The sequence below is a fragment of the Panulirus ornatus genome, chromosome 59 (genome assembly GCF_036320965.1).
Source record: "Panulirus ornatus isolate Po-2019 chromosome 59, ASM3632096v1, whole genome shotgun sequence".
Taxonomy (NCBI): domain Eukaryota; kingdom Metazoa; phylum Arthropoda; class Malacostraca; order Decapoda; family Palinuridae; genus Panulirus; species Panulirus ornatus.
Window position 1 is genome coordinate 21,463,939 of NC_092282.1, and position 72,089 is coordinate 21,536,027.

Here is a 72,089-nt window from a genome sequence, read left to right on the forward strand (position 1 = left end):
GAAGTGAAAGTGGTTGGGAGATGTGCAAAAGATAATCGCCAGTAGATAAAAAGGAACTTGAATGGGTCCATATAAGAGGGCGAACGAGAGTTGGGGTGAGCATATATCAGGACAATATCAAGACACTTCAGGAAGAATAAGAAAACGCTTTAGAAAAACGATAAGAGTGAAAATAACAGGGCAAATGAAATCAGTGGGGAAAGGGGGCTAATGGTGAAGTGGTGACAGGGAGAGATAAGGCAAAGGTGAGATGAAGAGAGTATGTTGAAGGAATGTTGAATATGTTCGATAACAGAATGAATCTAAGAAGTTGCAAATAGATTTAAGCCTTTGCTTATGTGGCAAACATATGGTGTCCTAGCCTGTATCGTCCATCTCTCTACACGTGTAATATAATCAATCTATTTGTATTCACGTGAGATGGCTCTAGTCCATGAAAGTTTCACGGGATTCGTAAAAACAAAGCTTGAGTCTCCATTCCCAACTCTGCAGGCTGGAAGAGAGGCAGGGACGCCCAGTTCTCTGATTTAGGTTTAACCTGCTGTCCTGTAGCCTCTGATATGCTAACACAAGCTTAGTATATGAGGACTGGAAGCACATTTTAGAATTCAAAAAATACATAATTTCTTATCTTTACATAAATCATTTACTTCTGGAACATTGTCCAGGAGCTGGACAAATCCACCAAGAAAATACTTAGTCAGTACTGTTTTCTATCATGTATTGACACATCGTAAATATGAGTCAAAGAAAAGCTGGATGAAATGGTCCATAAAGATATCCATTGAGACAGTGCATTATGCAGGCATCTCTCAGGGGACAGCAGACTAAAATGCTTCTCGTAAAGGTTACATATTCGAGAGTGGCGTTTTTTACTGCAAGCTTTTAGCATTCCTTTTCATGCGGAAAGTTACAAAGGAATATGCAAATTACAGCTGCAACATTCATAGTGGTTTAGTGACATTATTTCATATGTACAGAAAAATCTTGCCTTAAAACATAAATGAGATGCTGGCACACCTAATGTTTTAAAAGCTTCAAGTTACATGTAAAGGGAAATCCAAGGTGACCAGGGAAGCAATACCTCAGACGGAGGATCCAGGGAATCATCAATGAGGGAGAATAATATTTATGTTTATAGGGATGTAAGAGCCTCCTGGTGACGAGAAATGGATGATGAATGGCGCGTCTGAGTACTGAAAAATGATTTACAATGAGGAAGATTTCATCAGAGAAAAATTGACCGTCAAAGTGTAAGTGAGAAAGGGAGAGAGAAAGGATTAAGCAGGACCATCATGCAAGGGAGAGAGAGAGAGAGAGAGAGAGAGAGAGAGAGAGAGAGAGAGAGAGAGAGAGAGAGAGAGAGAGAGAGAGAGAGAGAGAGAGAGAGAGAGAGAGAGAGAGAGAGAGAGAGAGAGAGAGGCTGGAAGTGATAACTAAGCAACCGAGGATTTGATATGTCCAAAAGAGAATGAGAAGATCGGGATGCGCCATGCCAGACATAACAAGAATATTCCACATGAGACCAAATGGAACCTTGGTGAAGGGTAAGCGACCTTGGTGAAGGGTAAGCGACCTGAGGAAGATTTTATCAAAGAACGAGCAGGGAAAAGGGAGACAATTTCTAGGAAAGAGAAGTTCAGTAATCTTACAGATGTGTTGGGTTCAATTGAGAGGACGTTTGATGGTCAGTCTTGAAATATTCTTATGGGTAAATAATACACTTGTACTGTTGCTCTGAAGGAGATGTGACAAGAAATGATTTTTTTTTTTTTGAGCTGTGTTAACTAGATGTTACGCTCTCCAAATATCCCACTGTGTCATGAATAAATAAAGCGACATTGTTGCAGTCCACGGGGAGTTTGTTGAGTGTGCCTGGTAAGCTACATGGGGGAGTGGTGAGTGAGAGGGTGGTGGCATGCTCAGAGCTTCAGGCTGGGGACGTACAATGTGGCTTTAGGATCGGCAGAGGATGTGAGGATCAAGTGTTTGCTTTGAAGAATGTGAACAAGAAATACTCAGAGATACAGAGCGACCTGTATGTGGCTTTTATGAATCTGGAAAGAGCGTATGATAGAGTTGATAGAGGTGCTCTATGTTGTGACCATATGGTGTAGGAGGAAAGCTGCTGGAAGCAATAACGTGTTTTTATTAAGAGAGTAAAGCGTGTATTTGCGAGTAGGAGGAGAGGAGGGTGAGTTGATCCAGGTGAGGGTGGGTCTGTGTCAAGGGAATGTTGAGTCACAGTGACTGTCTAATTTGTTTATGGATGGGGTAGTGAAGGAGTGGAAAGCAAGGGTTTTGCAGAGAGGAACTGGGATTCAGTCTGTTAGGAGGAGAGGAGTGGCCTGAGAAATCGGTCAGTTGTTGTTTGCTGGTCGCAGATTAAAGTGAGAGACTGCAGAAGCTGGTGCGTGAAAATTAAGAGCAAATGAGAATAAAAACAATTTTATCAGGTTTGGGAGTGAAGAGGAACAGGTTGTTTGCCGTGTGAGTTTGAAACTAGAGAATCTGGAGGAAAGGGTGCGCTGTAGATACGTGAGAGCGGGCATGGCAGCGAGTGGAGGCATGTGGTCCCCAGACTCAGAAACAAGTCTTGTGAGAACAGGGTAAATGACTGGTTATTCAGCTTAGAAAACAAAGAGTTGAGGTGACTTGAGGGATACGTTCTACATCATCAAGGAAGTTGATAACGTCGATCAAAGCAGCTTTTTAATGCTAGATTTGTATAATTTCACGCGTCATGATGAATCAAAACTCGTGGACAAATGTTTTCCTTCGAATGAGGAAATGTGCTCTTTTTTCAAGAACTTTCTTTACAGCCTGAATGAATTAACACAGAGAGTAGTTGAAAGCTGCTCCATCGATATGTACAAGAATAGACTTGAATACTTGCCGTTGGCAGCTCAAGGGTGGGCCGTTTTGATATCTTTTTCTTTCCTTAAATCTCGAAGCTTTGGAACTCTCTACCTTTTCATATCTCTCCCAGTAACTGTGACCTGGCAAACTTCAAAAAACACTTGTTTTACCTTCCTCCGAAATTCGTAATTACTTTCCCTTGTCTCTTCTATTTTCCCTGTCATTAACCTCTTTATATTTCAGTTAAGGCCCGGCCTTGATGTAGACTTCTGTCCATGAGCGAGAATCTGTACAAGCCATCCTGATCTTTACCTTACGAGTCCCTTTGTTGATATGTTCACTTATCTATTTCATGAAGTTAGTGTGGGGCCCAGGATTTTGCAATTCTTCTGGCTCATTATCATGTTACCCTTTTATTGCTATGCCGTTGGGCTCATTTCTCTCTAACGTCAAAAAAAGTGAATATTGTATGATATCTTTTATTCCCCTGACTTTGCCAACTGTTGAGTCTGGATGTCCCTATCTGTACTATTTGAGGGCGCTCGGGAGTTTGTTGTTAGAAACTAATATTTGGGTGTCATCATCTGCGTAGAAAATGTCCATGTTCGTGCTTCCCACTCGAGGTTGAGAAGAGCACTGGTGACAGGACGGTGCCTTGGGGGACCCCGTTTAGTGAAAGGGAAATTTTGGCGACGTTGCAGAAGTGTTGGTGATCGTGGCAGTGCGTTGGCTATGTTGTCATATGTTCCCACCACTTGGGAGTATTACAGAAGACATGGCACGCCCTATCTTGTTTCTGCTTATATACGGTTATTGTGAAAGGCTGTGTCCTCATGAGCTTGCATAGCTTGGGAGTTTTCCTAAGACCACAACATACCTCACTGAAGTTTTAAAAGTTCAGAGTATAACACTCCTCTTTGTGTCGTCATGCGCTCCGACCAGTAGAGCGTGATGATACATCACATGATTATTCCCACATCTGACAGGCACTTTATATAATGTTAGTGTAAGGATATCGAGATACAACACCTTCCATAATTACCTCCAGCTCTTTCATATAATTATAAATATAATGGATGACTCCAACCCTGTGTATAAACTCAGCTAAGACAAAAACTTATATAGTATTGTACTGGTTCAAATTGTCCCCAAATATCAATGATATTCCTCAAGTTTGTTTCCAAATATAATGGATGATTCTCGACCCATCAATATTCTCAGTGATGAAAAGTATTCCATATTTCATTGTGTAAATATTTTTCTTTTTTATGTGTCTGACACAAGCCACCATCTGGCACTCCAAGATTTATACAATTCCAGTCATTACAGCCTCCGACTTGCGTGTACATTTCCAAGTACCATCTGTATTTATAGCCCCAGTGCACGATAAAGTTCATGTATATAGTTCAAGTCATTATATATATATGACTCCGGCCACCCTGTCTAGGCCCAATTCATAAGCGTAACTCCAGCCACCATAGCCACTTGTAGTTGCCTTGCATGGTTCTTCATATGAGTCCAGGTGTATAATACCAGTCCCCATGACCCGTCTTTGCTATCATATGATCTCTGGTTTCCTGGTAATGTTCCAGTTTTTTTCTAGAATTCCAAGCGCCTGTGTGTGTGTGGTTACAGTCATACATACGACTCAGTAAAAACATAGGATTTCAAGACAGTAAATCTCTTCTTCCGACAATGTAAAAACTCCAAACACAAAAAAATGAGTGTATTGTAAGTCTTTTACTTCTAAACAGTACGCATAGTTTCTGCCATGATATATGAGTCTTAGGTATGTATATGATTTGTGTATAATTCACTTCATCATCTATTAATCTGTCACCGATTCACAGCTCCATCCGGCGTATAGAAATATTGATCAGTGACTAATGATTAGTGATTAAAGCCAAATTAGATAATCATAACTACTGTGGAGTTATAGCAGTCCTTTCGTATGTTTATCTTAAAGAAAACTCCCCTGGAGAGCCTCGGTATATAATGTGGGGCACCATGAATAATGTCTACCCCTTGTGTTTACTTCGCCTTATGGGCGACATTTAATTCCAGTAATAACCATCTTCAGTCTGTAATCCACCAAGAATACACCCCTGCAGATCAGCAGGTACGATTCACTTTACTGTCTACAATTACAGATCAATGTAGGTCGTCAAGATCATATGTATATGTATATATGATCATATAATTCTGTTATATGATTCTGTACACGAGGGAAGGCCCAACCCTGACCATCTCAGACGAAAGGTAGAATAAATATGAGGACAAGAAGACTGCAGAGAGTAATATGACCTCCTCTGGTGTGTACTTGAAGACGTGACACTGAAAGGTGAAAAATGAATAAGTAAAATGAATAAGAGAATGATATGAGTTTCTCTGGTGTGTAATTGAAGACCTGACGCTGAAGGGTGAAAAATGTATAAGTAAAATGAATAAGAGAATAATATGAGTTTCTCTGGTGTGTACTTGAAGACCTGACACTGAAGGGTGAAAAAATTATAAGTAAAATGAATGATACAAGAAGGAAGAGAACTCCACAACTTCGCTGTTGAGGAGAGACAAGGAGGTATTGAGATGGTTCATCCTCGTGTGGCTGATCATCCCACAATAACTATGGGAAGAAGATAAAACCTATCGCCAGCCACAGGTCAAGATGTTAAGGGCTGGAACACGTCCAGACAACTCATGAGAACAGTCGTCCAATTCCTGTACAACAAAGAGACAGATGCAACATGACGGCGAACGGACGGAACCAGCTGGTTGACGAGAGGTGAGAGGAAGAGGCAAATGGGAGGGTTCCAGTCCCTCCCGTGGACGATTCCAGTCTCGTAAAAATGTGGTTCCAGGATCTAGAGTCATCATTCCAGCTCAATATATGACTTTACCTCGCTTGTATGAGGCTAGTCCTCATAAAATGAGTCTAGACTCATCGCCTGTTGGCCTCATCGACTGTTGGACTCATCGACTGTTGGACTCATCGACTGTTGGACTCATCAACTGTTGGACTCATCGACTGGTACAGGCCTTGAAGGGAACAGATCCTTCACTCTCTCCTTCACTAACCTGCTGTGTGAGACTCACTCTCTCCTTCACTCACCCGGAGTGTGAGACTCATCTCTCCTTCACTCACCCGCAGTGTGAGACTCACTCTCTCCTTCACTCACCCGCAGTGTGAGACTCATCTCTCCTTCACTCACCCGCAGTGTGAGACTCACTCTCTCCTTCACTCACCCGCAGTGTGAGACTCATCTCTCCTTCACTCACCCGCAGTGTGAGACTCATCTCTCCTTCACTCACCCACAGTGTGAGACTCGTCCTTATGATGTCATCTTATGGTCGTCCTGGAAGTTGTTTCTGCACACTTTACCTCACTTATACTTTACCTCATACTTTGTTTCACTTATACTTCGCTTCACGTACACTTTTCCTCACCTATACTTTACCTCACTCATACTTTACCTCACTTATACTTTATCTCACTTATACTTTACCTCACTTATACTTTACCTCACTTATACTTTACCTAACTTATACTTTACCTCGCTTAAACTTTACCTCACTTATACTTTACCTCACTTATACTTTACCTCACTTATACTTTATCTCACTTATACTTTACCTCATACTTCAGCTGCAGGGGCAGTGTCAGGGCTTCCTCTCATGTACATCGTCTCCCTCAACCATATACCATGTTATGGTTGTTGCTAGGGCTCTGCCCTCACGTGCATTTTGATATACCACGTGAGAGAGAGAGAGAGAGAGAGAGAGAGAGAGAGAGAGAGAGAGAGTCAGGCTATGATCAATCCTGTTCATCTACATCCATCAGCAGAGTGTTGTGGGAGATATTTTTCCTGTTACTTCTGTCTGCATATCTGCACCTCTCTCTCTCTCTCTCTCTCTCTCTCTCTCTCTCTCTCTCTCTCTCTCTCTCTCTCTCTCTCTCTCTCTCTCTCTCTCTCTCTCTCTCTCTCTCTCTCTCTCTCTCTCTCTCTCAACATGGTTATCTGTGCTCCTCTATGCAGTAGTGAGAGCTGTATGAATATGATGGACTTAGTCATCCTTGATAACTAAATCATAAATGTAATCTTCACGTCTTCAATGATTTCTTACTACAAACATTATCATGAGATTCTGGAGCGAGTTTGTATAGCATTCTTCGGGTACTCATTGTTTGTATATATATGTACACTCACCTCTGTCTTGTACCCTTGTGTTTCTACGTCATTCTTCTCCAATTCATAAATTTCTCTTACTTTTAGATCTCATCTTTACAGAAAGTATGACCAAATGCGTAAAGATATCTCAGTTTACCATCATTCTATCCGTTATCAATATGTTTTTGATACATACGTACCATCAGTGCGTTATATATAGTTCACACTGGAACACAAATACATTCTGAAAATTAGATTATGATGTTCGTATTATCACATGGATGAACCTTTTACAATTCTCATTTGTCCAGATTGTTGTAATTTCAGATCAAGAGCATCACAGAACTCGACCTCTGAGGCTTCCTACGTCCCATACTCATCATTTGTGTTTACTAACGTAGAAAATTTTGAATCTGTATTTACTCAAGCGCACAGCCTCCTGCAGCTGACTCTTATACATTTTCTTGTTCGATGAAAACATATCAGGAAATGAATTTTGAATATTCCATGATGGAAATATGATTACGTTTTATGTTTCATTATAATTGTTTATACCTTCGTAAGTTCTCATGTGCCGTCTTGGTTGGCCATAAGGACTATTATCATGAGAGAAGTGGAGGAATTCCTCTCATTTCCACAGTTGGGTCCTTTCTTTTTGCCTCGACCACACAATAGTAGTATTATCAGCTTTTTGTATGTGGATCTCTGTGGTGTCGTGGTTAGCGTTGCTGACCATAATGCATCTATGGGCCGCCCAGAGTCGGGAGCATAGGTTCGAATCCTGGCTGCAGCAGTTGGTCCACAGTCAACCCAGCTGTGCATTTTCCCCTAAAGTTGATCGTTATATTCGGTACCTGGCTAATGATAGGATATATATATATATATATATATATATATATATATATATATATATATATATATATATATATATATATATATATTTTTTTTTTTTTTTTTGGCTTTGTCGCTGTCTCCCGCGTTTGCGAGGTAGCGCAAGGAAACAGACGAAAGAAATGGCCCAACCCACCCCCATACACATGCCTTGATTCAATCCACTGACAGCACGTCAACAACGGGATACCACATCGCTCCAATTCACTCTATTCTTTGCCCTCCTTTCACCCTCCTGCATGTTCAGGCCCCGATCACACAAAATCTTTTTCACTCCATCTTTCCACCTCCAATTTGGTCTCCCTCTTCTCCTCGTTCCCTCCACCTCCGATACATATGTCCTCTTGGTCAATCTTTCCTCACTCATTCTCTCCATGTGACCAAACTATTTCAAAACACCCTCTTCTGCTCTCTCAACCACGCTCTTTTTATTTCCACACATCTCTCTTACCCTTACGTTACTTACTCGATCAAACCACCTCACACCACACATTGTCCTCAAACATCTCATTTCCAGCACATCCATCCTCCTGCGCACAACTCTATCCATAGTCCACGCCTCGCAACCATACAACATTGTTGGAACCACTATTCCTTTTTGCTTTCCGAGATAATGTTCTCGACTTCCACACATTCTTCAAGGCTCCCAGAATTTTCGCCCCCTTCCCCACCCTATGATCCAATTCCGCTTCCATGGTTCCATCCGCTGCCAGATCCACTCCCAGATATCTAAAACACTTCACTTCCTCCAGTTTTTCTCCATTCAAACTCACCTCCCAATTGAATTGACCCTCAACCCTACTGTACCTAATAACCTTGCTCTTATTCACATTTACTCTTAACTTTCTTCTTTTACACACTTTACCAAACTCAGTCACCAGCTTCTGCAGTTTCTCACATGAATCAGCCACCAGCGCTGTATCATCAGCGAACAACAACTGACTCACTTCCCAAGCTCTCTCATCCCCAACAGACTTCATACTTGCCCCTCTTTCCAAAACTCTTGCATTCACCTCCCTAACAACCCCATCCATAAACAAATTAAACAACCATGGAGACATCACACACCCCTGCCGCAAACCTACATTCACTGAGAACCAATCACTTTCCTCTCTTCCTACACGTACACATGCCTTACATCCTCGAGAAAAACTTTTCACTGCTTCTAACAACTTTCCTCCCACACCATATACTCTTAATACCTTCCACAGAGCATCTCTATCAACTCTATCATATGCCTTCTCCAGATCCATAAATGCTACATACAAATCCATTTGCTTTTCTAAGTATTTCTCACATACATTCTTCAAAGCAAACACCTGATCCACACATCCTTTACCACTTCTGAAACCACACTGCTTTTCCCCAATCTGATGCTCTGTACATGCCTTCACCCTCTCAATCAATACCCTCCCATATAATTTGCCAGGAATACTCAACAAACTTATACATATATATATATATATATATATATATATATATATTATATATATATATATATATATATATATATATATATATATATATATATATATATATATATATATATATATATATATATATATATATATATATATATATATATATATATATATATATATATATATATATATATATATATATATATATTTTTTTTTTTTTTTTTTTTTTTATACTTTGTCGCTGTCTCCCGCGTTTGCGAGGTAGCGCAAGGAAACAGACGAAAGAAATGGCCCAACCCCCCCCCATACACATGTACATACACACGTCCACACACGCAAATATACATACCTACACAGCTTTCCATGGTTTACCCCAGACGCTTCACATGCCTTGATTCAATCCACTGACAGCACGTCAACCCCTGTATACCACATGACTCCAATTCACTCTATTCCTTGCCCTCCTTTCACCCTCCTGCATGTTCAGGCCCCGATCACACAAAATCTTTTTCACTCCATCTTTCCACCTCCACTTTGGTCTCCCTCTTCTCCTCGTTCCCTCCACCTCCGACACATATATCCTCTTGGTCAATCTCTCCTCACTCATTCTCTCCATGTGCCCAAACCATTTCAAAACACCCTCTTCTGCTCTCTCAACCACGCTCTTTCCATTTCCACACATCTCTCTTACCCTTACGTTACTTACTCGATCAAACCACCTCACACCACACATTGTCCTCAAACATCTCATTTCCAGCACATCCATCCTCCTGCGCACATCTCTATCCATAGCCCACGCCTCGCAACCATACAACATTGTTGGAACCACTATTCCCTCAAACATACCCATTTTTGCTTTCCGAGATAATGTTCTCGACTTCCACACATTTTTCAAGGCTCCCAAAATTTTCGCCCCCTCCCCCACCCTATGATCCACTTCCGCTTCCATGGTTCCATCCGCTGACAGATCCACTCCCAGATATCTAAAACACTTCACTTCCTCCAGTTTTTCTCCATTCAAACTCACCTCCCAATTGACTTGACCCTCACCCCTACTGTACCTAATAACCTTGCTCTTATTCACATTTACTCTCAACTTTCTTCTTCCACACACTTTACCAAACTCAGTCACCAGCTTCTGCAGTTTCTCACATGAATCAGCCACCAGCGCTGTATCATCAGCGAACAACAACTGACTCACTTCCCAAGCTCTCTCATCCCCAACAGACTTCATACTTGCCCCTCTTTCCAAAACTCTTGCATTTACCTCCCTTACAACCCCATCCATAAACAAATTAAACAACCATGGAGACATCACACACCCCTGCCGCAAACCTACATTCACTGAGAACCAATCACTTTCCTCTCTTCCTACACGTACACATGCCTTACATCCTCGATAAAAACTTTTCACTGCTTCTAACAACTTGCCTCCCACACCATATATTCTTAATACCTTCCACAGAGCATCTCTATCAACTCTATCATATGCCTTCTCCAGATCCATAAATGCTACATACAAATCCATTTGCTTTTCTAAGTATTTCTCACATACATTCTTCAAAGCAAACACCTGATCCACACATCCTCTACCACTTCTGAAACCGCACTGCTCTTCCCCAATCTGATGCTCTGTACATGCCTTCACCCTCTCAATCAATACCCTCCCATATAATTTACCAGGAACACTCAACAAACTTACACCTCTGTAATTTGAGCACTCACTCTTATCCCCTTTGCCTTTGTACATATATATATATATATATATATATATATATATATATATATATATATATATATATATATATATATATATATATATATATATATATATATATATATATATATATATATATATATATATATATATATATATATATATATATATATATATATATATTATATATATATATATATATATATATATATATATATATATATATATATATATATATATATATATATATATATATATATATATATATATATATATATATATATATATATATATATATATATATATATATATATATATATATATATATATATATATATATATATATATATATATATATATATATATATATATATATATATATATATATATATATATATATATATATATATATATATATATATATATATATATATATATATATATATATATATATATATATATATATATATATATATATATATATATATATATATATATATATATATATATATATATATATATATATATATATATATATATATATATATATATATATATATATATATATATATATATATATATATATATATATATATATATATATATATATATATATATATATATATATATATATATATATATATATATATATATATATATATATATATATATATATATATATATATATATATATATATATATATATATATATATATATATATATATATATATATATATATATATATATATATATATATATATATATATATATATATATATATATATATATATATATATATATATATATATATATTTATATATATTATATATATAATATATATATATATATCTATATATATATATATATTTTTTTTTTTTTTTTTGGCTTTGTCGCTGTCTCCCGCGTTTGCGAGGTAGCGCAAGGAAACAGACGAAAGAAATGGCCCAACCCACCCCCATGACCCATGCCTCTTGATTCCATCCACTCTGACAGCACGTCAACCCCTGTATCCACATGACTCCATTTCACTTTTTTCCTTGCCCTCCTTTCACCCTCCTGCATGTTCAGGCCCGATCAACAAAATCTTTTTCACTCCATCTTTCCACCTCCACTTTGGTCTCCCTCTTCTCCTCGTTTCCTCCACTCCGATAAATATGTCCTCTGGTTCAATCTTTCCTCACTCATTCTCTCCATTGTGACCAACCTATTTCATAAACACCCTCTTCTGCTCTCTCAACCACGCTCTTTCCATTTCCACCACATCTCTCTTACCCTTACGTTACCTTACTCGATCAAAACCACCCTCAACACACTTTGTCCTCAAACATCTCATTTCCAGCACATCCATCTCCTGCGCACAACTCTATCCATAGTCCACGCCTCGCAACCATACAACATTGTTGGAACCACTATTCCCTCAAACATTACCCATTTTTGCTTTCCGAGATAATGTGTTTCGACTTCCACACATTTTTCAAGGCTCCCAAAATTTTCGCCACCTCCCCACCCTAGATCCACTTCCGCTTCCATGGTTCCATCCGCTTGACAGATCCACTCCAGATATCTTAAAACACTTCACTTCCTCCAGTTTTTCTCCATTCAAACTCAGCCTCCCTATTGACTTACCCCTGACATAATCAACACTGGCTGAAGAAGCGGTAATCTGGTTGGAATCAATAGTAAGAAGAACTATACCTACTTATGTCTCTTTCTACATCTCACTCGTTTCCCACAACCCAACGTCAGAACGCTACAGTTCAACCCTGCTATAACAAATATGAGGAGCATAAACTGGAGACCACAAATCATAAGAAGTACAAAGTTGATTTACCAAAAGTAAGTGGTGTATAGAGGCAAAAAAAAGGCACAAAATCGATTTATCAAATGTAAGTAGTGTATTCAAGCAGTAAAAGAAAAAGCCAAGGAAAACCTAAGACTCATTGGCAAAGCAATCGCAATGGTCTTATAGTTTCGTCTAATTTATTCTTATGATGAGTCATTCCATGTTGTAATAACTTTCAGGATTGGTAATAACGCCTGATGATATAAGAATAGTGAGAAAGATACGAGATTGTTGGCTTGAAAATACTAATGATCTTCACGTTGCTCTTGACAGGCAAATGGGGAATGATATCTTCAATGAAAACAATATAAACATGCCTTGAAAAAGCTCCATCAAAAATACTGGAAGTTATAGACAATAGAAGTTTATGTATTTCCACGTAGCAGACGGTCGTTTTCTAAAATTTATCTATAATGGTGAAAGAATGAAATAAAGATATGTTCGTTTTCTAAAAAAAGAAAAGGAACTCAAAGAGAATATGATCAACATGATAGAGGAACTCATGAAAATTTGCGTAGCATAACTTGGAGCTTTATATGATAAACAGTAGCGCAATCTGTATATTGTTAAATGCAACAAAAAGAAATACAATGACTATGCTAGAAACAAGAGAGGTTATGAGCCACTCAGCTGATCTATCAGTTATGGAAAACGGTGAGTTGGTGCAAGACAATGGAGGTGTGGCAAGGGCCTTACATGGTTTGTCCTTTCCTTGTCTGTATTCACTGTTAAAGACACAAGACAATTCACGATTCCGGTCCTATGGTTTGAAAATAAAAAACATTTTACAGCATACTGATGTAGAAGAAGTTAAACTTTCAGCAACAAATTGTATAAAAGTGAAGAAAACGGTTGTTATTCTAAGACAATGAAAGAATTGCAAAATTAGGTAGTTAAGCCGTTGATTGCACTCTTCAGTAAGTCAATCGGTATGTGGAAAGTTACAGATGTTCTGAAGTCTTACTGTATTATCACCCGATAATGAAGAAAAATAAGTTCCCACTGTAAATCATTGACCAGTTTGGTTAACGTCTGTAGAATGGTAAACTTATCAAATCCAGCATTCGAGATGAGACTGAAAATCATTTAGCTCCTCGCTTAGTAAACGATTTTCAGCATGGCTTCCAGAAAATCGTTCATATCTAATAAATTTGCTTGATATCTTTTACGATATTATAAACAAATGATGAAAGTAAAGCGGTTTATGTCATACTTTTGGATTATAAGAGAGCGTTTAATGAATAAAGTTCGGCATCAAAGATCACTAGCAACAGTTCAGTCATATGGTATAGATGGGGTTGCAACAGTTCAGTCATATGGTATAGATGGGATTGCAACACTTCAGTCATATGGTATAGATGGGGTTGCAACAGTTCAGTCATATGGTATAGATGGGGATTGCAACAGTTCAGTCATATGCTATAGATGGGATTGCAACAGTTCAGTCATATGGTATAGGTGGGGTTGCAACTGTTCAGTCATATGGTATAGATGGGGTTGCAACAGTTCAGTCATATGGTATAGATGGGGTTGCAACAGTTCAGTCATATGGTATAGATGGGGTTGCAACACTTCAGTCGCGTGGTATAGTGTTTACTGTTTCAGTGATTAGAGAAATGGTGGATGATTATCCGTACTGCTAGAGTAGTGATTATTGATCAATCCTCGGAGTGGTTGATCAGTTAGCCTAACTCGGCCTTCTCAACCCACAAAGGCTACAGTTGCTTTCTTAGTCGATATTAGGACGACTCTCTGTCCTGCAGCGGGGTAAGACTGGGCGACACTGAAACCCAAAAATAACTGAAAATGTGGCCATGATTTCCCGAGGGTCTTAGACCAAGACGATTCCAGTTTTTGGTCAACCCGAGTCTTTCATCTTGTCACAGAATTCGTCTTTGATTAATCTGGAAAATCCCTGTTCCAGCGAGAACGATGCCCAATTAATCTGAAAAGATTCTGTTCCAGCGAAAGTGTTCCCAGTCATTGTGTCAAGGTCCTGCTCGGACAAGAACTGAATGTCACGAAGTCGTCGGGTAGAAACTTACAGCCGTGGTAATGACGAGTTATAAACTGTTAAAATCTGATCATGAAAATCTCATAAGGGCAACATTAACTCAGGTCAAAATCACATTTTTCTTAGTGATAGGAATTCACATTTCTGTTTTATTTTCTTTCGTGTATTTTGTGATCTTTTCAGTGTGGGATCAAAGACTTGAACAAGACAGACTGACCGAAGTATACATTTGCATATGATAGTAAGTGGAATAGACTGATTGAAACATAATTTGCATATGATACCCAGTCGGTCGTCTCTCTTTACTAATATGGCAATCATGGCATTTGAAACCTTTGTTAACCATTCATGTCATTCATATCAAGCACTGGAGCCACACCCTTCCAAAAATTCCTTCTACAAAGGATCCCAACTATCCCTGCTGCAGTTTGGAGCCCAGCCTCGTACTGCCCTCGGTCGTCATACCCACACATCTTACACATTCACACACATTATTACCCACTGATGGCCCAAGCTATCATCTCTCAACTACTCATGAAAAACTGGTGACATTAAGCATCACCCTGGACCACTAGTATACCTCTGCCCACAGTGACACACATACATGTCACCAAAATGAACTACTCCACCGGATGCTCCAACTACACTGAGTGGTATCATCTCCACTGCACTTCACTGTCATCTATGAGGGACAATTCAGAACAATGAAAATGCAGCAACCACTTAGACAGTAACTCCCAGAATCCCACCACGAACTACACTCCCTCACCTCCAGCACAAACTCCCAACATACAACATCACAGAACGCATACTCTCACGTTTCACAAACAAACCATTCTCCTACACAGAAGCCCAGTGACAAACTAAAATATCTTGCAACTCCTTACCGATGGCATCAAGAACAGACACACAGAAGAACTCAACCAATTCAAAGAACACACCATCCTAATAGCCCTCATCCAAGAAACTAGACTCACACCCAGATCTACTCTCCAGCCTCTCTGGAATCACACAGCTCTAAGAAACGACAAGCAAGCACAAAGAAGGCTCATAAAACTTGTCAGCCAAGCCATACCTCTCTCCAACACCAATGACCCCACAAAACAGCTCTCACAAAAGGACAATTCCCAAGGAAAATAATCCATAAATATAATTCACAGTAACAATTATAGTTTAATCAACCACTACATATGCACCCATGCTCATGTACACTCAACTGCAAAGCACTGATAGCGCGCCCGACACCTCTCTCTATGGAGAGTTCAACACCTATCATTCAACCTGGCTCAACACACACACACACACACACACACACACACACACACACACACACACATGATCTCCTCATAAACCATCTGCAACTTCTCGATATCCATCAGCCTCTCTCGCCAGACATCACATGCTGCTCACCAACGCCACACACAAACACTAGCTGGAGCACGCCACCACGAACTACCCTCTGGCCACTTGCCTATCCTAGTAACACTCCATCTAGCCCACCCAATCAACACAACCACCAAAATACTTACTGGTCAGCCTTCATACAATACATAGAAACAAAAGCTCATCCCTTGATCATGTATAACTTCATCACATCTTCAACCCAGCCAGCAAAATGCACATGACACAAGTGCGCAGAAAGAAATATGAGCCAAAATTCTCCCCATGAAAGAAACCAGCTCTGACACAGCCCCTTTCCATTAGAAGAAATCAGAGAACAAACCATATTATAAAATAAGCCATTACTAACCTAGTAATTGAAATACAAACCGAAAACTGGCACTCCTTTCTCAAAACAGGGAATCACAGAACCCAAATAATCTGCTTTGGCACACCAGAGCTGCTCACATTCATGAAACATCCCTGACCCTTTCCAATGGTATCCTCCTCCCAAAGAACGCAAAAAAGAAATGAAACAGAACTCATAAAAAACCTCTAAACGTGAGTCACGAAAATTCCACACAAAATGCATCCAGGAAAATACTGACCACTCACCCTTCCCTCCCACTGATACAAGCAATGTAATTAAAACATGAAAGAGCTGTCTTACTTCAGTATCTGAAAACATGTCGAACTTTAACATTAAATTCTAAGGCTCATTTGCAATCCAAACACTTACAGATATTTTCGACTACCCTTTGGCTACACAATAAGTCCCTAACATTTGGAGACTTACTTATTGATCCTAATCCTGAAACCCTCCAAAAAAAACACCCAACTCCCCCTCCTCTTACCGACCTATAAAACTTCTCACCACAGAATCCAAACTCTGAAAAATAAATGATCCACAACAGAATAAAATAAAACATCCCCTACTCATACACACAACATGGCTGCAGAGCTACACACTCTGAACCAGCACGACATATCCGAGATGGATTGAAAAAAACCACAACCCCACAGCATTAATGGCAAAACACATTAAGAAAGCCTTTGACCCAATCCCCTGACGCATCTTCACACACAAAAAATTGACACCACTCTCCACAAAATAACAAAAAGGTAGTCGGTCAATTTCATATCAAACCACCTTGCCAGCCAGAGTCACTTAACAATGACTTCACTTCCAAAACACTTAAAAACTCACACTAGAGTTCCGCAGCTTCCCAAAGGAGCAGTTCTTTCTCCAACTCTCTTCAGTTTCTTCCTCCGCGGCCACACATCACCTCAGGCGAAACTCGACGTGAAGGTTCCTTCGTATGCAGACAAGACAATACAATCACATCACAACACCCGAAGACAGTAGCAGACACATCAAACATCCAGCACTATATTACACCAAGCAAAGGCAGGAGAACACCTCATTAATGCAACAGCGAGAGTTGGACACTAGTTAGTGTGTAATTAGTAACTAAAATTAGATCAGACACGTTGGCTGGTCTATGGTGCCAGGAAATTAAGTGCACGTTATCACTCCTGATGTAATATCGGTTGGCCGAGGACGGGGGTGCCAGACGTAGAGATAAGGGAAGATAGGGCGGGATATGGTTTTAAAAACAGTGATGTGAAGAACAGATCGCTTGACAAACGACAGATATTCACCATGAAATATATCTAAGCTTGCACAAGTATTGCGAAAGTTTTAAGCGTGGAAATACATCGGAAAAACATGGCCGAATGGATTTATATGTATACGCACCATGTCAATACTTACTTATAGATTCCTAGAACACAAGACTGATGAAACGTGGTTAAATAGCTCGATAGCGAAAGAAAAGACAGTTCCTGGCAGATTCCATATATACGAAACGAGTTTGCTTTCATATATCCACGTAGCTAAAGGCACAGCGGTACGTATAGCACAAGATACAGACAGGCTCGAGTGGCCAGCTCAACTGAGTGAGTGGGTTATGCGCCAAACTGAAGTAGGACAACTGATACTAGTGCTGCCGGGCAGTGACTCTTCTGTGGCTCTAGTTCTGTAGGCTTTGTTTACATCCAGTGAGGGTAATTGGCAGGATTCACTTACCCAAGTTTGCGGTAACGCTCTTGCTGGATCTTCCAAGGATTCAGCTAACGGTCATATGGGTATCAAAAAAAAAATGAAATGACCTTCCCAAGTCCCGGGCGGTAAAGGGGGACCTATAACATTTGCAGGTAGGAAACGCGGGTACCTGATCTAACTTGGAGATATGAAACAATTAGAACGACCGCCAATGATGGAGAGGTGGAGTGACAGATGCAGTAGTTCTTAAAGAAAGGTGATGAACATGAATGTGTAACATTGTACGTGAAGTAAGATGAATTATGTGATACTCCAAAAGACATCATGAAAGCAAACGTGATATATTTCAACGAAGCCAGAGCTTCTGCTAAGTTGAACACACGAGTAACTCCGAAATTTCAACACTGGAACTTTAGATTACTGTGTGTTATACACTAAGTAATGATGACCCTAAAGACTAGAAGAAGTTCTTTGATGGTCTACAAGGAACGGTTAGTGACATCTCAAACGGGATATTTCACTAGGCCTCTCAATGGGAGGGCTTCACTCTACACATTAAGATATCTACATATGTGAAAAAAATTCTCTGAATAGGTATGTTACAGCAATCAACCTAACCCAGCTGTTTCTAAAGAGAGTCGACACACACTCCTTGATAATCGGACCCTTAACTGATGTTTAATGTTAAAGCTAATCTCCAGCTGAAGCTTAAAGCCCAGAAGGTAGTTTTCCTTTTGGGATGAAATGCCAAAGAAAGCTACGAGGCTTTCCTGTTACTTGGGAATGCAATATCGTACGCGTAATCTAATTCGGCTTATTTATTCTCTACCCAGTAAACTCTTCCGTTGTATCCCTCACTCTCTCCTAATTTGATCATCATTTTGCACAGCAGACAGAAACGGGGAGATGACACTACCTACCTTGCAAGACCCGACTTTCATTAAGGTCTGAAGATAATTCTTCATTGAAGTTCGTCTAACATTTCCTGCCAATATTTTCCCAGTCTGTCAGTCAGTTATACTTCTCAAAGCAGCCAATAGTTGTAGAGGTCCTGAGTGCTGGTCAGCAGACATTTACAGTGAAGCTGTGGAGGTCCATCCAGAGTGCTGGTCAGTAGACATTTACAGTGAAGCTGTGGAGGTCCGTCCTGAGTGCTGGTCAGTAGACATTTACAGTGAAGCTGTGGAGGTCCGCCATCCAGAGTGCTGGTCAGTAGACATTTACAGTGAAGCTGTGGAGGTCCGTCCAGAGTGCTGGTCAGTAGACATTTACAGTGATATTCGTGACCTCACTGAAATCCAACAGTTTGCTAGTGGATAAATCTGACAAACGCTTTATAGACTCTTTAACTCCAGTTTGGGAGGAAGGATTAATTAGGACGACTTCGCAAACTCAGTCTGAATGGTGGGAAAAGAATGGTGGTAGTGGATGAAAACTTGGAGCTGGATGAAACATGATGATTCATCGGAAGTGGATGAGTCCACAGGTGAGTACCTCGGGGAAAATAGGGGTGCCGATTTAGTAAGTTAGATTAGCATGCTGTTAGATGTATGTATGACCCATGATGAAGTACCCGAAGACTAGTAGAGTGGATGGATAATGTCCTGGCAAAGAGGCAAAGAAAACGATAACAAGCGATCGAATCGTAGACATCTGAGAATGAGCAGTGTACTTGATAAGGTGTGAGGGAAAGAGGTGATTGTGAGAGTGGCCTTAAACACACAGGGACAAGCAATATAGAGGCATAAAGTGTCTGAACAAGGTGTTCGCCTCGAAGAATATGTGTGTGACATACTTAAAGAAAGGCACAATGACACTTGTGGCTCTGATGGATCTGCAAAAAAAAAAAGGATATCGCTGAGTACGATTAATGAGACAAGGAAATTAGCAACGCAAATTGGCTTAGTCCCTCCCCGATATTTTGATGATCAGGCAGCCACGTAAACTATCATCCGGAGTTTACCTGCCGCAGTACCTGTAGCTGACTGGATTTTCCGCGCCCAGTTGTTTGAGAGAGAGAGAGAGAGAGAGAGAGAGAGAGAGAGAGAGAGAGAGAGAGAGAGAGAGAGAGAGGTGCTACCACCCAGTAAACAGCTCGTAGCATAGAATTTCATATTTTTCATTTCATAATAAAACTAATATAGTTTTGTTGTTATCAAGCTTTTAAACAACGATTTTCTTTTTTTCAAATTTGCAAAAAAAGAAAATATATGTAAAAGCAGTTAGCGTGTGTGTTGCTATTTGTGATTAATATCTATATGTTGCAGGGAGAGAGTTTTACATATGTATTTCCCTGTCTGTCAACCTTGTATATATGTGCTATGTCCTCACTCCTGTGTATGTATGCACACACACTACACAAACACACACACACACACACACACACACACACACACACACACACACACCCTCGCGGGAAGATGAACAGCTGGGTGGACTTTGGACCAAATGCCGCGACTAGGAATCGAACCTATGTGGGTTTGGTACCAGGCGGCCCGTGCATACTTGATAGTCAGTACTGCTAACCGCAGCACAGCAGAGGTTGGATGTGTGTGTGTGTGTGTGTGTGTGTGTATGTGTGTGTGTGTGTGTGTGTGTGTGTGTCAATGTTTAGTCGTATACCCATGAATACATACTAAAACTATATGTCTTGCCTGTTTGCGTACATATAAAAGCTAATGTTACGGTGTCAAACTAATTTTGACGAGGATACTCATTTCCTGCACTACATCGTCTTTCAAACTCACCACCACACTATCCCCACATCTCTGTACGCCCTCAAACACCCACCACCACACAATCCCCACATCTCTGTACGCTCTCAAACCCATTACCACACAATCCCCACATCTCTGTACGCCCTCAAACACCCACCACACAATCCCCACATCTCTGTACGATCTCAAACACCTACCACACAATCCCCACATCTCTGTACGCCCTCAAATCCACTACCACACGATACCCACATCTCTGTACGACCTCAAACACCCACCACACGATACCCACATCTCTGTACGCTCTCAAACACCCACCACCACACAATCCCCACATCTCTGTATGCCCTCAAACCCACCACCACACAATCCCCACACCTCTGTACGCCCTCAAACCCACTACCACACAATCCCCACATATCTGTACGCCCTCAAACACCCACCACACAATCCCCACACCTCTGTACGCTCTCAAACACCCACCACACAATCCCCACACCTCTGTACGCCCTCCGCCAGCCACTTCAACACCAGAAATAACAACCAGCCACATAAATGTTTCTCGCACCATAGACCAGCGAACATCTGATCTAATTTCAGATACCACAAAGCGATATCGCTTATCCAACTTTCGCTATCAGAGGAAACTGAAGCCTTCCGCAGTTATGATATGAAAAGAATTGATGTTGATAGGAAAAGGTCGATCTTTTTCACAATTATGATCAATTTACGGATTTTCGTATGATTTCGTATTTGGTTCCAAAAATATACGTGTCTTAGAACTAATATATATATATATATATATATATATATATATATATATATATATATATATATATATATATATATATATATATATATATATATATATATATATATATATATATATATATATATATATATTATTTTTTCATTATACTTTGTCGCTGTCTCCCGCGTTTGCGAGGTAGCGCAAGGAAACAGACGAAAGAAATGGCCCAACCCCCCCCCCCCCATACACATGTATATATATACGTCCACACACGCAAATATACATACCTACACAGCTTTCCATGGTTTACCCCAGACGCTTCACATGCCTTGATTCAATCCACTGACAGCACGTCAACCCCGGTATACCACATCGCTCCAATTCACTCTATTCCTTGCCCTCCTTTCACCCTCCTGCATGTTCAAGCCCCGATCACACAAAATCTTTTTCACTCCATCTTTCCACCTCCAATTTGGTCTCCCTCTTCTCCTCGTTCCCTCCACCTCCGACACATATATCCTCTTGGTCAATCTTTCCTCACTCATTCTCTCCATGTGCCCAAACCACTTCAAAACACCCTCTTCTGCTCTCTCAACCACGCTCTTTTTATTTCCACACATCTCTCTTACCCTTACGTTACTCACTCGATCAAACCACCTCACACCACACATTGTCCTCAAACATCTCATTTCCAGCACATCCATCCTCCTGCGCACAACTCTATCCATAGCCCACGCCTCGCAACCATACAACATTGTTGGAACCACTATTCCTTCAAACATACCCATTTTTGCTTTCCGAGATAATATTCTCGACTTCCACACATTCTTCAAGGCTCCCAGAATTTTCGCCCCCTCCCCCACCCTATGATCCACTTCCGCTTCCATGGTTCCATCCGCTGCCAGATCCACTCCCAGATATCTAAAACACTTCACTTCCTCCAGTTTTTCTCCATTCAAACTCACCTCCCAATTGACTTGACCCTCAACCCTACTGTACCTAATAACCTTGCTCTTATTCACATTTACTCTTAACTTTCTTCTTCCACACACTTTACCAAACTCAGTCGCCAGCTTCAGCAGTTTCTCACATGAATCAGCCACCAGCGCTGTATCATCAGCGAACAACAACTGACTCACTTTCCAAGCTCTCTCATCCCCAACAGACTTCATACTTGCCCCTCTTTCCAAAACTCTTGCATTTACCTCCCTAACAACCCCATCCATAAACAAATTAAACAACCATGGAGACATCACACACCCCTGCCGCAAACCTACATTCACTGAGAACCAATCACTTTCCTCTCTTCCTACACGTACACATGCCTTACATCCTCGATAAAAACTTTTCACTGCTTCTAACATATAACATATAACATATAACATGAAAAAGACACATAGAAAAGATGATGATTTATCCAGTACTAGTAGGATTCGAACCCAGTCCTACCTCACGGCAGGCCGGTACCCCATAAATTGGACCACCAGGTGACTTAGACTGACCACTGGTCCATGAGATCCCCTGAGAGGCTGGGGAAGCCCCACGATCACACGGGTCTTCCTAGGCGGCATTCCATCAATCCTCCAAAACTACGAAAAAGTCTATATTTCTTTACTGCATCTTATTACATATATTATTTCTTACTTTGACTCTATCTTACTTTTATCATTGGTAAGTTGTAACAACATCATAGGTTGTCCTACACGGGTCAGATGCTTGATGAACTTATTTCATGACAGTAACACTCATTTACTGTCATATACACGTATGAAAACATAATTACATCGTGACCTTTAACCTTCCCCTTAATGTAATTGGTTCAGGCTAATTCATCCAATAGTTTCAATGTAATATTTCACCCTCACTTTAAAGAAACTACTTCAGCCTGATTTATCTGTACGAATTAACTCACTTCACACACTAATAAAGAAAAGATTTAATGTATCCTTAATACGAATTTACCCACATTCTCTCCTTACAATACGCGTCGACTCAGACAATCCACACCCACAGTCTTTGTACATTTGATTACTTCAGTCCTGAAACGGTAAGGCTGTAATGAGAGAGATACTATCTCAATATTCTATCTTTTGTTACCTTACATATCTGCATGGAAGTGGAAGGGTGATGGTCAGTTTCAGTGCTAGATTCCCTCTCATAAAGACATAAATTTCAAACTTCTCAATCGTGCATAGTAATGCCAAGCACTATCTCCAAAGACATATGCAACTTAGCACTCCATATATGCGATTGGAAACTTCCTCACCTTCGAGTTCTCGCATCTAAACGGATTCTGACCCACTGTGAAAAGCATCTGCCCATAGTGTGAATGGAGCAGTTAAATCAGGCAGGCATATAATTGGTACTTGGTCTGGCGTGGTTCAAATTCATATACTTTTTCCCTAAAGATCCTCAATCCTTTCAGATCTAATAAGATTTGACTTTTCCTTACGAATTTTGTAAGTTAATGATGTGACAACAGTGGCGAAATTGGGTACAGACATCCTACTGTAACCTGTTCATCCTGAAATGGCTCACAGTTGTTTGTCGTAGATGTTGAAGCCTCTCTCTTAGGTATGAGTATTTCTCGTAATGGTTCCAACTGACACTTTCCAGCATTAATAAACCACTATTTCACAGCCCGTGACACAATTAGAGCTTTCAGGTTTGCCTGACCTGGTCCAACGAACCAACAGCTCTTTCAAGGATGTCAGATGTTTTGCTCCCTCAGCTGCGAGAGTAAATTAGAATGTCGTCACTGAAATTACCCACGCCATTCATCTCTCCTGAGAAATTATACAATATGCGACGAAAACGTGCAGGAGCATCAAGCAAGCCAAATGGTATAGTAAGATTTGATGATGGCCATCTGGAGTGACAAAAGCAGCTAAGATTTAGCCTCATTTGCAGCTAAGAATTTAGCCTCATTTGCAGCCAAGAATTTAGCCTCATCTGCTTATGGTACCTTCCACCATCCTTTTGTCCAACCTACCTAGGTATCAAAGTACATCACTTTGGATAACTTTGACAAAATCTCATATAGATCTGGAATCAGTTCGGCATCATGTATAATTACTGAATTTTGCCTTCCTGAAGTTACATCAAAATTCATTACTACCATTCTTCATCTTTCCTTGGTTCCTCCCTGTCTTGAAAGTACATCTGTCAATTCTTCTGTCATCTATGAAGCTTCTTGGTGTTTAACGGATCATCCTCCGGGTATCAGTGTGTGTAGTCTAACATCGTGAGGATAGATATATTCCCCTTCGGGCATCCTGGTACGATCGGACCCACAGTGTTGACCGCCAGCTGAGGAGATGGTTCGTCTGTCATTGGAGTACTTCCTCATGGTAACTCTTTCATAGCTCCCTCTGGTATGGAGTGTTGACACACACCCACATGCCCTGCAGTACCTTAGATCATCAGCACGTACACTTGACCAAACTAAGAAATGATGTGAAGTCTTATCTTAAGTCGTCTTCCAAGTTCCTAAATGACCACGAAAATAGACCCATGGATTATATGTAGTGCCTGAGTCTTGAACTTAATTGGCACCACAAACCTGGTGTTGCTAGTGTCTTTTATCCGATGTAAGTTCCATGTATAACACACACTTACTTATACACAGCCTCAAACTCCTTATCTTGCTCATTTGTCCTCGTTTCCCCAGACGTCCTCATAGTTCTTCGGCAATTCGTCTCTCGTAACGACATCGGTTATTGGCTGTGAGGCAATTAACGGAGGTCGCGGCTCGCTCGCTTCCCTTCGCTGGCTCTTGGTTTCCACAGCACACATTTCCTGGCCTAATTGTCTCCAGGGAGGATCAGGGTCGCCTGCAGGCTCGCTCGGGAGGTTGCCTGGAATTAAGTCGGGTCCTGAGTTAGTCAGGCACAACACCTCTAACTCTCCTACGTGGTGTGGTGCCTCCACCATAACATGAGCCGCTGGAACACTCTCTCCGTAGTCCCATGTAACAGGTCAAGAGTTCTTATCTCACCTGTACATTGGTCGTTATCCACCAAGCCACGACGGGCAACTGAATGCGCTAATAAAAGGCCCATCTCATTAGCGCTATCTATATATCCCAGCCTGAGCTATGTACCCGTTCTATCGACCTACTCCCCTTAGCGAGGATGATCAGAAGGGTTAACTGTAGACCGACTGCCGTAACCAGCATTCGGACCTTTGCGCTCGACCCTGGGCGGCCCGTGAATGCGTCAGAGTCAGCAACGCTAACAGCTACACCACGGACGTCCACTACTGCTGTTCAGCAACCTGTGTCTCTCAGCATCACCGCCAGTCTTCTAAACCTTGTATCATTCTACTCCTAACTCCACACAGGGCAACTAAAACTGGAAGTGGCCGACGTCTTTATAACTTTATGAAGTTTCCTCCTTTGAAGCAGTGAACTCCTATGGTGATCTGTCCATATGTATATAGTGACATTCTTTCTTGGTTGAGTGTCATATCGTACCTCTCCCACTCGTCCATGGTTGGGCCATCCTGAAATGGCTCCGACCCCTGGTCCAGTCTTCTCTATTTCTATCCAGCAGCTTACTCCGTCCCTTACCCTTAGGCTGCTCGCTCTGTAGTTCGTATACCTACGGTCTTGCCAGCTTATCTTGCCAGTTTACCTTGCCAGCCTACCTTGCCAGCTTACCTACCTCCTGTCGTAAAGTGCGGCAATTTCTGGTTGTGTGTGTCTGTATCTCCCACACGACATAGCTAAGTGCCAGACACAGTTGACATGACTTCAGTCAGTCATCTCATCCGGTCGGTACCTTTACTTACTTTTGGGGAATACGCAAAACTTGCCTTGAGGGAAGGTTCATTAATGTTAAACCCATAATCTTCTATCCTCCCCTTGCCTCCACATCTTGGCCAGCATGTTCTGCCCTTTTCGGTACATCAGAGGGCTTACGGTCACGGACAAATAAAAGGACCTCCTGGGAACAACCACTATAGTACTACTCAGTCAATACTAGAATTAATAAACATTCGTAGGCAGTTCTACTGTTCTCTACCATTATCCATTCCTGCATATCATTACGCATCCTAGTAAAAAAAAAAGGTGTGGCCATCTCTCTTCTTTCAGGCGTTGATGCAGAGAAGTTCTGGAGATCTTCCTTTGACCGCAAGGCTGAACGTCTTCAACAAAGACTCCTTGATGGTGTTGCACACAGCTGCTTCTCCAACAACACGTATCCAAGGCTTCACCCATCAGTACAGACGTCAGAGCGGCTGCAAAACTTTCCCCTTGAAGGACCCTGTGATGTGAAATGCCTCTCAAGTTTTCGTAATTTTGAATCCAGATCATACGACCATTGGAACGCTTAACTGATATGCTTTTTATCTTCAGACCCGACCGATGATATGTTTTAATCGTCTTCATATCTCATACCCTGCAAATGGCACTGTATTCTTGATGTTTCCCGCTATTCGACTCTCTTATCCCGTTCACCAACTTGTTCTTATACCCGAACTGTGTATTTTGAGCCGATTGGCTACCTGGATCCAATATCCATTTCTTCCTATTATCTTTATCTTATCAATGCCCCCTTTCTTTTTTTGACAACGAACGCCCAAATATCATCACCAGAATATCGCAAAGATTGTCGTAACAAATATACTACAATCCTTGATCTCCACAAGCTGGTCTTACGTAGAGAGTAGCTAAGACAAGCAATGAGTAGAGAAGCTGCAGTACTAACACATCTTGTATTACAGGACGTTAACTGATCATACATATCACTTCCACGTCATGTTAGCAAAGCAGTTTAACCTTTATCATCCTGGCAAGACGCCAGGTTGCGAGGCGTGAGCTATAGATAGAGTTGTGCGGAGGAGGATGGATGTGCTGGAAATGAGATGTTTGAGGACAATATGTGGTGTGAAGTGGTTTGATCGAGTGAGTAATGAAAGGGTAAGAGAGATGTGTGGTAATAAAAAGAGTGTGGTTGAGAGAGCAGAAGAGGATGTTTTGAAATGGTTTGGTCATATGGAGAGAATGAGTGAGGAAAGATTGACAAAGAGGATGTATGTGTCAGAGGTGGAGGGAACGAGGAGAAGTGGGAGACCAAATTGGAGGTGGAAGCATGGAAAGAAGATGTTGAGCGATCGGGGCCTGAACATGCAGGAGGGTGAAAGGTGTGCAAGGAATAGAGTGAACTGGAACGATGTGGTATACCGGGGTTGACGTGCTGTCAGTAGATTGAAGGGCATGTGAAGCGTCTGGAGTAAACCATGGAAAGTTTTGTGGGGCCTGGATGTGGAAAGGGAGCTGTGGTTTCGGTGCATTATATATGACAGCTAGAGATTGGGTGTGAACGAATGTGGCCTTTGTTGTCTTTTCCTGGCGCTACCCCGCGCGCATGCGGAGGAGGGGGTTGTCATTTCATGTTTGGCGGGATGGTGACGGGAATGAATAAAGGCAGCAAGTATGAATTACGTACATGTGTATATATATATATGTATATGTCTGTGTATGTATATATATGTATATGTTGAAATGTATAGGTATGCATATGTGCGTGTGTGGATCTGTATGTATATACATGTGTATGTGGGTGGGTTGGGCCATTCTTTCGTCTGTTTCCTTGCGCTACCTCGCTAACGTGGGAGACAGCGACGAAGAGAGAGAGAGAGAGAGAGAGAGAGAGAGAGAGAGAGAGAGAGAGAGAGAGAGAGAGAGAGAGAGAGAGAGAGAGCCAGACAGTCAGACAGATAAACAGACACACAGACAGACTGAGAGAGAGAGAGAGAGAGAGAGAGAGAGAGAGAGAGAGAGAGAGCCAGACAGTCAGACAGATAAACAGACACACAGACAGACTGAGAGAGAGAGAGAGAGAGAGAGAGAGAGAGAGAGAGAGAGAGAGAGAGAGAGAGAGAGAGAGAGAGAGAGAGAGAGAGAGAGAGAGAGAGATGATCCATCACTCCCTGGCCAAAACTTGTGGCAGGCAGTAACCGGTTTTAGATAACTCTTTCGTCCACATCATTTTTGTTCCCTTTGTTGGAGCAACTTTGTCTTCCTCTTTACAAACTCTTTTCTGTTTCCAGTTGAATGAAATTCTGAGAGAAAGCCATTACAGCGTGAAGGTTTCTTTCATTTAATTTTTATCATTTCAAAAAAACCTCTCATTTGTCTTTATTCTTTTAGTGATATTTTCCATGTCGAGATGAACTATACATTATCTCTGATCCACATAAGTTGAGGGAATGACCTTAGTTTGATCATTTTCAAAAGAACATATTCATCAAAACCACAAGAAGCAATCTATAAACATTCTAAACTTACTGACTTGCACGCACACACACACACACACACACACACACACACACGCACACACACACAAAATTGTCTATTCATGAATACAGAGCATATATATATATATATATATATATATATATATATATATATATATATATATATATATATATATATATATATATATATATATATATATATGTAGGAAGAGAGGAAAGTGATTGGTTCTCAGTGAATGTAGGTTTGCGGCAGGGGTGTGTGATGTCTCCATGGTTGTTTAATTTGTTTATGGATGGGGTTGTTAGGGAGGTAAATGCAAGAGTCCTGGAAAGAGGGGCAAGTATGAAGTCTGTTGGGGATGAGAGAGCTTGGGAAGTGAGTCAGTTGTTGTTCGCTGATGATACAGCGCTGGTGGCTGATTCATGTGAGAAACTGCAGAAGCTGGTGACTGAGTTTGGTAAAGTGTGTGGAAGAAGAAAGTTAAGAGTAAATGTGAATAAGAGCAAGGTTATTAGGTACAGTAGGGTTGAGGGTCAAGTCAATTGGGAGGTGAGTTTGAATGGAGAAAAACTGGAGGAAGTGAAGTGTTTTAGATATCTGGGAGTGGATCTGTCAGCGGATGGAACCATGGAAGCGGAAGTGGATCATAGGGTGGGGGAGGGGGCGAAAATTTTGGGAGCCTTGAAAAATGTGTGGAAGTCGAGAACATTATCTCGGAAAGCAAAAATGGGTATGTTTGAAGGAATAGTGGTTCCAACAATGTTGTATGGTTGCGAGGCGTGGGCTATGGATAGAGTTGTGCGCAGGAGGATGGATGTGCTGGAAATGAGATGTTTGAGGACAATGTGTGGTGTGAGGTGGTTTGATCGAGTAAGTAACGTAAGGGTAAGAGAGATGTGTGGAAATAAAAAGAGCGTGGTTGAGAGAGCAGAAGAGGGTGTTTTGAAATGGTTTGGGCACATGGAGAGAATGAGTGAGGAAAGATTGACCAAGAGGATATATGTGTCGGAGGTGGAGGGAACGAGGAGAAGAGGGAGACCAAATTGGAGGTGGAAAGATGGAGTGAAAAAGATTTTGTGTGATCGGGGCCTGAACATGCAGGAGGGTGAAAGGAGGGCAAGGAATAGAGTGAATTGGAGCGATGTGGTATACAGGGGTTGACGTGCTGTCAGTGGATTGAATCAAGGCATGTGAAGCGTCTGGGGTAAACCATGGAAAGCTGTGTAGGTATGTATATTTGCGTGTGTGGACGTGGGTATGTACGTGTGTATGGGGGTTGGGCCATTTCTTTCGTCTGTTTCCTCGCGCTACCTCGCAAACGCGGGAGACAGCGACAAAGTATAAAAAAAAAAAAAAAAAAAAAAAAATATATATATATATATATATATATATATATATATATATATATATATATATATATATATATATATATATATATATATATATATATATATATATATATATATGGATGTGGAAAGGGAGCTGTGGTTTCGGGCATTATTGCATGACAGCTAGAGACTGAGTGTGAACGAATGGGGCCTTTGTTGTCTTTTCCTAGTGCTACCTCGCACACATGAGGGGGGAGGGGGATGGTATTCCATGTGTGGCATGGTGGCGATGGGAATGAATAAAGGCAGACAGTGTGAATTGTGTGCATGGGTGTATATGTGTGTGTCTGAGTGTGTGTATATATGTGTACATTGAGATGTATAGGTATGTATATTTGCGTGTGTGGACGTGTATATATATACATGTGTATGTGGGTGGGTTGGGCCATTTCTTTCGTCTGTTTCCTTGCGCTACCTCGCAAACGCGGGAGACATCGACAAAACAAAATAAATAAAATAATATATATATATATATATATATATATATATATATATATATATATATATATATATATATATATATATATATATATTGAAAAATATATACGTTCATATACATATCAAGAGACTGAAAAATAGCATCTATTTCCAATAATCACACTGCCACACTAAATTATTATACACATCAAACCATCTTTATATCTCAGAACAAAAAAAAAAGCAATATACACTAATAGAAAAAAAAATCAAAGCAAAATAGTTTCATTTACAGTGCAAGCGATCTAATAATATATAAATGGAAAAATCAACAAACAGTTAACTATAATTCATAATAAATGAAAAAAGAATTATCATTCAGATTTTATTTTAAAAGATTCATATCCTGCTAGATTCTCTGGGGAAGTTTTAATATCAGACAATATAAATATAAGAAGAGTTAAGGTCCACAACAACGAATGGGTTTAGATTGCATTCGGACGTGGGGTTCGTGGGTTACATATTGCACAGCCAGGTGATACTTTATGAAATGGCTGGGGAAGCTGTTATCATTTTCATTTTCGTGCCAGACTCTTGTTAGAAATGGATTATCTTTAATAAGGATGAGATAGTATGGATTATCTTTGATAAGGATGAGATAGTATGGATTATCTTTGATATGGATGAGATAGTATGGATTATCTTTAATAAGGATGGGATTGTATGGATTATCTTTAATAAGGATGAGTTAGTGTGGATTATCTTTAATAAGGATGAGATAGTATGGATTATCTTTAATAAGGATGAGATAGTATGGATTATCTTTAATAAGGATGAGATAGTTATACTTACATGAGGTAAAGAGCGAGAGAGAGAGAGAGAGAGAGAGAGAGAGAGAGAGAGAGAGAGAGAGAGAGAGAGAGAGAGAGAGAGAGAGAGAGAGAGAGAGAGAGGCAAGCAGACAGGAGGGACAGAAAACATGGGAAAGACAGACAACCGAAGGATCCGTTGGCCCACCATGTCTAGGTGTTGTGTTGTGAGCTCATATTTATCTCGACCTATACATGCAGTGGTTGAGGTGAGGACAGAGCAGTAAGGAGGCTCTGTCTCTACCCTCTGGTGATACCAAATGGCAGAAAGAGAATGGAGGAAAACCCATGTAATAGTGAACATGCCTACATGGAAATGAACAGAATAGAACGAAGGGGAAACCCTACTATGAAATCTTCATGTACTACCATATCACCCTCTCTTGTACTTCAGTACATTTCTTACGGTCTAGAATGAGAAAAAATACATAATATAAATCTACTCCTTTTCATCTGCTCATTCAGTGGATATCTGAATTTGTAAAAATTTTCTCAGATCCTTTATTAAAGGTAATTATAGTCTATGAATTTATGTTTAACGGTAACATAATTCAGTGTTTAACGCTTTATCTGGGAGAAAAAAATCCCCTTTCAGCATTATATCATTTAGCTTTAAGATATTCAATTAGTCCTGGTAAGTGTATTCTCTCGTGATTCAGTTATATTTTTGTGATTGATGTTTTCGAATCTATTCAAGATTTCGAAAGCTATTAGATTACCGCGAAGTTTATGCTTCTAGAAAGAAAAAGAGATCTAATCTTGTTAGCCTCCCTTCATAAGCTAATCTAAATCTCGTTAACTTACCTTCAATACATCAGATTTCTCAGAGAGGGAATTACCCTTCCCGTCTGCCTCTGTTCTTGTTCCAATTCTTTTTCACGTATCATGTAATCTGGAGGTTAAAAATGGACTACGTATTTTGTTTTTTGGTGTTTTGTGGACAATGTTCCCAGCTACTCAAGCCTAACATATGATTTCCTTTTGAAATTGTTAGGTTCTGTTTTGTACGTATAAGCCTACGATGACTTAAAGCAAAATATTTATCAAGTCTATTCTGAGACGTATCTATAATACTACTTTCATCCACTCTGAGTGGCGAATCGTTCCATTTTTTGATAATCCTGTTAAAGAAAAATTACTTCGCCAAATTCGAGGTAAAACGTTTGTCTACGAGTTTGTATCCGTCATGACCAGTAAAATTAGACGAATCAATGTTAAGTAGTTTGATAAATCAAGATAGCCAAAGCCTTTGCTGATTGTGAGTACATGTATTAAATCAATCACATCTCTTTTCTGAGCTAAATAGTGTCAAGTCGTTTAATCAGGTCTCATAGGATTTGCTTCTAGCCTGGGAAAACATCTCGATAGTTCTTTCTATTCTGTCTGTCTTTATTTAGGTAAGCTGAGCAGAACTGAACTCTGTATTCAAGATGAGGACGAACCAATACGCTGTAAAGAGTAGGGATGATTTCCTTAGACTTAAATTCGAAAGCCCTGCCTGTGAATCCAAGAATTTTGTTCGCTCATTTCGCCTAAGTCGTTTTCCTCATTTATCTTTTGTGGTTCAATAGAACTCATACGGTAGCTCAACTTTTCCTCTTTTGTTACTTATCGATGTTAAAATCGTTTGCCAGCTATGAACCCAGTCCAAGAATTTGTTTATGTATTGAAGTTCAAGTTCATTTGTTGATTTATTTCCCAGCTTTGTCTCATCAGCGAATTTTGATGTCTTACAATGCAGCTTATCATCAATATCACTAATATCTATAAGAAAGAGAAACGGTCCCAAGACTGAACCTTTCAGGACACCACTTGTTAAGGCTAACAATTCTGACGTTTGACACTTATGGCCTGTATGATGGTGTTCTAATATAGTTTTAGATCTAAGGAATAGATTCAAAGATACCTGTAGCACTCGTATTTCAACCCCCATGAACACACCAGTAACTTTCAGAACCTATGTAATAAAGAATATCAAATGATAAAGAAAATCATAAGAGTCATTTCACATCACATTACTCATGTATTTCTAGTAACATCTACTTGAACACTTTCATCTTCAGAGTGCGTAGAATGACGCCAAGATGTTCACAAGAGTCTGGTGGAAACCCTCCTCTCCTTTTAGCGTCGAAGCGAGTGGGATCTTCCTTCCAGCTCCTTTCCCATCTCGGTGCAACGCGCCTCGGCTGACTGCCATCAGAAAGCTGCTCAATAAACACACTGGTGTAAACAAAAATCATAATGAGATTTTTGTTTTCGACGCAGACAATTTATTACTTGGAGACTTCTACGTTCAGTGCACAGCTTTATTTTCAAATTAGTCAATGTGTCTATTTTCCCGTCTCTTCTTCTTCTTCTTCTTCTTCTTCTTCTTCTTCTTCTTCTTCTTCTTCTTCTTCTTCTTCTTCTTCTTCTTCTTCTTCTTCTTCTTCTTCTTCTTCTTCATCATCTTCTTTTTCTTCATCATCATCATCAGAGGCTCTGTACCCGTTCTTTATGACGGTCCGGCATGGACTGGTCACCATATCAACGTACACTCTTAATTGATCCTATCTTTTCTTTCGATTATATTCCTCTATGTTATCTGGGAGTCAGGCTCATAAGTGATTCACACGTTCTATGAAGGTATCTTCGGCTCATAAAGGATTCCCACATTATATGAAGGTATTCTTTTACAGTTTTCCCTCAAAAGTCTGAAAATTCTGAAGAGCTCAAAATAGTGGCCCACTTGGTGTTCGATAATGGTTGTTCGAGTTAGCTATACAGCCACTGGAGAAAATGAAGTGACACTGTATAATGCTCATGTCATTGGTAACAAGCAACTCATGTGTTTTGCTAGCTTCTGGGGCTGTTATATGCTTAATGTATTGAGTAACAACTCATTTGGTTTGATACTCGCTATTTGTGTAATTTCCTGTCCGTTTGTTCCACACATAGACGATCTCTCTCTCTCTCTCTCTCTCTCTCTCTCTCTCTCTCTCTCTCTCTCTCTCTCTCTCTCTCTCTCTCTCTCTCTCTCTCTCTCTCTCTCTCTCTCTCTCTCGCTGTCTCTAATTCATTGATTTTCTCTGTCTCTCTTTAGGTCTTTCTCACTCTTTTCCTCTATCCTTTCCCAGCTTCTCCTTTTCAAATATATCTTTCCCTCATTCTCTTCCTCTTTTTGGATGTCTTTTTCCTCACTCATTCCTTCTCTTTACTCTCACGTCTACCCTCTCTTCTTATTTCTCTTTTCCCTTTCATTCCTTCACCCGCTTCGTCTCTCCCATACATTCTCTCCCTTCTTCCCTGCTTCGAGAGCGGGATGTCAGAGGACGAAGGCCCAAAGCAGGTTTAGACCTGATGAATCTTATGACAAACTCTCTCTTTTCTCCTCTCTCTCCCCTTATTATTCTCAATAATCATCGTTCCTTCCCTCTCTTTATTTCCATTTCATTCGTTCCTTCACCTCTCTTTTTCTCGCAAAACATACGCTTCTTCTCTTGCTCAACTCCTCTCGATCTGTCCATCATTATCCCTCTCTAACTCATCTGCTTTCCGTGCCTTACCTCCATAAAGTGCTATACCTTCCCTCTGTCTGCACGTCTTGTTGGTCATAATATCAGTTGGTGTCGCTGATCCCGACACATGTGTCATAGTTCTAGGATGTGGAGTTAATGTGACCACATCCAAGACAGCTTCAAACATCAGTCCCTCCAGTTGCTCGACGTGATCGGCTCTTCTATTGTTATAAGCTTTCAATACTATATCATACCTAGTTCAAAGATGATGATATATGTCTTTGATATATGTATCATGGTGGCTTCGAATGGTATAGGACTAGATGATGATATATGTCTTTGATATATGTACCATGGTGGCTTCGAATGGTATAGGACTAGATGATGATATATGTCTTTGATATATGTACCATGGTGGCTTCGAATGGTATAGGACTACATTCATCAAAGACAACGGCTTTAGATCTTTAAAAGAGTTGGGTAGTAAAGCCTTTAGATGGTTCGATAGCAAACCTTCACACGAGGTTATTGCAGATATGAATTACGCCTCGCTGGGTCCTTAACGTGTATGGCACCTGCCACTGTCTCTAGCGCAGCAGGAGAGCCCTGAGTGCCTGGGTGAGAAGACGACAGCTGTAGGTAAGGTGTGTGGCATTAACACTGGAGGACTCCAACCATTGTATCACCGTATGGAACAAAGGACCTTCATTGGAGACGTGGCATGTCTGTGGTGTGACATCTTTAGGTTATCATTTGATAGTCTGTTTCTGATTCATATTTACCTATGACATTATGGGTCTAAGTTTTACATATCGCCAGCAGAATAACTAGTCTCCAGCTATGTAGTAAGTACTATTATGTAGTTTCTTAGCGAGTACCTATCCTGTAATGTATGTAGCTGGTAGCCATGATGAAGAATAAGTGCGGACGATGCTTATACGACAACGTCTCATATATCTTCAAGAAATCCCCAGGAATGAACGCCATGGTAATAACAGCCACCCTGACACCTCGAGAATCTCTTTGAGTTACTGATTCCTTATGTAGGTTTCGTAGGCTCAATTGCTACCTATACAACCTTGTCTGAAACCAAACTGTCATATTACTCAATGCAGAGACATAATGTTTAAGGGAAGGTGCCAGACATCTTCATATTTACTAAGCAGGTACTACATTTCTATCTGAACAAATCATCCTTATTTTCCTGCTGATGAAATCAGTTCGTGCAGACCATAAAACTCAAGAAAAGATACTCTAGCATTGTCCAGCTGCAAGGTTAAGGGTGGGGAGTAAGGTAAACTTAACATGACATATTGTAAGCGTTTCTACTGTCAAATTCAACTGGATATTTATTCTCTCGTAAGTCTTTGACCGGTGTGTTCATGAGGGGCAAATATATGAGTGATGTAGTTGTCTCTGAATGTACTCTTAGGATCTAAGATTATAAAGGGCCATAAGTGAAAGAAGGTATCTTAAGATATCTCATCTTGAAGCTAATTATAAGTGAGTTAATCTCAACATTATATCACACGCTAAAAAGAGTTGCGTTGCTTCTCCTCCTCTGTGTACTGCTACAGCTGCTCCTTCTGCCACCACTGCCTCCACTACACCTCCTGAAGTCGTGTCTGCTACAGCATCACCACCAGCGCCACCACCGCTCTCATTACTGGCACCGCTAACGCTAGCATTGATACCACTGCTGTTGTTACTCCTCCTCTTCCTCCTCCTCCTCCTCGTACTCCTCCTCCTCCTCCTTCTATTCCTCCTCCTCTTCCTCCCCCTCCTCTTCCCTCTATTCTTCCTCTTCCTCTTCCTCCTCCTCGTACTCCTCCTCCTCCTCCTCCTTCTATTCCTCCTCCTCTTGCTCCACCTCCTCTTCCCTCTATTCTTCCTCTTCCTCTTCCTCCTCCTCCTCCTATTCTTCCTCTTCTTCTTCATCATCCCTCTCCTCCTCCTCCTCCTCCTCCTATTCTTCCTCTTCCTCCTTCTTCTCCTCCTCCTCTTACTACTACTACTAAAACAATTGCTACTACTACTACTACTACTACTACTACTACTACTACTACTACTACTACTACTACTACTACTACTACTACTACTACTATTACTACTACTATTACTACTACTATTACTACTAATCACTACTTCTACCATCGCTACTGCCCACGTCTGTAACCATCACTCCTACTGTTATTGCTGCTCTTGACAGTATATTCACTAAAAAAACAGTAGTGGAAATAACCTCAAATCATTTATGAATGAAGAACTGTGATTACAAACGCAGAGATCCGTTGTATCCCTTGTAAAGTGATGGATTAAGTTCACCCTCAACCTTCACTGGTGGTTGGTCGATGCCTCTCGTAACTGACCTGTACTAGGCTGATGATATCAAGGTGTAGCCCAGTCTTAGGGCCATATTTCCGACAAGCGTACAGTTTTTACGCATCAAGAATAAAAAGAAGAGAAAGATAAACTGTAGTATGAGTAGGTGGAGCTACATAACTCGTGAGAGAAAACGACTCCGGTGGAATCATCTTGGATAACCTAGAGCGAAGGGCAGTAAAGCGTAGAGTAACTGAGGAAAAAAACTGGAAGGTAAGACAGTTTTAGCCTTCGTGGGTAAGGCACTGAAATTTATACGTGTTAAACAATTTGCTGGTGTGTCCCCGCCTTGAATGATCTGGTCACTTCAGTTGCCCTGTATTAGATAAAAACAAATGGATGGGAAAAGGAGAGGAGAGCAATGAGCTCCCAAGATGATTCCTGGTTTGTGATATAAAGATATCCTGATACATTAAACAAGAGATGGTTTAGTGGATGTTTAAGCCTGGTATGCAAATTATCATTAAAAGCCTTGACAAGCTTAGTCGTAGTAGGTGTTCAAAACGATCAGTCTGCTTTCGTCTGTTGTCATAAACAGAAACTAGTAGACCAAGCGAATTACTTGAGACAAAGTACTTTCTCCCGAACAGGAACTTAAAAGATTAGAGAATGAATTGCTAATAAGAGTTGCTGGAATGAACATCAATAACAAGTTGGGGAAAACACCAGAGAACTCCTTCGCTCCAAGTATTCAATATATCTCATATGTTTCATTTAAAAAGGCTTACAAGAAACATGTTTTCCTCAGTTGTGTTTTTGCTTTTTGCGGTGTAACTCTGTCCCCAGCGAGTCCTGCTCTTATGACCATTTCTTCCATCACACACAATCTCGAAATAATACAATGTTGTTCTTTTGTGTTCCTTTTGTATTACAATGACAATGGAACACTTTGCACGGCTATGAGGTAAATTGCGCATGAAAGAGAACTGTTGTGGTAAGCTTTTTCATGTAGCGTTGTTTAGCCATTTGCAGAACTCTAACTTAAATGCAAATAAAGTGCCACTTGATCAGCATACATTCTAACTATCTCATTCATAATTCTCATTTTCTGTTAAAATAACTCAATTTGGAAGATTTACAAACTTTAATGATATAAAAACTTTAGCAAGCTTCAAATATACGACCCAAATTGACTATGAATAAGATGTACAAGTGAAAATAACAGAAGCATCAAGACCTGTTACTTTCTGAACAGTGGACTAGAGATATGAATATAATCTTAACGTAAAATATATTGAAAGTCATAATTCCCAGAATACTTTTGGCAGTATTTCCCTAGTGGCAGAGTAGGCATGGAACTTAGTAAAATACTACCACTGGAATAAATAGTTCAGTGATTACTAATTGCATTAAGATAGGCTGCAATACTACCACTGGAATAATTAGTTTAATAATTACTAATTGCATTAAGATGGGACGCAGCGTAAATATGCTGTGACACACGTGATATTGTGTATTGCACACAGCTATCAAAACGCTATGTGTTGAGTGTAGAACATCAACAAATATTCGTGGACCTACCAAGTCTGCAGGACCAGCTAGGATGTAGTGGAGTCGCAAGGCAGCCAACCGCGTCTAGCAACAGCCAGACTGAAAAAAAAGAAGGCTTAAATCCTAAAAGCCAGAGGAAATTCTTTAACTTGTAAGACGTCGAATAATCCTTTATATTCACCGCACGTTTTCCTTCAGCGAGTTCTTTAACGACTGAGAGCGTCCCTGGGAAACCAGTTTCCTCTAGCTAAGGGGGGAAAAATGAAAACTACATGCTATATATACGAGAAAAACACTGAATGGCAGTCACCAATTTGCATTCAGGTGCTGTGATCACTGTATAATCCCAGAGACACAGATGATCCCAAAATAAGCAGTAATCCCAGAGGCACCAATGATCCAAAAGGCGCTTTGCACTGTATGATCCCAAAGGCACAGATGATCCCAAAATAAGCAGTAATCCCAGAGGCACCAATGATCCTAAAGGCGCTTTGATCACTGTATGATCCCAAAGACACAGATGATCCCAAAATAAGCATTAATCCTAGAAGCACCAATGATCCTAGAGGTGCAGAGTCATAGATGATCCCAAAATAAGCAGTAATCCCAGAGGCACCCATGATCCCAGAGACGTAGATGATCCCAAAATAAGCAGTAATCCCAAAGGCGCTAATGATCCTAGAGGCGCTAATGATACGAAAGGAGTAATTGATTTCAATGGCGCCAGCGAAGACAACGGAGACAAGTCGAAGACGGTATAAAGTTGAGACAAGATCTCTAAAACCAACTTTAGGTAAAGTCTTACACAACCTTTGCTTTCCTGTGCCCTGACACAGATGGTTCCTCCTCAAAATAAAATCTAACGTAATAATCCCTTCTCTCTATTTGTCCTTAATTGTGACATTTCATCATTCATCATCTGAAGCAAAAGGATAAAAAAAAATGATGAAAAGAATTTTTATGTCTTCCTCAATTGTAGCTTAATTTTGGAGCTTAGTGACAAAGGTTACTCGAGAAAGAATTTCTCACACTTTAAAACTTGATTTGTTCTGCGCATATCTTACGCAACTTCAACTTTTCGCACCATTGTCATTGTTTGGTGAGAAGATTTGGGGTAGCTGCTGTTCATCAGCAGTCATGCAGGGTACACTGCCTGCCTCCTGCTGTTGCTGCATCTGCTTCTCCTACTGGTAGCGGTGGAGGGTTGTCAAGGGCCGTGTATCTGTTTACTATCCTGCTGAGGTCGTAAATCTTGGTCGGGTCCGTGAGTGAGGAAGGGACGTAGCAGGTCCATGTGTTCTTGTATTTTGCCGAGGATGGAAGACTCGGGTGAGAGAGAGAGAGAGAGAGAGCATGAGGATGTACCGAGGAAGGTGGGTAAGGGGTAAGAGAGAGAGAGAGAGAGAGAGAGAGAGAGAGAGAGAGAGAGAGAGAGAGAGAGAGAGAGAGAGAAGCAGGCAGACGGAGGACGAAAGAGATAAGGGGGAGAAACTGAAATGAGAGGAACGCGTTAAGAGCGATGAACACATCATCCACTTATGTAATACGAACCATCATTATGAGCTTAGTTCCAGACCCATAGTTAGGTTAGCCAGGTCTCTGCCACGTATGGGCCTTTGCATACCTAGTTCTTCACTCTGATCTATGACGCATCAGTGACGTATACAACGTTAACGAGTGTCGTTACGACACTTATTACCCCCCTTCACAGGGGTCATTCGGTGGGTCACCTGGGATGAGATTTAACCTTTGTTCATCCTTGATGACCAATAAACATGTGTACAGATCAAGAATATGAACACAATATGCGGAGGTCATTTACAGCCATTACCCTCTGTTAAAGAGCCAGATAATTTGGACCAAATGAGAGCACTTAGGCTAAACTCGTTAAAAAGCTGACGGTACACTTAATCTTCTTTCCACACTTATATGCCGTTTCCTACGTTGGCGAGGTAGCGCCATGGACAGATGAAGATAGGCGACATCAGTTCACAGCCATTTTCTAGCTGCCATGTGTAAAGCACCGAAACCACAGCTCCTTATCCACATCCAGGACCCACAGACCTTTCCATGGTTTACCCAGGACGCTTCACATGTCCTGGTTCAGTCCATTGACAGCACGTCACAGGCTAGAACCCTGTGATATGAATATAGAAAGATTGAAAGAATTTAGTGCCATTATTCTGTGATAGTCTCCTTTTCATGCGTATGACAGACATGGATGAATAATGAATTATTAAGGCCGAAACCAAGAGTTGCAAAACGAACAATAAACGAACAAGGCAATTATTACCCAGGAAGCCGAATTCATTCAGTGTATTGCATGCAACCACGCGAAACATTATGGATTATTTATCATACCAGCCAGGATGTTTGTAGCTACTCAGACCTATGGAAAAAAAATGGAATATGTACATGAACTCGCTACTTCAGTGCAATCAACGAGAGGAGAACAGAAGAGGAAATCTTTCAAAGAACACAAGCATAATAGCAGCGAGAGAAGACAATAGATAAAAGAAAGAGGAGCTAAAATGTGTATATAAGAGCGTAAAGAAAACGGTGAGGTCGGGAGAGAGAGAACCAGTTATATATAGTTAAGGTGCCGAGGACGACGGCTGCCTCAGATGGCGCCACTGGACTGCAGCCACTACCGTGGAACAAGTCACCAGCGACCAGGACTGCAGCCACTACCGTGGAACATGTCACCAGCGACCAGGACTGCAGCCACTACCGTGGAACAAGTCACCAGCGACCAGGACTGCAGCCACTACCGTGGAACAAGTCACCAGCGACCAGGACTGCAGCCACTACCGTGGAACAAGTCACCAGCGACCAGGACTGCAGCCACTACCGTGGAACAAGTCACCAGCGACCAGGACTGCAGCCACTACCGTGGAACAAGTCACCAGCGACCAGGACTGCAGCCACTACCGTGGAACAAGTCACCAGCGACCAGGACTGCAGCCACTACCGTGGAACATGTCACCAGCGACCAGGACTGCAGCCACTACCGTGGAACAAGTCACCAGCGACCAGGACTGCAGCCACTACCGTGGAACAAGTCACCAGCGACCAGGACTGCAGCCACTACCGTGGAACAAGTCACCAGCGACCAGGACTGCAGCCACTCGACTCTACTGTGGAACAAGTCACCAGCGACCAGGACTGCAGCCACTACCGTGGAACAAGTCACCAGCGACCAGGACTGCAGCCACTCGACTCTACTGTGGAACAAGTCACCAGCGACCACTCTGTCTGCAGGTTGGGTCGCTCGCTCGGTCTTGCCTGACTCATTATTTTTGATGGAGTTGCTTTGGACACTGGCTGCGGGTGCACGAAGGCTGTGTTTTTTACGATTTCACCGAAATGGAAATGAATATTTATCACCCGAATATCGAATACGTTCCGACTGACTGACCGCCTGCTAGGCAGTATTGGAGAACCTTCAAGCTTAGAAATTTATGGTCACTCCTCGCGATGTAAGAACCAAAAGATCTGACATGTTTCACGAATTATGTCCAGTGAGAGTCATTTTCCCAAAGCTGATTTGTACATAGTTGATGCGTCCTACTCGCAACCTCAGGATATATTTGGTTTGTCCCTGAAACTAAACTTAGATGGCAGGGACCAAACCAGTAAACCTTAAAGGCCCTCCCCTCCTCTCTCTCTCTCTCTCTCTCTCTCTCTCTCTCTCTCTCTCTCTCTCTCTCTCTCTCTCTCTCTCTCTCTCTCTCTCTCTCCCCCACATCAAAAAAAAAAACATGGATAGTCACCATAATCCAAGAGGACTGCAGTAGAGCAATGATATACACCTGTAATACTGCAGGAGACTCCCTCCAGTAGACGCAATTAACTAATGAATATCCTGATCATATAAATAGTTAACTGCTTCTCTTTACGTATTTTGAAGAATTTCTTTCATAACCTTCAAGTACATGCCACTATAGGAGTCATGTGAACCCACCAGAGGTTCAATATTTCTCCCTGAATCACTTAAGATGAACCTCACTTGTTTCTTGGTTGGTTCTTACACGATATTAAATTATTACTTAAGAAAGAATTTCTTTTCTGTTTGCTTGAAAATTGTCGGATTTTCATTGAGTCCAGGATGTATAGCATTGCATCCTCGCGTTCCAGACCACAAAACAAATTCATAGAAATACGTAAATAGAAAATATACATTACCTTGCTATATGTTATAACTACTTGGTCTACCAGATCTCCTACAACGTTACAGGAGTGTTTCATCAACTCTTCCGATGTTCTCTTCAATTTCAGTGATTTTCAGTGGTATTCCGAGGTTTCCGAGGTTTAGGGAATGGAAAACCTACCCTTTGATATATATATATATATATATATATATATATATATATATATATATATATATATATATATATACCAGGTAACCAATTTATGGGCTGATGAACACCTAGGCTAACTGCAGACCGACTGCCATTACCAGGATTCGAACCTGTTCAGACTCGACCCTGTACAGCACGTGAATGTGTAACGATCAGCTACGCTAACCGCTACACCACGAAGGTCCATGACCTTATGTTAGTGTCAATCATTTATTCTCGAATAAAGAAAGTTCAAATACATTTCAACTATCAATTTATAAGCTTCAGTTTGTTGAGCTTACTTTTTTTTGTCCCATGTATTTTCAGTCCAATTGGTTTCTCAGATATTGATGTAAAGATAATTCAATAAACTCATACAGCATATTTACTTAGTGTCAGAAGGTCTGAACTACATTAGCCAAACGGTATCAGTAATTTATTAATGATAACTACAGACATTTCAAAATGCATGGAGGCTATGACTGGGTATGGAGAGCTTACATTAAAGAAAACTGACTGGCGAATCTTGCAATGGAGATAGAGATAAGGAACATTGATGAGGGGTGGGTGTGTAGGTGGGTTCAGGGGACTGATAAGGGCTCCGGAAGAGGGGAAGGTCCAGGGCTTGTGGTTTCTCCCAGGCCTTGTGGATACCTGCAGTGGTTTCTTTGTCATGGGAAGTGAAGACGGGACGTGTGGAGTCCACATCATCATATTGATTGATACCAGTATGTCAGATCTATATCATCTTATCTCTTGATGGAAGTATATCAGATCCATATCATCATATCTCTTGATGGAAGTATATCAAATATATATCATCATATCTCTTGATGGAAGTATATCAGATCTATATCATCATATCTCTTGATGGAAGTATATCAGATCTATATCATCATATCTCTTGATGGAAGTATATCAGATCTATATCATCATATCTCTTGATGGAAGTATATCAGATAAATATCATCATATCTCTTGATGGAAGTATATCAGATCTATATCATCATATTTCTTGATGGAAGTATATCAGATCCATATCATCATATCTCTTGATGGAAGTATATCAGATCTATATCATCATATCTCTTGATGGAAGTATATCAGATCCATATCATCATATTTCTTGATGGAAGTATATCAGATCCATACCATCATATCTCTTGATGGAAGTATATCAGATCCATATCATCATATCTCTTGATGGAAGTATATCAGATCCATATCATTATATTTATAGATATCAAAGCATTTCTTTCATCATGACCAAAGATGATGAAATTTGTAAACATATCAAGATTCATCTCACCATCACCATAGATATGTCAACATTCCCTTTGCTATATGACCAGCAGATAAGATCATCAGCGATCTTGGTATTCAGTAAACTCAAAAGGATTATAAGAAGAATATTGGTTTCTGATCTGCATAAAGATATTCCTAAATATTCCACTTGTAAATGAACAGCTTAGACCTGACCATGAGCTGGTCAAGTCATCTGTTGCTATATAGAGATGGCTTACCACGGTAGCCAATAGGCATCACCGTCCTATGTGGGATCTGACCAATAGGATCAGAAGGGAAGGAAGCCTAGCAAACACGCTATCGCTTATGATAAGCGATGTTATCAGCACCAAGACATCCTCCACCATAAGGATCCTCCAAGCTAGAAACTCTTTCTTTTGTTTTGGATGTGTAGATTCCTTAACGTGTATATCCTTCATTTGTCTCTTCCTATGTCATTTATAGTCTTGACTCAAGCCGTGTTGATGCCTTAACGCGTATATCCTTCATTTATCTCTTCCTATGTCATATATAGTCTTGACTCCACGCATTCCCTCAAAATAAATGATCATATTCTTTTTTTTTTTCCTTTCCATTTTACACGTTCTTCTTGTTCTCTTAAATGGTATTGAGGGAAATGTGTTACTCACTGGATTCCTCCGGCACCTCAAATGTGGCCCCAGTGAAAGGAAACTCCAATTACAAGTGAATGACTGGCTGTCTAAACAGCTATTTGATATATTTGAGGTTGAAATACCAACTTGATTACGTATATAACGAAACGTAAGTTCCTATTCCGCTCAATTCCTGCACTGTCGGTGATGTTAATTAAGGAGCAAAGGTATTCTTAGAATGGAGCCAATTATCAGCGGCCGTTGTAACAAGTGGGACGATAACAACTGGTTATGTGGTGTTTGTGTGAGACCCATTACACATCCCTCTGGGCTGATTAGCTCCATGTATGTGAGGGCGAACACACGCACTCTCTCTCTCTCTCTCTCTCTCTCTCTCTCTCTCTCTCTCTCTCTCTCTCTCTCTCTCTCTCTCTCTCTCTCTCTCTCTCTCTCTCTCTCTCTCTTCTCTCCACAAATGTTGCATGCACCTTTTTTTATTTTCTGTTTTGCTTGTAATCTTTTTTCATGAAAATTTGTCTTGGGTGCAAAAAGTCTGATTTGCACACCATCTTGCCTTCCTAAGTCCAAATGGTTACTTGCAAGCATGGGGTCCATTGATCCTATCCAACACCTTGACCTGACCCGGCTAAGGAGACTTAAGTCTCTATGATTCTTACAGTTACTCCTCTATCTTCTACGCAATAAAAGAATTATTGTTTTCGTCCACTTATCAGCCCACCTTGCCGCAATTCCACACTTCCACATACGCTTCCTAGATCCACTTCACAACAATTTCATCTCCGCTGTTCACTGTCTCGTTCATTATGAAATACGTTCGGTAAAACAGGTGTTTGGAGGAAGTACAAACGTTACTGCTGGCACTTTGGCTCCTTTGGACTATTTACTGTTATAAAATATAAGGTCTGTGGTCAGAAATATGGACGCACACACTAAAACTCATAGCTTTATTCTTCAAAGAATTGAGCCCTTCAGGGATTGATCTAAATACCCCCATGACAAAATTCCTGAAATTCTGAGAATTTAACCTTTTTCCCATCTACTACATGAGTCTACTATATGAGATACTTAAGGCTTATGTAACTATGTACAGTGGTTCAACATCTGCCTACTGAGGTCTGATAAAGACCCTTTGTGGCCTGTTTATTTATCTCACCCTGCGACAGACGAGGTAGACAGGGAGTTTACAAGAAATTAGACTACGAGAGCAGTAAAAAGAAAATTGAAATTATTTATGATAATGTATACGTAGAGTAGGGAAAACAACATGTACATACAAAGCCAACAGTCGTTTACTACAGTGCATGACGTCATGAGAAACACCATAAACCTCTCAATGTAGCGTCTTGATTTGGTCTTCGCCCGGTGGGTAGAAGTGTACCAGACCAGCCTGGGAGTGATGGCTACGTAAGACCACGAGCCGCAGCCTCCAACAACCTGAGAGAACAGAGGGAGAACACAACAGCTTGCTTGGTCGAAGACCCGAGCAATAGGAGATAGGAAAACCTCCGGCATCATCGTAAGTGACACACATAAGATGAATTAATACAGTAGTTGCTGAACTAGTTTCATTGATATTGTGTTCCTGAAAATTACTTTAAGGTAATTAAGAAATTCTTCTTCTGTAGCTTACTGTAAGCACGTCATGACCAAAGTGTTTCACAGGAGCCAAGAATGAAATGACCTTAATCTCACATTATCATCATAAAGCGAAAAATCCCTTTTCTCAACACTTCTACTCTGGTATAACCATTTTAGCTAAACTCGTACAGTTCCTGGCCATATATATATATAACGCATATGTTAATTCATTATTTCAGTCTAGGATATTTTCTTGATGGCTTACGGGGAGAAATAATTGATATACTATTTTGTTTCACTCCTAAAGCGCCATTGAGCCACATTCAAGGACAAGTGGCAGAAAGCGTTTGGGCCAAATTCCACAAAAATGTCGGCAGCGCTGCGGTGTTAGGCGCTAATGAGCCTTTTCTCTTGTTTATCCTCACACCTGGGGACACCAGGCAAGTGTGTCAACAAATGAATGAGCCAATTCCCTGGGAATGAGAATATCACTTTAATGTGCCCGGTGTGTGGGAGGGTTAGTGTGTGTGTGTGTGTGTGTGTGTGCTGGGTTCGTAGGTGGGAGGGAATTGAGGGTGGGGTAGGTGGGGGGAAGAAGGAGAGGGAACTGCTGGAAAGGAAAGAGGAAAATGATTGGAATAAACAAACAATTTGTTTGGGAGGGAATCATAAGAGACGATTGCGGGTTGAGAGAAACGTTATTGGCGAGGGGGTCAAGTTTGCATTGTTAGTAGCGAGGCAATTTATAAAAGACTTTGAAAGAGAATAAAGATGAGAAAGCAGTATGTGAAGGGAGGATTGACAGGAGGAAAGTTGGAATTTACTCATTTTGTGATTAAGAGACCCGCCCAGAGAAGGCAACATATAAACATAATAAGTTTATTCTTCAAGTTTTTGGAGAGTTTGAAGAGGCAAAAAAAAAGGGTTTAATTATCTCATTATTCGTCTACTTCATTATCCTCGGATAGACTTGTATAAACCTCCAGTTATAATTACTTTAATTCCTTTCAGTGTTGTTCGTATATCATGAACTTATACATCAGTATGCTGTAATCATATGTTATTAATCAATATGGTATACACACTTTCACCTCTAAGAAATAGAAATGGATCTGGGACGTGAGTATCTAGTCTCCAACTGTGAATATAGATACAAACTAATGATTTAAGATCCCTACCATGTCTCGCTGTCGTGAGCCAAGACACCATTATCATTGAAGGACCTCAAGTTTGGGATAATGACTTTCCTCCATCAAGCATAGCCACTTGGGGGTTCCTCTTGTTATTCTCAGTCATATACACATCATGGTGACATTTATATAGTTTTTCTTAAGCATATTTATATAAGTTAATCATGCTAGTTATTGTTATCTTGGTGTTTCTAAAGTGCTAGTTTCTTAGTCAACAAGCATCCCTGTGTCTCAATGTTCCTCCATTTTTGTCATTATTTTGTAAAAAGACCGACAGTTATATACAGTGGAATACACATTACCTCAAAGACTTTAAAAGTTTTACTAAAGCTATTCAGAACTACGACCAAGTCGTTTTCGTTGACGAAATCATCCCAGAAAACCCTGACAAAAACAGAGATCATTAGAATCTGTAGGTCTAGAATTTAGATTTTTTTTTTTGTAATTTTTAGAATGACCTTACCATTACATGCAGTGTTGGAAGTCACTTCAAAATCAATTTATCATTGATCTCTCACACCACACTCTTCTCCATCTTTCAGTATTATAAACGGGATCCTTCGTTTTGAACTGGAACTAAGTCTAACATATTCACGTCTCGAATATATTTCTCAACTGATTGTGTTACGATACTGTCAAGCAAGTTTAGGTAGAGCTATCGGAAAGGCACTCTCCTCACATTAGATTCTGGTACGTTAAAGCTTCTCTCTAGGATCGAATCGTTTTCTTTATGAATTCATAAAGTCTTTCGCCTACTGCTGGTGTCTGTGTAGGGGGGCCTATGAACTAATTCAACATTTACTTTTCATTTGAAGCTTATCTTTAGTTTCTACAAGAGCCGATCTTATCAACAGCTTTTACTTTTTCCAGCACGTGAATCAGACGAACTTTGACGACGAGCAAGATACTAATATCTACTTCATTTTCCTTATCGCTGATATGCGCAGTTTACCTGAAAATGACAATTTATCAAAAACTTTCTATTATCAATACCTAAACAAGATTTTCTTCCACTGTACGTGTCTTTTTTTGAGAGTTTGTTTACATATACAGATGAATATCCGAGACTTGTGGAAATTGCTTATGGAGGGGGATGGGGGTGTTTCACACTGGTTGTGTTTTAAAACTAAATCGCTCGTCTAGATTCACCAAGGATCTTGGTAAAACTCAGAGTTCCCAGTTCGTTCAGACGTAGACCAAACTTCATAAAGCATAGGAGGCTACATGTGAAACTGCTTCCATAGGTTCACCGACTCGATTCCGTCCCGTATGAAAGGATCACCAAGTCTATGACTGACACTGAACACCTTAAAGAAGAAGGCGCAGACGGTTCAAACCCAGAACACAACTTCTGATATCATTATGCTGTAAGTCTTCATTCGAAGCGTCTAACAACCTGGTGGTATTGTGTTGTTGTTACCTATATGTCAAGTAGAGTTATATATCACCAGCGCCATTGCAGACCTCCTCTGTACCATCAACTCCAACACATACCCTGGCAAACACATTTACGGAGTGAATCGTGTCCTGGCGCAGACCTCCTACAACTGACATCGACCAGTCTACCCTCGAGTTCGTGATGGTCACCATCATCCAAAGCCTAAAATTCATTTCTCGTTATGGATAACTAAGGCATATGAGTAAAGGACTTAGCATCTCGTTGCGCTGCTTGGAAAGGTCGGTTTACCTGATAAGGAGATTAAAGATTACTCTGAGGTGCAACAACACTACTCACTACTCACTGACATCGTCCAGCAAACTCCTGAAGGACGTCTATCTAACCAGAGTTTGCGTAGTTATCTTATCAACAGTTACAGTCAATTTTTCCTCCAGTATTCATCTGTTCCAGCAAAAGCTGCAAATTAAAGGCATTATCTTACAAAAAAAAAGAATACTATCAGCAGAATACTGCTCACCTAACGGACTCCTGAGAGAAAATTAAATAAATGAAAACCTTTATTAGAGAAAATAAGGTTTCGTATACGACCTGAACTGTAGGTTTCCCAACCATCAACCTGATGAGCACTTACCATCTTCAGTGCGAAGTTGCACCGTGTTTCCTCAAACTTGCCGTGTTCCCTCAGCTTCAGTGACCTGAAGATATATTCTATCCTTCCTTTTGGTGAGTCTCAACCTAGTGTACTTCTCAGCACTACGCTATGATACGTTATTGATGAATAAAAAAAAAAAAGCTACAATAACACAGTCGCTATGTCTGAAAAGATGTCTGATTAGCCAGAAAGAAAGTCAGAACTAAATAAGAAGGGTGTAAGATCCGACCTGGATTTTCTATGTGGAAACATCCAGAAATATCTACTATCTTCCAGTATGGCTGGCGCTGGTATGAAACCAAAATCTAATGGTTGTTTTCGGATACGGACAATGAACGTAGAAATCTACTTTAAGAGGTTTAGATATTCAATCTTGAACATAATTATAGACAATGAATGCAGAAATCTACTTTAAGAGGTTTAGATATTTGATCTTGAACATCATTATATTCCTAAATCCTTCTGCGTCACATCTGAGGAAGAATCTGACAGGAAACTATACTTGTCATAGAGAACTTCCAGGTAGCTTTCAATATGAATGATCAAATATAGAAAAACGATTTATGAATCTAAAGCAAATATAGCCTTTGTCCTATGAACTTGCCTTCGAAACATCTTAACTATGAACCTTTTATTATATACCTTATTGTAGGTTTTTCACTCCTAGGTCTGCCTGAAAAACGATTTATGAATCTAAAGTAAATATAGCCTTTTCTCCTATGAACTTGCCTTCGAAACATCTTAACTATGAACCTTTTATCATATACCTTATTGTAGGTTTTTCACTCCTAGGTCTGCCTGAAAAACGATTTATGAATCTAAAGCAAATATAGCCTTTTCTCCTATGAACTTGCCTTCGAAACATCTTAACTATGAACCTTTTATTATGTACCTTATTGTTGGTTTTTCACTCCTAGGTCTGCCTGAAAAACGATTTATGAATCTAAAGTAAATATAGCCTTTTCTCCTATGAACTTGCCTTCGAAACATCTTAACTATGAACCTTTTATTATGTACCTTATTGTTGGTTTTTCACTCCTAGGTCTGCCTGAAAAACGATTTATGAATCTAAAGTAAATATAGCCTTTTCTCCTATGAACTTGCCTTTAAAACATCTTAATTATGAACCTTTTATTATATACCTTATTGTAGGTTTTTCACTACTGAGGCCTTCCTCGCTGATTTTCACTATTTCAAATGTCACTTTTGGCGGACGTCCTTCCCCTACAGTTTGCATCCCCGTCCTCTTGGTCCTCTCTACTCCTTTAGTAACCTTCTTCAGTCCTATTGTCTCCAATAAGTACATATATTCTTTCTCCTCGTCCTCACTTTTGCCCTTCCTAGATCTAATTTGAGTACGTGTGTGTGCGTGTGTGTGTGTGTGTGTGTGTGTGTGTGTATTCTTTAATCACAATAGGATGCCCACTGTTACTAGGATTGTATTCTGGAATCTTCAGTCAGCTGAAAAATGAAGGTCATTTCAAGATCATTCACTTAACGTAACGCTGACAAGAGTCGAGTAATGAGAGGTATTACTTGAGTTCCTGGCAAGTGTGTCTCCGGCCTCTTCCTCAACACTCGAGATAACAAGGACCAAGTCTGACTGGGCTTCTCCTCAGAGAGAGAGAGAGAGAGAGAGAGAGAGAGAGAGAGAGAGAGAGAGAGAGAGAGAGAGAGAGAGAGAGAGAGAGAGAGAGAGTGAGAGTGAGTGGAGGCATTCCCACACTAAGGACAATTGTCTCTCTTTAATTTTCCTTGGAACTGAAATTCTTCGTCTTTCTCTTAAGTCTCTTAAGACTGCTGTATTCTCTGGCTCTAAGGCCACTTGGATAGTACACAGTGATGTCAGTAGAGACTCAGTGTGGTTATACCCAATACAGTGTTCAGTCAGTAGTTTTCATATATATATATATATATATATATATATATATATATATATATATATATATATATATATATATATATATATATATATATATATATATATATATATATATATATATATATATATATATATATATATATATATATATATATATTCTTTTTTTTATTTATTTACATTTTTTATTATACTTTGTCGCTGTCTCCCGCGTTAGCGAGGTAGCGCAAGGAAACAGACGAAAGAATGGCCCAAACCACCCACATACACATGTATGTAAATACACGTCCACACACGCATATTTATACATACCTATACATCTCAACGTATACATATATATACACACACAGACATATACATATATACACATGTACATAATTCATACTGTCTGCCCTTATTCATTCCCGTCGCCACCCCGCCACACATGAAATGACAACCCCCTCCCTCCGCATGTGCGCAAGGTAGCTCTAGGAAAAGACAACAAAGGCCACATTCGTTCACACTCAGTCTCTAGCTGTCATGTAATAATGCACCGAAACCACAGCTCCCTTTCCACATCCATGCCTCACAGAACTTTCCGTGGTTTACCCCAAACGCTTCACATGCCCTGGTCCAATCCATTGACAGCACGTCGACCCCGGTATACCACAGCTGGGTTGACTTTGGACTAACTGCTGCAGGCAGGATTCGAACCTATGCGTTCGACCACCGGGGTTGCCTGTGTCACTGCTTCACCACGGAAGTACGTATCATGTATTGAGTATAGTCAGCTCCAACATGCCCGTGCGATGTGAAGCTTTGCCCCAAGTGATACTTCTGTGAATACCGAGTGACCACTGGTTTTCGCATGGAAAGCCATACGCTTGCAATGGACATGGCAATGACCAGCTCATATGCTCAAATAGAATCTGTGTAAAACTATGACTGATGATCTATATCTAAGTAATTGTTGTCTGTAACCACTCTAACCATAGTCTCGCCTATTCTGAGTTATAGTTTATGCGTATATGAACAGAATCATATTCTGAAGTTGTTTACTTATGAAGAATTATGTTTGAAAGCGAGCATTTTGGTGTTATATTCTGGATAGGAAAATTAAAAGTATGTTTGCTGCCGTAATTAAGTTCAGTGGTCAATATCCTCACATCCTTCTCCCATTTTTCATTCTTTCTTATATTTCTTCATGTTCTTCCTCCTTTGCCTTCCCCTATACTTCTCTTTCTTCTTCCTCTTTTTATCGTGAGGGTAAATATCGATAATATCTATCATTCCAGAAGTGTCCTTTGTACTTTTTTCCTTTCTTTCTTCATCTGCAAAAGTTATTTTGCTTCCTTAGAGCAATAAATATGGATTATCTTTACGTTAGCTGAGATGGCAAGGGCAACTGAATGCTCTAATAAGAGCCATTTCAGAAATTCTATGTATATATGTATATATTCTATCCTAAGCCAGGTACCCATTCAATCGACCAAACCCTTAAGAGAGGAAGATCAGCTAGCTTGGCTGTGGGCCGACGGCCAAACCCAGGATCCAACCCTATGTGGTATGCTGGTGTCAGCACATAGGTCAGAGCTCAGCTGCGTATCTCTAGTGCCCGTCATTATGTATATTGTGAGATCTATATTTGATCACACATTCCGACCTGGTCGAATCTGTTTCATCATCAATACCTATTTTGCATTTCAGACAGACTGTAACAGACCACCGGTTGAAAATGGAGGGAGAATTCACCCTCAAAAAATATAATGTGAGGGAGACGTTGGTGTATAGCAGGCTTGCGTCACTGGAAATTTGTCTCACTATGGCCATGTCTTCAGTTAGCGGGTTACACTTATGTCATTCCCACATTTTCTCAACGTGTATCCGCAGGGGGGAAAAGCGTAGTTATCAACCAGAAATCGACCGGCTCAACTTTGCTCAAAAATGTAAATGATGGAAATTCTTTGGATGGAAAAGTTTTATAATGAAGTCATGTCCTCTTTTCACCTGTTACTTGTACTGGTAACTCTGTTGTATCGTTTGACCTGCGAAGGAAGGAGACAAGGAATCCATTTTGAAGTAACATTATCCTTAGTATGACCAACTGTTACGTAAATATTAAGGGGAAAGTATATTTGACGTTACCAGCATGACTTTTGTGCTAACATCTTAGTGTGAGATCGGAAGGTAGTGTTCTTTGTAGGCCTGAGCGTGTGAGGGATGAACATAAACTTATAAAATGGCGAAGAACATTTCCATAACATATTGATTTTATCTTTATCTTTCACTTCTGATGATACTTTTGAGCATTTTGATTACACGTTGTCCATCAGGTTCCAGTGAATTACATAATACAAAGTCAAAGAATAACTTCATCGACTCATGAAAGTTTCACTTAAGGAAACCTTCACTTAAAACATAGACGCAGTAAAAACATTTGGAGTCAAATGTTAGGCTAAGTAGTCATTCCAGCTCATAATAAGTAGTGGGCACATAGACTGCAAATACTGCATGATAGCAAGACTCACTGGTGATAACATAATTTATTAACTTCACCAAAGAAAAGATGCTATATAGATTTAGGTCATCCATAAAACGATGCTATATTCTATAGAACCAGGCATGTATGTATTCCACGCTCAAGAACATGGAACACTTAAGTTACGCAGTCTGGAAGTTCTGCGATGAATTGTTGTCAAGAGTCTTTCCAACACGACTGGGGATGTGGCGGTGTTCTCACAATGACAACTGGTATCTGACACCAAGTCGTCCTGGTTGGCTCGGCCTGGCCCTCCGGAGCTCAGAAATGCCAACACACCACGAACAGATCTCGCATTCAAGTGTCGCAAACTTTTGCTGAAATCTCACCCAACTTTTCCCAGAGGGGAATTTGTGCGCCTTTTAAAACGTCGTTACCCGTCGTAACTCCAGCGCCGCAGCGGGAGAGTTGGTTCTGATGCATTACTGGAGGGATTTAACTTGTTCTCATCGGACTAAAAGGGATCCAATCGCTTCATATCTCCACGCCCGCGTCCAGTATTGACAGTCTGAGGTATCTTCATTATAGTTGCATGCAGTTATAACAGCGTAGTAGGAGTGCATCATCTTTGACATACTGAAAAGGATCTGATTTGCAAGACAAATGTCACAAGTGCATAATACTGCATTAATCTTCATCATAACAGAATTTTTAGAACCAGAAATGGGATATTTTGACACTTATGAATGTGAATATTTATCTAACAGTTTTTTAACATAGCAATACTCCAGGGATTTCTGAGTCGTGGGACTAATTGTGTTTATTCTGATGTCAATCTCTGCACCTCTTTTGTCTGTGGTGGAGAAACCGTAATTTTGCGATGGCGTCGTATTCGATCATGCGTCAGCCCTGTCTCTTAACGTATACTTTACTTCACATAATCACTTAGTCTGTATATATTCTGAGATTATCATGGCAACATGTGGCTTTTCCATCTACTTGACTGATGATATTGCAGTAGATTAGAATACACAGCTATTGCTCAGAATAACAGGAGAATGAGAGAGAGAGAGAGAGAGAGAGAGAGAGAGAGAGAGAGAGAGAGAGAGAGAGAGAGAGAGAGAGAGAGAGAGAGAGAGAGAGAGAGGGAGAGAGAGGGAGAGAGAGAGAGAGAGAGAGAGAGAGAGAGAGAGAGAGAGAGAGAGAGAGAGAGAGAGAGAGAGAGAGAGAGAGAGAGAGAGAGAGAGAGAGTGTGTGTGTGTGTGTGTGTGTGTGTGTGTATGTGTGTGTGTGTGTTTGATGTTTTTTGAGGTCACACATCTGACCCATTCCTTTCCAAGACAAGGTTTCCGACATCCACCAGAACTCTTGTGTCATTTTTTCCTTTTTCTCTTTACTCTTCTCTTCTTTTCTAGTCTTAATCTTTATTTCTCTCTTTATCCTTTATCTAAAAAGCAAAACCAAATGCACACTGAATATATGGAGCCCTCAGCCAGCTTGTATTACATGCCGAATATCTCACATTATCTGCATCATTTCTTAATGCTCAAATTTGTTGAATATCAATGTCTTGACCACACACACATGTGGCTAGGTAAATATGTGCTTCCACGTTGTATCCTGGCAGGTATGTGGCGGGGAAACCTGGCCTTCGTATCTAATTCCGTGAGTATCTGGATCTGATAACAGAGTCAAATGGGATCTAGTTCCGGAAGTTGATTGCGGGAAACAAAAGCTGTGTGATGCCAGAGATTCCTGCCTCTGGAAACCGACTCCTTGGGAACCTGGCGTTTTAAAACTATGGGGAAAAATGTGAATCTGAGATGATCCAGGTACAACTTTCTTGGTGAACAGAAATGAGGTGCAGTTTCCAGCCGGCGTTTGAAATGATTTGCCCTCTTAGCAAAACAGACATGGGATTCATTCCCTCAGAACTCAGACAGTGATAAAGGTTCAAGATAAAACAATGTGAGCATCAAGGATCCAAATTCTCTGGAAGAGACTGACATTCTTTGGAAGAGATTGACAATAGTAATTATAAACTCTATGAACTTTTCAGGGGAAAAGCGGTGAAAGAGACCAAGACAAGTGATTACAAAGTTCTCTAAGCCTGTTTATCCACCACGTCCTCGTTGGCTTAGAAAACTCTTTAAGAACTTGTTCGGGTCTTGTCTATGCTTCTCTGCTGAACAGTATATATAGAGTAGGTCATTACAATTGTCAATTTCTTAAACATGATTTGGACCCTTGATGCTCACACCGTTTTACCCTTAAACCTTCATCAATGTTCGAGTTCTTTGGTACTTTATTCGAAGAGTTCTCCATGTCTGCTTTGCTTTAAGGGAGAAATCATATCGAGTGCAGGCTGGTAACTGCACCTTATAACACTGTTCATTAAGAATGTGACCGATTCACCTCAGATTCAAATTTACACTTGAGGTTTACAGCCTGGGTCTCCAGCAACTTTACTTCCCTCACATCAACAGCTTCCATCTTGATTTCCCCCACATCATCGGCTTCCATCCTGACTTCCTTCACACTATCGGCTTCCATCTTGACCTCCCTCACATCATCGGCTTCTATCCTGACTTTCCTCACATCATCGGCTTTCATCTTGACTTCCTTCACCTCATCGGTTTCCATCTTGACCTCCCTCACATCAACAGCTTCCATCTTGACTTCCCTCACATCATCGGCTTCCATCTTGACTTCCTTCATATCACCTGAAAAACAGAGCAGCAACAAGATAACAAGATAACAACACAAGGCCGATCTCACTGGGTAGAAGTGTTCTCAAAACTAATCATAAGATACAACAATTTGAGTCGACCACGGAAAACGGGCACTTTTACGCTTTGCGTAATGTAAATTCTACTCACACATCTTAATTTCTTCAGTTAACTCAAGTCATTGCACATTAACGGAAGGGAATGATGGAAGAGGAGAGAGAGAGAGAGATAAATAGATACATACACACATACATACATATATATATATATATATATATATATATATACGAATAAAGTGTATATGAACGCGCACCTTCATAGAACATACAAAGCTCCATCAGCCAGGATCGAACCTGGGACCCCTTGTGCAAGAGGCAGGCATGCTAACCGCTAGGCTAAGGGACTGAATAGGAAACAACTATTCGAAATACTAAGTACTCGAATACCCTTCGTCTCACTATGGTGAGCAACGGGGTCTATCGGTTGTTTCCGAACAGAACACATAGCCAGCTGATAGCGTTTTACCGAACCTGACTGTACAACGCTCCATACAAAGGGTATTCGAGTACTTAGTATTTCGAATAGTTCTTTCCTATTATACAGTCCCTTAGCCTAGCGGTTAGCATGCCTGCCTCTTGCACAAGGGGTCCCAGGTTCGATCCTGGCTGATGGAGCTTTGTATGATATATATATATATATATATATATATATTTTTTTTTTCCTGGTTCAGTCTCAACAGGCAGGTTAATGCATACGTTGCTTAGCGTGGATCACTGAGGATATCTCGTGCCCAGGTAGGCCAACTAGCGACTCACGTCGTACATCCTGGAGGGCGAGATAAGGACACAACCCTCGCTGTTGTACCCTGGGTTATGATGATGATGGTGATGGTGGTGGTGGTGATGTTGGAGGTGGTGGTGGTGAGGGAGCGGTGTTGGTGCCGGAGGGAGAGATAAGAGGCGCCAGGAACAGACGAGGTGATGGAGACATGATGGGGATGGAAGCAAGGGACAGGAAGGAGAGTTATGTTTACCAGGAGGGAGAGATGGTGTACAACCTTAGCTGCATATATATATATATATATATATATATATAAATATATATATATATATATATATATATATATATATATATATATATATATATATATATATATATATATATATATATATATATATATATATATATATATATATATATATATATATATATATTACCCCTGGGGATAGGGGATTAAGAATACTTCCCACGTATTCCTTGCGTGTCGAAGAAGGCGACTAAAAGGGGAGGGAGCGGGGGGCTGGAAATCCTCAACTCTTATTTTTTTTTAATTTTCCAAAAGAAGGGAACAGAGAAGGGGGCCAGATGAGGATATTCCCTCAAAGGCTCAGTCCTCTGTTCTTAACGCTACCTCGCTAATGCGGGAAATGGCGAATAGTATGAAAAAAAAAGATTCTATATATATATATATATATATATATATATATATATATATATATATATATATATATATATATATATATATATATATATATATATATATATATATATATATATATATATAATATAAAAAAGAATATGACAAGGATTAGTAGCAGGGACGGCTCTGTTTCTCATACATATTAATGACGCTGATAATTGGCTGCATTGTAAAATGCTGCATTTCGCAGACGCTGCTGAGCTGGGAAATCAATTCACAAAAGAGAGTGAATTTCTGCTGCTCTAGACAGACACGAATTTCTTGATATTGATAAGTACAAAGTTTTTATCAATTATCGGGGATTAAAAAAGGAAAACATAAAAAGAATTTTCATTGAATTACAAAAATGAGAAAAAAAAGACTTAGATGAAATAATCTCTGGTGATCTAAAGGCAAGTAAGTGGTGCACAGATGTAGTTAAAAGGACGAACAAAATTCTTGGATTTATAGGTAATGTTATCAGATTAAAGTCCTGGAAAATCATCTTTGCTTTTAACAAAACGTCTCCAGTTTGGGTCACCATAGTTGAAGAAAAGACCTAGAGGGAATGAAGAATGTACAGAGGCGAGCTACCAAAATGATTACCTCGACTGGAAAACAAATTCAAATCGATCTAGATTGGAGGAGATAAAGTTAAAAGTGAATAAAGGCAATAAAGACTTACTACAAGAGGCTTCGATAATCCTGATCTAATGATCGAATTAGGAATACATTCATCTAATTTCACTCTTCATAATGGTGACAAAATCGTGGGCAACGTTTTACCTTAAATGAGGCGAATTACCTTCTCGTCTATTGGACTGTTAACACATGAAATGATTCACCATTTAGGGTTGTTAAAAGTAGTATCTATAAATACGTTTCAGAAAAGACCTGATGAATATTTCCTTTCAAATCTACGACTGATATCATTTGCTCCTCCTTCGCTACACAAAAAGTTTCCTTTTACTTTATTTCTTCTTTTCGTGATCTGTGTATTCCTTTCTCCTGTTTCCTAGCTGATCTATGATTGTCACATCAATTCCTCTGTCACAAGCAGCCTCGAAGTGACGAAGTGTTGGTACGTTGCTATTTGAAATCCTTTCTTTTCCGTTGTATTGCTTTGTAAGCTAAATTGATAGGAAACAAACAGTGGTAATGAATAATGAATTACCGTGGTCACCTGTTATCAATGGAGTCCCTCTGGGATCCACTTAGCACCTTTGTTTTTCATTATTTATATTGATGACAATGATGTAAGGCTGAATAATTTGTATAATGTCCAGATTTGAAGATGATACAAAGAACATCAGTGCCATGTAAGTGAAGAAGGTAAGTTATCAAGAGGATGTAGATAAAACAGCTGAATGGTTGAGAAAATAGCAAATGTCATTCAAGGTCAATAAATGTCAGCTTTTACAGTTAGAAAACCTTAATATAAGGGACCCCCCTTTGCCTTAGGGATCTTAGGGTCACTGCTTCCAACAATGCTAGATTCAACCACCACTGTAACGAAGTTGTCCAAGAGAGCAAATTGGATGGCAGGATTAATTAACAGAAACTTCATACACAAAAACAAGGAAGTGGTATTGCTCCTATACTTGAGTTTAGTTAGACCCCCATCCCAGGAGTGATGGAGACATGGTAAATTGCAAGACCCAGTGGAGCTCCAAGTTTATCCTTATTATTATATTCATAACCAAAAGCGAATGGATGCATGTTGTTGGTGATGGAATTCATGATATTTTCACGTTCATTCTAACTTCTGACTTTCCTATAAAAGTTTCCCTTGAGGCTTATTTAGTCCCGTGTCCCGTCCGATGTGGTGCCGGAGGGAGTGGAGGGGGGTGAGAGAGTCTTTGACTTGGTTATTGCTTTTTTCTCTACAGCATTTCCGGGGACAGCATCTTTTTTTTGTATTCAGTGGCGTTAAGGCTAGACCCAATTGCTCTCTCTCTCTCTCTCTCTCTCTCTCTCTCTCTCTCTCTCTCTCTCTCTCTCTCTCTCTCTCTCTCTCTCTCTCTCTCTCTCTCTCTCTCTCTCTCTCTCTCTCTCTCTCTCTCTCTCTCTCTCTCTCTCTCTCTCTCTCTCGGGGAAAGGGAACCAACAGGGTAAAAAAATATCCACATTTCTTTTTTTTTTTACAGTTTTTGGAGAGCCTGTGTTGGATCGCGTGTCCTTCAGCTTCATCATGAGCCAAACAGGACGCCCAGCGCTGCCTCCATCTTATCTTTATCACTGAGTTTTGATGGCTATTTCGGGAACGAAGGAGGGAGGACACGGAAGGGTGATTTGACCATGAAGGAGGGAGGACACGGAAGGATGATTTGACCAGGGAGGGAGAGGAGAACTTCGAGTAAGAAGGAAGTTAGAAGGAAGGGAAGAGGAAGGAAGGGTAAGTAAATGAAGGAGAAAGGAAGGTAGAAGGCAGAAGGAAGAGTAAGTAGATGAAGGAGAAAGGAGTGTGGTTGAAAAGGATCACATAGGAAGCGACAGGATATAAGAAGGAATGGTGTCACATGTGTAGAACAGGTTAGAGAGAGAAGAGGTAATCCTTTACTCACTCTTACGATGAGTTCTTTTTTTTTTTTTCTAAAGGCAGGGAGGGCTAACGCGTAGCTCCCACCGCAGGGAAATATAGAGCGAAAGAAGATCGAATCAAGTGAGTTACGTGGGAGATTTTTTTTGCTGTGTGTTTTTTTTTCGTGGAATGAAGGCCAAGAGCCAACGAGAGAGAGAGAGAGAGAGAGAGAGAGAGAGAGAGAGAGAGAGAGAGAGAGAGAGAGAGAGAGAGAGAGAGAGAGAGAGAGAGAGGCGAGCGCTCGACGCACCTTGACTGTTATTGGTCCAGTTCTGGGGAACGGGCTGGGGGAGGGTCTGACCATCTGACACAAATAACACCAAATTGCACCAAAAGGTTTTGGGAGAGGAGTGAGGGAGTGAGGGAGGTTGTGTGGTAGTCGGGCCGGTCTACAGAGAATAGCCCTTGAAACCTAGCGTTCCTGGACGGTCCGGGGCTGAGCGTCCCATTGCAACCAGCGGGACGCAGAGGTCAGTAAGGCTCTATGGCTGGCGACACACTGGGGGAAATGCCTGACACGAGAGTTTAATCCACGACAATTTTTTGTCGTGAAAAGTCATGCAAAAAGTAAAGACCTTGGGAGCTGTTCTACTTTTTTGTATAAGTGTTCTACTTTTTGTATGTGTTCTACTTTTTTGTATAAGTGTTCTACTTTTTTGTATAAGTGTTCTACTTTTTTGTATGTGTTCTACTTTTTTGTATGTGTTCTACTTTTTTTGTATGTGTTCTACTTTTTTGTATGTGTTCTACTTTTTTGTATAAGTGTTCTACTTTTTTGTATAAGTGTTCTACTTTTTTGTATGTGTTCTACTTTTTTGTATAAGTGTTCTACTTTTTTTGTATAAGTGTTCTACTTTCTTTTGTATAAGTGTTCTACTTTTTTTGTATAAGTGTTCTACTTTTTTTCTATAAGTGTTCTACTTTTTTGTATGTGTTCTACTTTTTTCTATGTGTTCTACTTTTTTCTATGTGTTCTACTTTTTTGTATAAGTGTTCTACTTTTTTTGTATAAGTGTTCTACTTTTTTTGTATGTGTTCTACTTTTTTTGTATAAGTGTTCTACTTTTTTTGTATAAGTGTTCTACTTTTTTTGTATAAGTGTTCTACTTTTTTGTATAAGTGTTCTACTTTTTTTGTATAAGTGTTCTACTTTCTTTTGTATAAGTGTTCTACTTTTTTTGTATAAGTGTTCTACTTTTTTTGTATAAGTGTTCTACTTTTTTTGTATAAGTGTTCTACTTTTTTTGTATAAGTGTTCTACTTTTTTTGTATAAGTGTTCTACTTTTTTGTATAAGTGTTCTACTTTCTTTTGTATAAGTGTTCTACTTTTTTTGTATAAGTGTTCTACTTTTTTTCTATAAGTGTTCTACTTTTTTGTATGTGTTCTACTTTTTTCTATGTGTTCTACTTTTTTGTATAAGTGTTCTACTTTTTTGTATAAGTGTTCTACTTTTTTGTATAAGTGTTCTACTTTTTTGTATAAGTGTTCTACTTTTTTTGTATAAGTGTTCTACTTTCTTTTGTATAAGTGTTCTACTTTTTTTGTATGTGTTCTACTTTTTTTGTATAAATGTTCTACTTTTTTTGTATAAGTGTTCTACTTTTTTGTATAAGTGTTCTACTTTTTTTGTATAAATGTTCTACTTTTGTTGTATAAGTACAAATGAACTGGCTCACCTTAAACCCTCCACAGCAAAAGTAGTGATCGATATTAAACATAATTAATGAGGTACTTCTGAATTCTCTGTTGCTAGTAACATACCTTTTGTCGTTTTCTATAATCTATAATGATCACCAAGGGAATTGTTGCTCATGGCTGCTAGGTTCTCGGAGACGTTCATGGGATGTTTGAATCCCAGGCGTGTGTGTGTGCGTGTGTGTGTGTGTGTGTGTGTGTGTGTGTGTGTGTGTGTGTGTGTGTGTGTGTGCGTTTCATTATCAGTTGTATGTAACTGGGAAAGAGTTTTACACTCGTGTTGCCCAGTCTCTTAACCTTGTGTATATGTACCATGTCTCTGCTCCTACACACACACACACACACACACACACACACACACACCTCATCCCAAGCCAAGTGCCTACTTACTAAGCAGCCTCGAGGGGAGGATGAACACCTGGGCTGGGTGGAGACCGACTTTCGCGCCCAAGATTCGAACCTATGTAGGCTCAACCCCACGCGGACCCTAGCTGACTCATGGTCATTATGCTACGCAACAAATACTAGAGACCCGTGTGTGTGTGTGTGTGTGTGTGTGTGTGTGTGTGTGTGTGTGTGTGTGTGTGTGTGTGTGCGCTTGAATTCATAAATCTAAGGTGAAATATCGTAAAAGATATAAGACTAAGTAGCAGGTAAAATACATAAACAAAGTGACAAATGGGCACAGATTGTTGAATATTACAACACTTTGGTGATGTAGAATGAAATTATTTTCTGGTTAGTGTGTACCACGCCAGCAAGAGTATGTATAATGTACTATGTCATGGAAAAAGTCTTATATCATCCGTCGAGAATATGCGTCAGTTCTTCATACCCTAAACCTTGCAGTAGCGCCACTTGGTCTTCTCAAACTACACATCAATTTAGTGACGTGAAGACCAAGGGTTGCAGGGTTGGTTTCAACACTGTCTGTTCTGTTTAGAGAACAGGCAGCCATGAGAAGGGCGTTCGAGTTCTGTGTCGGAGTGTGCTATACTGTCGCCGGCCGCCTCTCGTTTCCTGGTGTCTGCACACGTAGCCACGCTCTTTACGTCCTTATGAACGTACGTCTCCCTTATCACACATGGCTCCCCCCTCCTTCATCTCACTTTCCCAACAAATGCGACAATTTCTCCTTCTTATCCCCACTTGCACGCGGTCGCCCGTCCCTCTGTCTTCGTGAAGGCCCCCAACAATTCTGTCGGAAAGAAGTCCCTTCCTCGACACACGACTTAAACTATATCCTCCATCCCGCCAGTGAGCAGAAACTCCCTCAGCGCCTCATTTGAACGAGTAGTTTTTTTTTCTCTCTCGCTTCGACCACTATCCTGATTCTGTCCTCTCCATTACTTCCTCCCTCCCCCCAACACATATGACCTTCCCTTGTCGTCCCCAGCATACGTGCTCCTATTTCTCCAACCCCCCCCCCACCCAAACCATCCCAGATGCACAGGGTTCGAGCTTCACCTCCACACCATACATGACCTCTTCTTTACCCTTCCACAGCATACATGCCCTGTTCGCTTGTTCCCCTAGACTCACAGAGCTGTTTTCTTCCCCTCCCAAACACGAACGGGAGCCCCTCCTCCCCTTCACAAAAGGATCTTCCTCCCTCGCTTAAAAACAGAGGGGGATTTCCTCTATGTGACCCACTGGTTTGTTCCCTCCAATAACCAACACACCGCACTCTTCATCTCTCTTCCTCCAAATCAAATAGTCTCAGTTCAGACGGCTCGCTTTCTCAAAATTTTCCAGTCTCTTCTTCTTAACTCCAATCTTCCTTAAAAGCAAGGCCACTCCATCACTCCCTCTGCAACACATATAGCTCATCCTCCTCCCTTCCCTGATGTACATGGCTCTCTGTCCTGCTTCCTAAGATACATGAACACTTATGTCTTCATGACCAACCATGATCTACCCTCTCCTACATCAACAAATATGACCCAATTCTTCAGCACACATGACCATCTTTCCCCGTTCGCAAAGTTTTTTGAAAAAAATAATATATATATATATATATATATATATATATATATATATATATATATATATATATATATATATATATATATATATATATATATATATATATATATTTTTTTTTTTTTTTTTTTTTTTTATACTTTGTCGCTGTCTCCCGCGTTTGCGAGGTAGCGCAAGGAAACAGACGAAAGAAATGGCCCAACCCCCCCCCATACACATGTACATACACACGTCCACACACGCAAATATACATACCTACACAGCTTTCCATGGTTTACCCCAGACGCTTCACATGCCTTGCTTCAATCCACTGACAGCACGTCAACCCCTGTATACCACATGACTCCAATTCACTCTATTTCTTGCCCTCCTTTCACCCTCCTGCATGTTCAGGCCCCGATCACACAAAATCTTTTTCACTCCATCTTTCCACCTCCAATTTGGTCTCCCTCTTCTCCTCGTTCCCTCCACCTCCGACACATATATCCTCTTGGTCAATCTCTCCTCACTCATTCTCTCCATGTGCCCAAACCATTTCAAAACACCCTCTTCTGCTCTCTCAACCACGCTCTTTTTATTTCCACACATCTCTCTTACCCTTACGTTACTTACTCGATCAAACCACCTCACACCACACATTGTCCTCAAACATCTCATTTCCAGCACATCCATCCTCCTGCGCACATCTCTATCCATAGCCCACGCCTCGCAACCATACAACATTGTTGGAACCACTATTCCCTCAAACATACCCATTTTTGCTTTCCGAGATAATGTTCTCGACTTCCACACATTTTTCAAGGCTCCCAAAATTTTCGCCCCCTCCCCCACCCTATGATCCACTTCCGCTTCCATGGTTCCATCCGCTGACAGATCCACTCCCAGATATCTAAAACACTTCACTTCCTCCAGTTTTTCTCCATTCAAACTCACCTCCCAATTGACTTGACCCTCACCCCTACTGTACCTAATAACCTTGCTCTTATTCACATTTACTCTCAACTTTCTTCTTCCACACACTTTACCAAACTCAGTCACCAGCTTCTGCAGTTTCTCACATGAATCAGCCACCAGCGCTGTATCATCAGCGAACAACAACTGACTCACTTCCCAAGCTCTCTCATCCCCAACAGACTTCATACTTGCCCCTCTTTCCAGGACTCTTGCATTTACCTCCCTTACAACCCCATCCATAAACAAATTAAACAACCATGGAGACATCACACACCCCTGCCGCAAACCTACATTCACTGAGAACCAATCACTTTCCTCTCTTCCTACACGTACACATGCCTTACATCCTCGATAAAAACTTTTCACTGCTTCTAACAACTTGCCTCCCACACCATATATTCTTAATACCTTCCACAGAGCATCTCTATCAACTCTATCATATGCCTTCTCCAGATCCATAAATGCTACATACAAATCCATTTGCTTTTCTAAGTATTTCTCACATACATTCTTCAAAGCAAACACCTGATCCACACATCCTCTACCACTTCTGAAACCGCACTGCTCTTCCCCAATCTGATGCTCTGTACATGCCTTCACCCTCTCAATCAATACCCTCCCATATAATTTACCAGGAATACTCAACAAACTTATACCTCTGTAATTTGAGCACTCACTCTTATCCCCTTTGCCTTTGTACAATGGCACTATGCACGCATTCCGCCAATCCTCAGGCACCTCACCATGAGTCATACATACATTAAATAACCTTACCAACCAGTCAACAATACAGTCACCCCCTTTCTTAATAAATTCCACTGCAATACCATCCAAACCTGCTGCCTTGCCGGCTTTCATCTTCCGCAAAGCTTTTACTACCTCTTCTCTGTTTACCAAATCATTTTCCCTAACCCTCTCACTTTGCACACCACCTCGACCAAAACACCCTATATCTGCCACTCTGTCATCAGACACATTCAACAAACCTTCAAAATACTCATTCCATCTCCTTCTCACATCACCGCTACTTGTTATCACCTCCCCATTTACGCCCTTCACTGAAGTTCCCATTTGCTCCCTTGTCTTACGCACCCTATTTACCTCCTTCCAGAACATCTTTTTATTCTCCCTAAAATTTACTGATAGTCTCTCACCCCAACTCTCATTTGCCCTTTTTTTCACCTCTTGCACCTTTCTCTTGACTTCCTGTCTCTTTCTTTTATACTTCTCCCACTCAATTGCATTTTTTCCCTGGGAATATGGGAGAAAGAATACTTCTCACGCATTCCTCACGTGTCGTAGAAGGCGACTAAAGGGGACGGGAGCGGGGTACTAGAAACCCTTCCCTCATTGTATTTTAACTTTCTAAGAGGGGAAACAGAAGGAGTCACTCAGAGAGTGCTAATCCTCCTCGAAGGTTCAGATTGGGGTGTCTAAATGTGTGTGGATGTAACCAAGATGAGAAAAAAGGAGAGATAGGTAGTATGTTTCCGGAAAGGAACCTGGATGTTTTGGCTCTGAGTGAAACGAAGCTAAAAGGTAAAGGGGAAGAGTGGTTTGGGAATGTTTTGGGAGTAAAGTAAGGGGTTAGTGAGAGGACAAGAGCAAGTGAAGGAGTAGCACTACTCCTGAAACGGGAGTGGTGGGAGTGTGTGATAGAGTGTAAGAAAGTAAACTCTAGATTGAAATGGGTAAGACTGAAAGTGGATGGAGGGAGATGGGTGATTATTGGTGCATATGCACCTGGGCATGAGAAGAAAGATCATGAGAGGCAAGTGTTTTGGGAGCAGCTGAGTGAGTGTGTTAGTAGTTTTGATGCACGAGACCGGATTATAGTGATGGGTGATTTGAATGCAAAGGTGAGTAATATGGCAGTTGAGGGAATAATTGGTGTACATGGGGTGTTCAGTGTTGTAAATGGAAATAGTGAAGAGCTTGTAGATTTGTGTGCTGAAAAAGGAGTGGTGATTGGGAATACCTGGTTTAGAAAGAGAGATATACATAAGTATACGTATGTAAGTAGGAGAGATGGCCAGAGAGAGTTATTGGATTACATGTTAATTGATAGGCGCGCGAAAGAGAGACTTTTGGAAGTTAATGTGCTGAGAGGTGCAACTACAGGGATGTCTGATCATTATCTTGTGGAGGCGAAAGTGAGGATTTGTAGAGGTTTTAGAAAAGAAGAGAGAATGTTGGGCTGAAGAGAGTGGTGAGAGTAAGTGAGCTTGGGAAGGAGACTTATGTGAGGAAGTAGCAGGAGAGACTGAGTGCAGAATGGAAAAAGGTGAGAGCAAAGGACGTAAGGGGTGTGGGGGAGGAATGGGATGTATCTAGGGAAGTAGTGCTGGCTTGCACAAAAGGTACTTGTGGCATGAGAAGCGTGAGAGGTGGGCAGATTAGAAAGGGTAGGGTGGTGGGATGAAGAAGTAAGATTATTAGTGAAAGAGAAGAGAGAGGCTTTGAACGATTTTTGCAAGGAAATAGTGCAAATGTCTGGGAGATGTATAAAAGAAAGTGGCAGGGGGTCAAGAGAAAGGTGGAAGAGGTGAAAAAGAGGGCAAATGAGAGTTGGGGTGAGTGAGTATCATTAGATTTTAGGAAGAATGAATAGATGTTTTGGAAGGAGGTAAATAAAGTGCGTAAAACAAGAGAACGAATGGGAAAATTGGTGAAGGGAGCTAACGGGGAGGTGATAACAAGTAGTGGTGATGTGAGAAGATGGAGTGAGTATTTTGAAGGTATGTTGAATGTGTTAAATGATAGAGTGGCAGGTATAGAGTGTTTTGGTCGAGGTGGTGTGCGAAGTGAGAGGGTTAGGGAGAATGAGTTGGTAAAAAGAGAAGAGGTAGTAAAAGCTTTGCGGATGGTGAAAGCTGGCAAGGCCTGCAAGTTTGGATAGAACTGCAGTGGAACTTATTAAAAAAGGGGGTGACTGTGTTGTTGACTGGTTGGTAAGGATATTTAATGTGTGTATGACTCATGGTGAGGTGCCTGAGGATTGGCGGAATGCATTCATAGTGCCATTGTACAAAGGCGAAGGGGATAAAAGTGAGTGCTCAAATTACAGAGGTATAAGTTTGTTGGGTATACCTGGGAAATTATATGGGAGGGTGATTGAGAGGGTGAAGGCATGTACAGAGCATCAGATTGGGGAAGAGCAGTGTGGTTTCAGAAGTGGTAGAGGATATGTGGATCAGGTGTTTGCTTTGAAGAATGTATGTGAGAAATACTTAGAAAAGCAAATGGATTTGTATGTAGCATTTATGGATCTGGAGAAGGCATACGATAGAGCTGATAGAGATGCTTTGTGGAAGATATCAAGAATATATGGTGCGGGAGGCAAGTTGTTAAAGGCAGTGAAAAGTTCTTTCGAGGATGTAAGGCACGTGTACGAGTAGGAAGAGAGGAGAGTGATTGGTTCTCAGTGAATGTCGGTTTGCGGCAGAGGTGCGTGATGTCTCCATGGTTGTTCAATTTGTATATGAATGGGGTTGTTAGGGTGGTGAATGCAAGAGTTTTGGAGAGAGGGGCAAGTATGCAGTCTGTTGTGGATGAGAGGACTTGGGAAGTGAGTCAGCTGTTGTTCTCTGATGATACAGCGCTGTTGGCTGATTCGTGTGAGAAACTACAGAAGCTCATGACTGAGTTTGGTAAAGTGTGTAAAAGAAGAAAGCTGAGAGTAAATGTGAATAAGAGTATGGTTATTAGGTACAGTAGGGTTGAGGGTCAAGTCAATTGGGAGGTAAGTTTGAATGGAGAAAAACTGGAGGAAGTGAAGTGTTTAAGATATCTGGGCGTGGTTTTGGCAGCGGATGGAATCAAGGAAGTAGAAGTGAGTCACAGGGTGGGGAGGGGGCGAAGGTTCTGGGAGCGTTGAAAAATGTGTGGAAGGCGAGAACATTATCTCGGAAAGCAAAAATGGGTATGTTTGAAGGAATAGTGGTTCCAACAATGTTATATGGTTGCGAGGCGTGGGCTATAGACAGAATTATAGAGTTGTGCGGAGGAGGGTGAATGTTTTGGAAATGAGATGTTTGAGGACAATATGTGGTGTGAGGTGGTTTGATAAAGTAAGTAATGAAAGGGTAGGAGAGATGTGTGGCAATAAAAAGAGTGTGGTTGAGAGAGTAGAAGCGGGTGTTTTGAAATGGTTTGGTCGCATGGAGAGAATGAGTGAGGAAAGATTGACTAAGAAGATATATGTGTCAGAGGTGAAGGGAACGAGAAGTGGGAGACCAAATTGGAGGTGGAAAGATGGAGTGAGAAAGATTTTGAGCGATCGAGGCCTGAACATGCAGGAGGGTGTAATGCGTGTAAGGAATAGAGTGAATTGGAACGATGTGGTATACCGGGGGGTCGACGCGGTGTCAATAGATTGAACCAGGGCATGTGAAGTGTCTGGGGTAGACCATAGAAAGTTTTGTGGGGCCTGGATGTGGAAAGGGAGCTGTGGTTTCGGTGCATTATACATGACAGCTAGAGACCGAGTGTGAACGAATGTGGCCTTTGTTGTCTTTTCCTAGCGCTACATCGCGTGTGGCGGGGTGGCGACGGGAATGAATAGAGGCAGCAAGCATGAATTATGTACATGTGATATATATATATATATATATATATATATATATATATATATATATATATATATATATATATATATATATATATATAGCATAATCATTGTACATAAAAGTACATATCTTACTACATAAAACATATTAATTTTCTATATTTCATAAGCCGTAGTTCGATAATCAGCATAGTGTCCCCTTTACTTCCGATTATTGCTTCTATTCTCTCATTCAACTACTTGCTATTTTTCTCCTCTCTCATTCGGGCCACAGGGTTAGGCATCTGGCCACATGTGGTCCTCTTAGTAAATACCTTTGTGGTAAACTTATCTGGATTCTCTTTAAATGATGAGAGGTTCTGTATGTCTGTCTGTTGTTGTTACTGCTGCTGCTGCTGCTGGTGTGTGTGTGTGCGTGTGTGATAGATCCTCGCTGTCGATGCAACTGTGGCAGCAACAAATGAGGGGTAGTTCCAGGATTATCGTCTATGTGATCTATAACAAAAGAACGATATAGTGGTAGCTTCTCTTCTGCCAATCTTAGTATATTTATTGCTAATGAAACTCGCTCAAATTACATTTATCATATGATCTTCAAGCAGCAAGCATATTCTCCAGTCTTCCTACCTTTAGCAAAAGTGTATCACAGTCTTTCCACTGTATCCAGCAGCCCCATCTATCATGGATGACGATATATCTGATGGTAGCCACTGTATCCCCCCAGCTGCCAGTCAATAAAATCCTGGCCTCACTCGTACCAGCTCCCCAAAACATCATATGCTTGTGACTCCCTCCAGTATACAGTCTCCCTTCTGTACACACACACACACACACACGTAGATATTATATTTCTGACAGAATTCACATCCCTCCCATGCGCCATGCACTTGGCACCCTCGCGTATCATTATGTCTCTGGCACTGTGTGTGTGTGTGTGTGTGTGTGTGTGTGTGTGTGCGTGTGTGTGCGTGTGTGTGTGTGTGTGTGTGTGTCCCTCTCCACCGTATCAAACCCCTGCCATCCTTGTGTCACTTGAACAGCCCTTTTAACAGACCCTCTTCTCGCTCTTTCTTCTCTCGAACTTTTTTGTGCCCTGCACTTTCATCCTCGTGCCCCTTGCGCCCCGCATCTCTCTCTCTCTCTCTCTCTCTCTCTCTCTCTCTCTCTCTCTCTCTCTCTCTCTCTCTCTCTCTCTCTCTCTCTCTCTCTCTCTCTCTCTCTCTCTCTCTCTCTCCACACAGCGTCATCCAACAGGCACGAACCTGACTCTCGTAATCATGAGTGTCACAGAGGATTGTGGTATTCTTTCATAATGCATCAACAAGACTCGACGCGCGTATTTCCCTTAATGAATATATATATATATATACATATTCGTTATGAAAATGAAACTTTACGGGAGCTGTCCAGATTCATTACAAAACTTTCCGTCGGAAGCAGGCTGGCTAACTGTTGTGATATATGATCGGAATATATCTCATAATTTACATGAAATATTACTGCACATCAGTTTTGCCAACCCAGTGGGTAGACAGATGCTCTTATGTGCTAGGCAACACGACCAGGGTATC